Source organism: Neltuma alba, unplaced genomic scaffold, assembly GCF_004799145.2.
Source record: "Neltuma alba isolate B1F8T4 unplaced genomic scaffold, ASM479914v2 tig00011927_pilon, whole genome shotgun sequence".
In the NCBI taxonomy this organism is placed as follows: domain Eukaryota; kingdom Viridiplantae; phylum Streptophyta; class Magnoliopsida; order Fabales; family Fabaceae; genus Neltuma; species Neltuma alba.
This window is the reverse complement of record NW_021636517.1, coordinates 40,362-112,450: the sequence shown is the minus strand read 5'-3', so window position 1 is coordinate 112,450 and position 72,089 is coordinate 40,362. Positions and strand designations below refer to the sequence as shown.

Genomic DNA, 72,089 nt, shown 5'->3' with positions numbered 1-72,089 from the left:
TATCTCCTAAGTTATATACATATATATATTTGATATGACTTTTTGATTGAGTCATATTTCAGTATTGCCGAGCCCAATTAAAAATAGTTCTTCTAAAGGCATCTTCTACATTTACATGAACTTGTGACCTCATATTTAAGTAGTCAAAACCCTTTTCACCAAAACTTGTGCCTATTGATGTGTGCGTGTCAAAATGGAGCACAATCAATACTTGATGAGTTGCACACAGCTGACAAGTATTACCTTTTTAAGTGGTAGGGATAATATTGCAGCATTCTAAAAAAATTAGAAATCAATGCCACATTATTTAATAAGCATTAACATAATTTTTTATTTCTTAAATTTGGGTTTATTTTGGTTTTAGCCTCTCAAATTTTAAACATATGGTTTTAGTCCCGAAAATTTAGTCTATCTTAAAACGTTAGTCCTTAGAAGTATAACAATATTAAAATATAATAAAGTGCCATAAATAATATCAAAGTGATGATATAGACTCACTAAATGGCACCTAATTAAATTTTATGTGGATAATAGAAGGGAAAAAAAAGAATAGATCCTCAAAACGTAGCTCTCTAGCTTCCTGTTTTCTCTTCCTCACTGTTCACTTTTAGGAACTATTCACTTCACTGCATTATGTTATCCATATAAGATCCAATTAGATGTCATCTAATGAATCCATATCACCATTTTGTAACATCCTGATTTTTTTTTGAGACTTTGAGTGATCGTTTTACCCTTAGGATGAATATAGGACTAAGCTTTAGGCCTAGAAAAAGTGTGGGTGTGTGTATACTCACGAAATAAGATAGAACGAATTATATAGGTATAAAAAAATTCAATAATAAATAAGTAAAGGAAAGATAATATACATATATATATGAGTACATATAATATTTAAGAAAATCTTATTAATTTTAAGATATCCCCTATTTTTACATATAATATTTAAGAAAATTTGATTAATTTTAAGATATCCCCTCTTTTTACATAAAATATTTAAGAAAATCTTATTAATTTTGAGATAGTCTCTATTTTTCTTAGATTTGGGATGTTATTTTATTATAAGAGGATTTTTTTTATATAAGCCTAATAAGGTGAAATAATATAATTTAGTTTAATTTTTATTAGTCTTGAAAAGTGTATATAAGCACTCAAACCAAGTACTCAAGTCAGTAGCTCATCCAGTATTTTTGTCTCTCCATAGCTGCCAGATTCACTTACCGACGGGACTTATCAAGTTGTAAAGCCTAATTCCACTTTTGTGAGAGTACTTGTGAGAGTACCAGGTAACTCTCTTCTTATTTGTCTTACTCATCGGGACTATCAATGACCTTTGTGAAAATCCCAAAATGAAAACTTAGCCAATGATTGATATATTGGACTATTGGGCCTTTATGAAAATTGGTTGGCGGAACAATTATTTATTCAAGATGCCGTATGATGTAAACTAAGTTGTTTAGCCTTTATTATGCTAACAGTTTGGTCTATGAATTGTGTGATAATTTTTGTGCTGAGAAGTAGTTGTTTAGACTACTTAAATGGTAATTAAGATTAATTAAATGATTAATTGTTATTATGAGAGGAGGTTTGTGATGGAGAAATGACATTTGTGACTACGTGGCACGACCAACACATGGCGCTCTGTGGTTGGCCACTTTCTTTTGTTGGGACAGCATCTTCCAAGCTTGCGACACCCTCATGGTTCATACCCTGGAAGCATCTCCTATTAGAGAAACTCATGGCCCTTATGTGCTCTGCCGACTTTGGCTAGTTTGCATCACACTGATGGGTAGCAATTAGCCCATGGGTACACATAAGCTAGAATAAAGAGGAGACAAGGTTGGAACTAGTAATAAACTAGAATGTGAAATTTCATAATTTGTATTAGTTGTTGTCTTGTTATATCTTGAATTGTTATAATTATAGATTTGTTGCTGTAATAAACTCATTATGATATACTTGAACTGTTAATCTAATTACCTAGTTATTCGCTTGAATAACAAGTTCTACCTGATGTCTCAAAGGTGGCATCATTAGGTAAAGTGGATAGGAACTGAGTTACTGAAACATTTTGTCTCACCCCATTTCTTTTATCATTTTTCAGTTGAGAGTAGCAGAGGAGATGCAATAGGGAAAGTTACGGAGGCGTGAGGCTACTCTCTTCAATAGTTAGCTTTCCATAATTGTTATACTTAATTTACTGTTAATTGCCACCCATGACAGTTAAACTAGTTTCCATTCATCTAGTTAATTTGACGAAGTGCATTTATTATGATCTTATTGCTACTGAACTAGATTGTACTTGATTAGTAGGCTCAGAACCATTTGATTTGCTTCTTTCTATTTTATTTTATTTATTTGTGAATCCATAAGAATGTGAACAATTGCATTTAAATAAGTGAAAATTTTCCTTTCAAGTAGTGGCTTGAGGTCCCTTTATGATTAGTGAACACGACATAACTATGTTTATCAGAGGTGCTTATGGTTCTTTCTACAATCATGTTAGTTAGGCAGCATCCCTTCCTAACATGGTTAAGGCAGTGATAAAATATTGTCAAAGAGTAATATCTCCTTCCTAAGAGTTTATCTAATTTATTTTTTTTATTGGTAATCGATTATAGGTACCCTTTTAATAACCATGATAGATGGGCATGTAAGTAATTCTTTTTCTATCACAGTGATTGTTTTAGAAAGAAAATTTCTAGTTTGTCTCTCTTATTATCACCACATTGGATGCGATGACTATATATATGTGGGGCTAAGTTTAGTGTTTTTAAGATAAATGTTTCAACTTTTAATATCATTGATGACATTTCAGTAGATTTTTATATTGTTGTATCTTCAAGAACTAACCTTTTAAGACATACTAAATTTCAAGAAGTAAAATCATAGGTTTGAAATTTAAAAAATCAAACCTCAAATGGGCTCAAATTTCAGAAATAAAAAAAATTATATTAACTCGTTCAATAAATAGCAAGGTAGCCCCACACAGGATGCTTTCAATTCCTCCACATCAAGTATCCCATTTCTTTCCCATATTAATTCACCATAAACATATGACGTGTGATCCCCTTATTCTAAAATCACTCCACGTCATTACTCAATACTTTATGGCAATGCACAATGAACACATCATCGTTACTCAAATCATCTCCACTCAACTTGGCATTTTTTTTTAACTAGCAAAGAAGCTTTAATTAAAGCAAATAGAGGTTTTCAAACAAAGTCTAAGAGTAAAGACATAACCAACAAAAACAAAGGGACTAAAACAAGCCAAAGGAAATTAGCCTATTCCCTCCCTTTCAGCCTCTAAAGGATACCGGTTGGGACTCTCGTCATCATCAGCCTGTGCTTCACGAAGGATGATAGTAACTAGAGGAGGTAAAGATTCAGTGATCAAACCGTTAGGTTCCAACTCCCTTGAAGCCAGAGCAGCCAAATAATCAGTTGCAGAATTGCCCTCATGAGAAATGAGAGAAAAGGAGACCAAGCTTCGATTTGGCACCAAGTCAGTGATTTCAGTAAGCAAGCCATGAAGACTAGCTACATGGGCAATAATGGAAAGAACCACTACAAAAAAATTGACTTTCAGCGACGACTTGAAAGTATAAAAGTCGCCGCTGAAAGTTTTCAGCGGCGACAAGTCGCGCTGAAAAGTCACTGCCGTAGCAGCTGTGGCTGAAAACTTTCAATGGCGACTAAAAAAGTTGCCGCTGAAAGTATCTTTCAGCGGCGACTTTTAGAAGTTTCGGCGGCGACATTTGTTGCCGCTGAAAACACTTTCGGCGGCGACAATAATGTCGCCGCTGAAAGACACTTTTGGCGGCGACAAAAAAGTCGCCGCTAAAAGACTTTTCAGCGGCGACATTAGTGTTTTCTGCGGCGACTTTATTGTCGCCGCTGAAAGTAATGCCTAAGAAGAATTGGCTTCACCAACGCCACGTCATCGTCGCCGGCCGCCACGTCATCGTCACCGGCTGCCACTTCATCACCGCTGGTGTCATGTCATCGTCGCCGGCGTCACATCATCACCGTTGGTCGCCACGTCATCGTCATCAACCGCCACATCATCACCGTCGACCACCACGTCATTGCCACATCACTTCTTCTCGCCACGTCATCGTTCAAATATTTGCACCTTAAATGTGTCTTCTTCAAGGTTTAAACTCGTAACCGCCTCTTTTCGTGTCCAATCTTCTTGCCGCTGAGTCAGATTGAATTTGTTTATTAATATTGTAAAATAAAAAATATATATTATTATATTACACTTTCAGCGGCGACAAAAAATGTCGCCGCTGAAAGTCTTAGTTTCAGCAGCGAACTTTCAGCGGCGACTTTTTTTGTCGCCGCCGAAAGTCGTCGCCTAAAGTCTGTTTTTTTGTAGTGAACACACTCAACTTAGCATTATTAACAATGCACCAACTTCCACAGCACATGCTTTGACTATTCAACACTAACTGGACATAAGAATCAAGATTGTTTGAATAGAAACAAAATTATAGTTTAAAAATAATTTTATAATATATGAAGTAAATATATAAAAAATTTATCTCAATTTATTAAAAAAAACATAATATCCAAACATCCCCACACAATTGGAATAAAAAGTTAAAAACTTGACAATTTCGCTGCCAAGCAACAACGCCATACCTATTGCAACGCTTACTTTGATGCCAATACAATTGCTTTTTCACCTCAATCTTCAGCTTCCAACCTGCAAATTTCTAAATATCTCCTTATAAATAACTTTTGTAGCCGTACATTTTTGTCTATTGTCACCATCATGCAACAAAAATTTCAAACCTTTTGACTTCAATTATTCCACCATCCCCTCCCTTTTTTTTTTAATATGTACGATATATATTTTGATCAATAATTTTTTGATCATTGAACTTCGCATAAAAATATTCGCTTCACTTTATAGGTGGCAGGGACAATATTGAAGCATTTTAAAGGATTAGTAAACAATATTACATTGTTTAATAATTTATAATGTGCAGTGCTCTCCGAAAAATAAAAGATTTATTTAAAATAGTTTATAAACAGTTTTTTAATTATAATTTAAAAAATAAAAATAAGAGACAAAGTGACATAAATCTCGAATACGAAATGATAATTTAAGGGGATGTTTGGATATTTCTTCAGATTATAGTTTTGAAGAAAAAAACCATGGTTTTGAGAGAAAATTATCCAAATACTACATTTTTTCTTAAAATCAATTTTAAGTTTGAAACCATGGTTTGAATAAAAGTAACCAAATACTTCAATTTTTTGTAAAATCACTTTTGATTTGAAAACCATAATTTTGGATGTAAAACCATGGTTTTTCATGAAGTAAATTTTTTTTTTTGCTTTTGAAAGTATAATATCATGGTTTGGGATATAAAAATATATACACGTAACAATTACTACATTTGATCCTTAATATAAAAGTTAGACAACTAATTTGTCGATATTGAGAAAACAATAAATAGTTGTTGCATTCTCTTAAATACTTGTTAATGATGTGTATTGGGACTACTATTTGATAGAATATTTAACATGTGCAAACTAACATAAGGACTGCTTTAAAAAAATAGATAAACATGTGAGAGAAGGTAAATTAGTGTCTTATATTCAAAATCAAATTTAATATCCAATTAGCTCTCACACTAAAGACCGAAGGTAATATTAACTAATTATTTTTTTTCACATATCATTTATTATTTCAAAGAAAAATATAAATTAAAATATATTTTTATTTAATTATCATAATAACTTATATCATTTTTAGTAATTTGCACATGAAAAAAAAAGATTCTGATAACAACAATACAAACATTCTCACTTTATCAAAATTATTTTTTTTAAATCTATTCTCAAAATCTATTCTTATAAAATCTATTTTCAAAATCTATTTTTTTTAAAACCTATTTTTTAAAAACATTTTTAAATTATAATTTGATTCCGTCCAAATACTCTTATTTAATAATAAACTTGTTGCAGCCATAAATCCCATCACATGGTTAACTAAGAGACAAAGTGGCACAAATGTCGAATACAAAATCAGGATTTAATGGGGGAAGCATCGGGGGCCGTGTGTTTGTCCTTTCTTTTCCATATCTTATCTTGTTCAGCTTTTGCCTGTTAACCTGTTCTGCCATTTTTTTTCTCTCTTCCTCTCCTTCTTCCACACGTGTCCCTCACAGAAACCACTCATTTTCGTAACAACGATCATAATAATGAGTTCCAAGCATTCGTACGAGTGTTTTTCCGTTTTTGAAAATAGTTAAAGTAAAGCATATCACGTGGCTATTAAAGGTGACTTACGGGATAGTCGGGTAGCTCTAAAAATATTTTTCAGAAATAGTTTTCTGTAAATAAAAATAAATTTTTTATATATTTATTTTGTATTCTGTAAAAATATTTTTAAAATTATAATTTTATTTCTATCCAAACACTTCTTAGTCACAAGTGCTTATAAATTTTTCATGCTCATTGACTGTTATTATAAAAATTAAAACTTACAAATTTTCATATATATATAGTTGTTATTTAGCTTTTTTTTGTTGTTAAACTAGTTATTTTGACTTGTAAAGTTTTCATGTTCACATCCTGTGATAATCAAAGTTGAGAGTTGTAATTGTAAATCTTTATATATAAATATATATTATTTATTTTTTGTTGTTGTTAAAAATGTGTATTCACCGTGCGTAACATACCCATAAGCATTTATGAATTTTTCATATTCACCTTTTACTATTATAAAAATTGGAAGTTGCAAATTTGCGCATATATATAGTTGTTATTTAGCTATATTTTGTTGTTAAAATGCATATTTTGACTTGCAAAATACCTATGAGGTTGTTAAAATATTTAGGGGCAACATGGTTATTGTTCTTTTAAACTTAATCTCGTTTTGGCTCAAGAGACTGACATCAAAATTTGAAAATATCTTGGGCCTGATGGTTAATTAAGCTTAGATTGTGGGGCACTTATATGAAATTTTCCCTTGAATATAACCCTTATGCGGTGGTGAGAGCTAGCTTCTCCGTATATAGGGTAATATTGCAACAAAGGCATATTATACCACTTAATGCATTATCCATTGTTTGTTAGAGAATAATTTAATGACAAACTTGTTGCTGCCATAAATCCCATCACATGGTTAACTAAGAGACAAAGTGACACAAATCTCGAATACAAAATGATGATTTAATGGAAAAGCATCGAGGCCCGTGTGTTTGTCCTTCCTTTTCCATTTCTTATCTTGTTCTACTTTTGCCTTTTAACTTATTCTCCCATTTTCTTCTCTCTTCCTCTCCTTCTTTCACACGTGTCTCTCAAAGTAACCATTCATTTTCACAACAACCATCGTAATAATGAGTCCCAGTCATTCATGTGAGTGTTTTTTCATAAGTTACTTACTGGGATAAATTTCGGTACTAAATATAAGTAACTTATAATATGTTTAATACTTATTTTTTTGGTTTTATTTTTATTTAATTTTTATTGAAAAGAGAAAAAAAGATATGAAAATAATTTGTAAATATAGATAGAAAGAGAAAACTTGAAGGAAGAATCTCATTTAAATCCAATTCAGAAATGGACGACTACATCAATCAATCGGAGCTTGAAGTATGTGATAGACTGATAGGAGACACAGAAAGGATAATCGGATGTTGGAGCCCTAAAACCAGAGTTGTTCAAAACTGCAGTCAAGGTGGCAAGACATCTGATGGTGAATACCCACTAAAAGATCCACTGTGGCCGGGGGACACATTGGATAAACCACTCAAGTTGAGAATTGGAGTCTCTAAAACAAATTATTTTCTTGAATTTGTGAATGCATATAATTTACGTAAGCTTCGGATCGATAGTGTTGGCTTTGTTGTTAATGTGTTCTTAAAAACAGTCCTGTTTTTGCCATTTCCGTTAAATAATTATCAGTTTGTTCCCTTGCCCAATACTGACATGACCTTTGATGATCTTTTCTGCGACCAATTGCTAAAAGCGAAGGCAAGTTTTCATTCTTTTTCTTTTTAAGTTGTTTCTTTTTTTAGTTTATAATGGAAAGTCAGGTATGATACTAGTATCTTTAAGAATGCTTATACAGGTTCTTCTTTTTACCTTCACACCTGGTCTGTGTGTGAAAATATTTATTGCAGGATTTTGATGCTATAAATGGAGACATCACCCTGGTCCCAAAAAAAAATGGAGACATCACAATTGTGGAAAATCGAACAGAATGTATTGATTTCACATTGCCATATTTAGATTCAGGAGCAGCATTGGTGGTAAGGGTGAAGAAGGCCACCACAAGTAAATAGATCCTCTTAAAACCTTTCAACTGGTTACTGTGGTTAATTGTTGTTGCCATTTTTGTTGGTGAAACTATTATCATAATTGTCAGAAATACTAAAATGCAAACAAGAAAAGCGTAACGTGTCAGATCCAAGTTAATTTGAGTGGCACAATAAAGCACCACATGAGAGAATACTAGAGAGAGAAATGAGAGAAGAGGAAAACCCAAAAGTAACTTCTTAGTGTCATAAACACGATTATAAATTTTATGGGTGTTTGGTGGGGTTTTTGGACCATCCTACTTATAACTCAAAAGTAGGATTGAATCACACGAATTTATAAGTTCCTCAAAATAACTTATTTTGAGTTTTACCGTGTGATTGGTTGGCAGGAGTAGACAATTGAAACAATTATTACACAGTGTCAGATTCTCTCACTCTTTTCCTTATTTTATTTTCTCTTATTCTCTCATTATTTGAAAGCCTTTCATGCTCATTATTATCATTAAAATAATGTTTTAAAATGCATTTCAGTGACGAAATTTTGCTTCTTCATATTAAAATAATTTAAATTCATTGTGTTATGTAAATTTATTTTCTTAATCATTTATCATTATTTAATAAAATTCATACTTATTTAGGTAATTTCACAAACCAAAGTTATTAATTTAAATTTATTGTACTATGTAAATTCATTTCTTTATTATTTTTCATTCTCTAATAAAACTCATACCTTTTTTTGGTAATTATACAAACTAAATTTATTTTTTTCAATTATAATCCAAATAACCTTTTACTCAATCTAACTTTTATAAAATTCAATCCAAACACAATTTAAATCACCCAATCTAACTTTTTTTTAAAATCAAATTGATAATAAACTACTTTTTTAATTGCTAATCTAAACAGACTCAAAACTATTGCCGCGGCTTCTTAGTTGAACAGAAACATGCTTAGCGTGCAGAAGTGGCGAACTGCTGTTATATTTCCTTGAAAGGAAAAAGGGCCCAAATATAAAAGGGAAAAATAAAGACAAAAAACAAGGTGAAGAAATAAATAATACTAAAGAAAAAGATACAGACGGAAGAAGAGAAAGACATGGAAGTCTTCAATTAACTTTTGACGAAGAAGGGTCATATTGATGGAGAGGACAGATTATGATTATCCATTTAGATTATGGATAAGTTTTGTGAACGTTACTGCCATCTCTTAAATTTATCTAAGTAATACCACTTTCAGTTCTAAATATAAGAGCTAATTAACTAATTTAAAGATACTAGAGAAATAAGTTAAGTCAGTTTGTTGTAATAGATAAATATTATCTTTTTTAAAATATTCTTGCTAATCAGGTGTATTAGCTAGAACTACTATTATTAGAAAGATTATATTAGAAAAAATACATAAATATGAGAGATAAAGTATATTGAAATCTTATATTTAGAATCAAAATAAAATTCAAATAAAATCTTATATTAAAAACTAGAGATAGTATTAAAAAAATGATGTTACTGTGTGTTACAAAAACCAATGAAAAAACAGAGCACGCAAAAATCTTTAACGGACAATCGCCGGCAACGTTGATTAGTGATGACGGTGAGGAGTGAGGTCAGACTTCTCCTGTGAGTGGATCCTCTTTTAACTACAAGTGCCAGTACGTCTTTCATTTACTTACTCATCAAGTTTGCCATTCGATCGTCCATGTCAACTCTCAAAATAAGCAAACTTAACGGTGTTAATGCGACGTAAGTAAATTTAATACTGTTAATTCTAGCTCTAAGTCCTTTTCAAACTATGGACCAACGCTTCTAAACGGAGTAAACATGAGGAACTAAAAACAAATTAACTATATTTTCTCTTAAAGAACGGTCAAGTCAAAATATTACTAATATTTCTTTTTTTTTTAGATGACAGAAATAATTTAACTATATTTTCTTATCTTCGATGAAGTAGCTAGAAGTGTTGTATATATATAAAGATTGAAGCAGTATGCAAGTATTTTTATAATGATTAATTAGCGTCTTTTCGATGTTTTACATAATTAATTATGATTTTCATGTCCAACTCATAATAAATATTAGTTCATATAAACTCTTTATTATTTTGTCACTTAGAATAAGTAAAAAAATTTTGCTCAAAAAAAGAATAAGTAAAAAAATTAATAAAGATATAAATATATGTTTATTAAGAAAATCTAAAATATTAAATAATACTCCCTTTTTAATTCTTTTCTGGTTTAGGACAAATCTACGTACCTTCTTTCTTTCTAAGTCATCAACCTACCGTTGTCTTTATTTCTTTGGCCAAAAATCGACCTACTTGTCAATATACGCTTTTTAATATTATGCTTGTCTCCAATCCATGCTTTCATTTAAATGATTGTTTGCTTAATATACTTAAGAGAAATCATTTTGTAGATATCTATACTTTTCTTCAAATTTTAAGTCGGCACATGAGTATTTTTCTCTTTTAATAAAATACTTTAATTTTATTCTGTTAACATCGTTACCCTTATAACTTTGGTCTACTAATAATTTTAATTTAGTTTTTGTAGAGAAGATAATGATACTAACAGAATAAAATTAAAGTACTACCTCTAATTTTAAATATAAAATATAACTTGTAGTATAGGATTAGAAATGATATTTAATTAAGACAAAAAAACTCAATACTAAAATAAAAATTAAGAAAATATATAGGTACCAACAAAATAGTTTTCTTTGCGCTGTAAAATCATGGATTGGATTTTACCAAAAATAAATAAATAAATAAAATAAAAGCATGGATTGGAAAATTATTTTTTTAAAAAAAATGTATTAGAGACACGTGTCATATATCACTTTTTGAGTACATGATTCCCGTGTTGCGCAACCCTCACACGTCACTCTTTATAAGGCTCTACTAGACTGTCTAAATCTAACTTGAACCATCCAGATTTAATATTATTAAATAATTATTTTAAAGTAGAAAAAATTAAATTTTTAAAGAGTGGTAGTTAATAGATTATCTTTATTTTTTATCTTATATCTATTAAAATAATTATTTTTACAAAATAAAAATAAATCTAGACCGTCCAGATTAGATCTGGACGGTCTAGATCTGATGAGCATTGGGTGCTCATCAAAATTGATGAGCATTGGGTGCTCATCAAAATTGATGAGCACCCAACATAAATCCCTCTATATAATGTCCTTTTCTTTTCCCCCAATCAATCATGGAGTCCTGCAAAAATTCCACTAAGTTTCTTCCACTTCAAATATTAAAAAAAAAAAATCACTCAGACGACAACAATGGAGGATATTATAGTTTGAAGCAGGTAAAATATTTGGTTTTAACTCTAACACTTTCAGTCTAGTAAAAATTAATCTCAAGTTCAAAATAATTTTAGAGATTATCCTGTTACATTCTGACTTGTCAATTGGCCCATAACAGGTTGTCACTTGAAGCACCTTGACTTGTTAATTGAGCCGCAAGACATTGTCAATACTTGCCTTTTCACCTGATAATTTTATAACATGGAGTGATAACCTGTATAGACACAATTGACAAATAAAGGAGTTGACATTAATAAGGAGAGAGTATTGAGAGTGACAATATATATATATATATATATATATCAATATCAATGTGGTAAAATGGTTCAGTCACAATTGCAATATTCCATCCACATATCCCTTGGAACTTGAGATTACTTTGAAAATTTCAAAGAACTTTGCAATAATAAAATCTCTTAATTGAGACCTAAGTCTAATTTTTTCTAATTTATTTAATAAAAAAACTTGGGTCAGTCCTGGAGGATTTACTCGGATAAGGTGTGCTCTCTAAGGTTAAAAAGCACTTGTAGAAATACCTACAAATCATCTATTAATAAATCCTCATATCAGTATCGGATATATTTTTATTTCTAAAGGACACCTCTTTGGCCAATTATATATAGATAAAATTTTCCGGTGTCAATTTTTTCTAGCTTCTTACTGGTCTCAGTTTATATATGAAAAAAACTTATGCACTATTTTATGTTTTAAGAATCCATATATCTAAAATCTATATGCCTGCAACAATCTTCTACGAGTGATACTAATATTTTAAAAATAGTGAACACATGGTTATATGTGATTAGAGAACTTAATATAATAAATATAAGAAACTTGATGTAAGTATTTTTGTGATTGTAAAATTTGATGTAAGTATTGTCCTATTATTTATAGGCTATAAACTACTTCATTCTTCAATATATTCAAAAGTGATACTACTAAACCTGGTCTTGTCTTTTCTTTGTTTTTTTTTATTTTTAAAAACCTGAACCTGGTCTTGCCTTTATTTTTTTTTGGTAATATAAACTTATTTTCAAACGTAACACTGACTAATCCAAAAGCCACTTTTTGTTATTTATCATTACTATTTTTAACTTTAATTATTCTCTTTACTTTTTGTGCTATACATTTAAATTTGGATTAAAGTTAATATGCGCCTAACATGTTGAACTGAAATGAATGTATCTTTCAGTCAGAAAAAGTTTTTATCATATTGTTATTTATACTGTGCATTACACCAAAAAATGGATCTACTTTATATATAATTTGTATGATAAAATATATAAACTAATTATCTGAAAAAAATTTACACTTTTGATATTTATTTGCAAACATGAATCGCAATTGCCTAAAAATGTTTAGACACGATTATACCTATAAAGCGCGAGAAATCAACAATGACTTTTGAATAGTTATATGCATGAATTGGTAAATATATGGATTGAATACTCCCTCCTGTTTGACCAAAAAAATTTATACTCCCTCCTGTCTTGAGTGTCTTCGACTAATTCACAGAAATAAAAAAATGAAGGCTAACACACTAAATATGTCTTAAATTAAATTTTTTTCAACTTTACTTATATTAAATGAGGTTATAAAGAAGAGAAAAATTATAAGGAGCCACATTTAAGCATTAATTATACAGACAAAATTGAGAAAGAATAATTAATTACTCTCTAGGCAACTTATTAACCAAACAGTTTTCCTAGGAGTAACTTGTGTGTATCAAGGACCATAGGGAGCATATGGATTATAATTTATTATATGTATGTATATAAATTACTAATATAAATAAACGAATAAAGATAGCGAAAAAGATACTAAAATACTCTTAAAAATATTAGAGGACAAATTAGAGCGAGTGAATTCTAAAATTCCAAATCAGACTCCTTATACTATTTTGAAATTTTAAAATATTGTGAAATGATAATACTGTCCTTATTCCTGGTAATTAGTTTCATAGAGCTGTTAACTACTATAATTTAACTATTGAGTACTTTTGTTTTTAAAATTTTGATAACTACTTTTATATAGTTATTGACTATAAAAGAGTAGTAAATAACTAAACAAAAAGTAGTTACTAGATCTCCAACAACATTTAATGTATTTTTTGAATTTTTGAAATAAAAATAATCACTAGCGAAATTAGAGTAGTCAATAGCTAAACAAGAGTAATCAACAAATTTTTAAAAATGAAAGTAATCAATTGCAATAATAAAGTGGTCAATAGCTAAACAAAAGTAGTTATTGGAGTTCTAAAAACAAATGTAGTCAATAACTAAAAAAAAAAATTCAATACATTTCGGTGACATGTCATCGGAGCTTTAGTGGCTGACCTAATAGGGCTCTTGGCATGGGAGCTCTAGTGGCCAGAAACCTATTAAGGGTGTTGATGTGACAATAAATTTTTTTTTAATAGTGAATGACATTTGTATAATGTTGTAAGATTTGAAAATTCCAAAATGATAAAGAGGTCTGAATTGGAATTTTAAAATTCATCCACGCTGATTTGTCTTTTAGCAATTTTTATGATATTTTATTATCTTTTTTTCCATAAGGATAGGTGCCTTTTTTTTTTAAAAAAAAAAAACTAACTATTATGTCTAAGATGCTTGACTTTACCGTGTGCAAGGGCATGGTGAGGAAGGAAACAGTGAGAAAAAAGTGGATAAGCGTGACGATGATAGAAATGAGAATATTCGTTCATAATAACCTCTAGGGTATGTTTGGCTCAATGAGAAGAAGGGGAGGTGAGGGATTTTAATGGAGAGAAAGAGAGGGGAGGAGAGTGGAAGGATTTTAATATTATCTTGTTTGGATTTATAAAAAAAAAAGGGAGGGGAGGGAAAAATATTTTAATATGAACAATTTTACTCTTATTTTATTTAAAATATGGGCATAATAGTCACAACATGATAAAATATGAACATAATAGTCATAATATGACAAAATATGGGCATAGTGGTCACAATATAGCAAAATATTGCTTTTTCCCTCTAAATCCTCCCAATTTTAGAGGGGAGGTTGAGATTTTCCAAACAAGGCAAAATGATTAAAATCCCTTCTCTTCCCTCCCTCCTAAATCCTTCATACCAAACACAGCCCTATAGGCATTATACAAATTAAGAGTAGGAAATTGGGAATGCGAAAACGGAAGTTAAAATTTAATCCCAAAAGAAAATGATATAATAAAGACAAAAGAAGAGGGAAAAGGGTATAATAATAATGGCGGCTGGCGCATATATAGAGGAGCAAGTGAAGAGAGAGAAGGGAGAGAACTGAGATCAATAATGACGGAGTTGTTGCAGAAAAGCTTGAAAGCTCTTTTAAGTGTGAGTGTGGTCTTAGTACTGTTATGGCTTAGACCTTCCATGGCGGCCAAACCAGATGGAGTGCCAGTAGGCGTCATTCTTGACCTGAACTCAGAACTTGGCAAAATGGTTAACAACAGCCTCGCCCTCGCCGTAGGGCTGAGCAATGGGCGGGGTGGGCTAACCCGAAGGTTAGCCCATAGCCCGCCCATTTATTCATAAATGGGCATGGGCTAACCCATAACCCGGTAGTAACCTATTTAGCCCGTATTAAATGGGTTACGGGGCAGCCCATTTGGGCTAACCGGGTTACGGGGTAACCCATTTATTTTTTTTAAATTTTTTTTTTCAGTATAGTTATTTTGTATATGTAACCTTATGAAGCTGTCAATAAATTTTGCATGCCAAATAGCAAATCAAATATGAAATAACATCAATCATATTCAATCACACAACCTCACTTAGATTCGCAAACAGTCAAAGTCTGATAAAATCATAAAATTAGTCACCAATCATAAAGTCTCATAAACTTTGAAAGTTCCAACTTTCACCTAAAAGATAAAATAAAAGCTTAGACAAGCATAAATGTTTAATAAAAGATGAATGAGAAACAATATTATCAATTAAATGAAGAATAAAAATATTTTAAAAAAATTAAAACTTAAACGGGCGGGTATGGGCAGCCCAATACCTTACCCATAGCACAACCCGTTTAATGGGCTACCCTGCCCATTTAAGCCCGCCCGTTTATAATCTCTTATTTGGGCTAATTGGGCGGGCTTAAATGAGCAAAAATTTTATGGGTCATGGGCGGACTAGCGGGTAATGGGTTTGTTGCTCACCCCTACCTCGCCGTCGAAGATAAAGAGTATTATACAGCCACCAAGATTCGCCTTATTGTCCGGAATGTTTCTCAGAACGACGCCGTCGCTGCGGCAGGAAATGGTAACGTTGCTCCCCCTACTCTCATCTCCATCTTCTCAATTTTAATTTCTCTCTAAAATTATAAACAATATTATTTTTTGATAGAGTTTTCGCAATGATCATTAACTAGAAAACATGACTTAAATTAGCATGAGTCTTTTTGAGAGTGTGCATGTACTGTGATTTTTGTTAATGATCAAAGTTTGCTTCAGGTTGGGCTCAGTCTTTAATGTAAAAAGTGAACCCAAGCCTCCTTTGTTTTTCTTTTTTCTAAAAAATTAATCTGCAAATTTATGTAGTTTCACCTTATTTTTAAGTTCGTATAATTTCTTATTAATCAGGTTCTTATAATTTCACCTAAGTTTTATGTGATTTTAATTAGGTTTTTGTAGTTTTTTTGACCTTTTTTATTAGCTTCTTATAGTTTCATAAAAAACTGTAGTTATTTATAAATATTATTGAAAAACAAAAGCCTTTTACTAAAGTTTTAAATTCTTTCGCTACCAAATTGAAAATTAAATTAATATGATGGTCCTAAATGCCATTCCCTCATTAAAGTTTTAGGCAGCCATAAGGATATCATTTTATTTATTAATTATTAATATGCTCTCTCTGTTTTTTTTGGTTGGGCTCCGGTTTTATCTCCCTGACTCTGCAAGTTAACGTAGAGTAGACCTATTTTGGGATGAAATAGGCTTACTTTATGTTAACATGGAGAGATGGAGGTGATAGAAATTGGAGACAACCTTTGAACATGCAAGCAGCTTCTGAACTAATTGAGAAACACAAAGTGCGGGCCATTTTGGGGCCCCAAAATTCAGAGCAAGCAGGTTTTATAGTGGAACTTGGTTTGGAATCCCAAGTGCCTGTTATTTGGTTTCCCATAACTGGTCCATCCCTTTTGCCGCCTCCATCACCATCCTCCAATCAAGGCCTTAATTGCTTTCAGTTCCAAGCTATAGCTGCCACCATTGAAGCTCTTGGGTGGCAATCAATCGTCCCCATTTTTGAAGACACTGAATATGGCGGTCACCTTATTCCATGCCTCAGCAATGTCTTGAAAGATACGGGCATACGAATGGTTAACATAACTGCCATTGATCCAGATTCAACAGATGGTGAAATTGACGACATTCTTGTCAAGTTAAACAACAGGCGAACACATGTATTTCTTGTCCATATGAGCATGGATTTGGGAATAAGATTTATTCAGTCTGCAGAAGAACAAGACATGATGGGAGAAGGATATGCTTGGATACTTACCCAGGGGTTATCTTCTTTAACAGATCCTCAAGTTACGACTGGGAACCCTTTGAAAGGATACATGCAAGGTGCATTGGGAGTGAGGCCAATGGATTCGAACAAAACACGTTGGCGTAGGTGGAAAGAGAGTTATTTTATCTACAGGTTCAATCGTACCCTAACAGTCTATGGATGGTGGGCTTATCACACAATTGAAGCATTGGCTATGGCAGTGGAGAAGGCAGGCGCAGACAATGGCGCAAAACTTCGCGACGAAATTCTAGCCGCTAATGTCTCATCAAGCGAGTCATCGGGCCTAAATTTTAGTCTAAGTAAGGGACAACTAGATCAATCGGTGGTGCTTGAAGTATACAATGTGATAGGAGCGAGAGAAAGGGTCATTGGTTATTGGAGCCCTGAAACTGGACTTGTTCAAAATTTTAGTAAAGGTGCTAAGATATCTGGTAAATACCAACTAAAGGATCCATTGTGGCCGGGTGACACATTGGATAAACCACCAAAGTTGAGGATTGGAGTCGTAACAACAAATTCTTTTCCTGAATTGGTGAATGTAGATAATTCGACTACGCCGGTGATGATTAATGGCTTTGCTTTTCATGTGTTCTTAAAAGTTGTCGATGTTTTGCCATTTCCGCTCGATTATGAGTTTGTCCCCTTGCCAAACAAAAGTAGAAGCGGTACTCCCATGTATGACGATATTCTCTGCAACCAAATGAAAGACAGGGTAAGTTTTCGTTTTCTTTTTAAGTTGTTTTATTTCTATCAATTTATCTTTCAAGTTTCTAACGGAAAATCAGGTATGATATTGGCATACTAATATGAATGCATGATGTATGTATATATTTATGGATATGGTTTCTTACCTTTACGCTTGAAAACACTTACTCTCTATATGAAAATATTGCAGGATCTTGATGCTATAATTGGAGACATCACAGTTGTGGCACATCGTACAAACTGTGTTGATTTCACTTTGCCATATTTAGATTCAAGTGTAACAATGATGGTAAGGGTGGAGAATGCGTCCATAAGTAAGGGGATCCTCTTGAAACCTTTCAAATGGTCACTATGGTTAATTCTTGGTGGGATTTTTTCGGCTGCAACTATTATCATAATTATATTAGAAAGAAATGAAACCAACCAATTTCGCTTCAATCCCTTCCTTGTTTACAAGATCGGTGAGTTCTGTTATGTAGCATATTTACTTTGATTATGTGTTACTTTGTTTCAATATGCGCCTCGTACATGCTCTATCACACACTTGACATCAATCTTGTATGTACGATGATATATCACAGATGTTATGGAGAATTTTGCAAGCAGTGCTACAGGATGGATGGTGATACTGACATCATTCTTATTCATGTTGGTGGTGCAAGTTTACACAGCGAATTTAACGTCAATTTTAACACAAAGCAAAATGAAAGAGCCTTCATTTAAGGACGAAAATGAAACTAAAAGCAGCAACCTGTCCGTGGGATATCAAGCTGGGTCATGGGTGGAAGGGTTTTTGGTTAGCCAACTCAAACTCAACTCGTCCCAATTGAAGGCTCTAGGAAGTCGCGAAAAGTACAACGAATCACTGTCAACAGGAACCAAACATGGAGGAGTGGATGCCATTTTTGATGAAACCCCTTACCTCACGCTCTTCCTCTCCAAATATAGATCTCATTTCATGATGACAGGACCGAACTATAAAACTGGCGGATTTGCCTTTGTAAGTCTACTCCATCTTACTTTTCCTCATCACATGTGCTTACACTCTCTTCTCTTCATCATATGGCAAAGTTAGCTAACTTCATGTGTGTGTGTGACTTTCCGATTCTATGCTTTGTTAAAATTAGTTACCACAATAAGATATTGTTCAAGAATTAAGGGATGCCAACAGCTAGTTAGAAATTAACTACCACATCTTTGCCCTAGATTTAAGACCAAGTATAGGGCTTTGATTTAACACTTTAATTTGTCAGGAACATTAGTTTTTTTCATTTTTATAGTTTTGACTCATTTGTAAGTCCGTTCTAAATTTTGACTCAGTGCAACTTAATCTTTATAATTTTAACCATTTTAAACTTGAGTCCGTAAATTTTATGAAATACATATTTTTTTTTAAAAAAATAGAGATTAATATTTTAAATAATTAAACTATATGGACTAAGTTGCATTAAGACAAAATTTAGAAACTGAATCATAGAGATTGAGTTATACTAAGTTAGAATTTAATAATGGAATTACACATTCACACTCAAGTCAAAATTAGAAAGATAAAAAGATTAATGTTTTCCAACTTTTCCCAGTAATTAGTATGGAAGGGAGTACATTATTCACTCTATCCATCTATATATATTTCCCCTAATTATATGGTTATGACATTTCGTGCGACTATTTAGAATCCTAATAGTATTTGCTCATCTGATTTAAGTTTGAAAATAAAAGGAGCTCTTTCAATATATATATTTTTATGGGTATCAAGTCATTAGCGAATCATTCCAACCATTATCAGTGGTTGGTCTATAAAACCTAAATGTGATGCTACATATTCCTTGTATTTTCAGGCATTCCCAAAGGGATCTATCCTGGCCTCCCATTTCTCAAATGCAATCTTAAATGTGACGCAAGACGTGGAGCCATATCGTGAGCTGATGGCCAAGAACTCCTTACCCACTTCCATTGAAGATTTTGAATTTGAAGAGCAGAGTGATATAGAGACGTCAAGTCTGAGTATAGCTAACTTTGAAAGCCTTTACCCTGTCCTAATATCCTTAGTGGCTCTCTCTTTAGGCCTTGCCACTCTGAATCCATCAGTGATCACACGGTTGCATGAGAAGTTAAGCCGCAATCAGCTAAGGCTTAAATAATACATGTGATATACTACATGTGTATATAAAGCTCCTTGCTATGCTATCTACTTGATGTAATGAATAATTTGTCCTTTTGTGTTTTCATGGTCAACCAGAAACATGTATGTGTGTATCAACTATCAATCAGAAAACAAACATATCATATTTCCAGGGAAGGGGCACATGCTATCCTTTGATTGTTGCCTTTTTTGTAAGTTTATCCTCATCATCACTAAAAACGCTCCTAACCGCCCAAAAGCAAAAAGACAAAAGGAAAAGAGAACACACAAAGAGCGTCTTATTTTTGGCTGAATTCAGATTTAGTTGGTTTTCTTTTTACTCCATTTTTAAGGCCGTGTATACTAAATCTTAGTCCACTTTGATTGTGCAGGATCTATTATGCAAACCTACTTTGCTGTGTAAGTCAACATTATTTTCACTAACTTTCACTCTGAATATGATCCCTCTATTATTCAAGATCAAATTTGCTCTCAGCCACCTCTGCTTTTTAATCAAGAAACAGAGATAAACAGAGCCATGAATTCGAAGATTGTAGGCATGAAGATTTTTCCAATGGCAGAGCAATTGTAGCTTGTGGTCTTATAGCTTGGAGTTTGTTCATGCACATAACTTCTCCCATAAAAACCATGTTTTGGCAGTAAACAAGAAAGGCATCTCCTGGAAGAGTAATAGGGAACACAAATTTGGCAAAGATGTCTTTCCTATATAAACTTTTAGAATAGCTCTCTCATAAATAGCATACGTCTCCATGAATCCATACCTGCAAGTCTTATTATAAAACATTTTTATTGAATGACTAAATTTGAAATTTTTACTGCTTTTTGATTGAATAAAATTATTTATATGACTGTTTGTGAGTGTGGGAGAAGTTCAGAGCAAGTGAAAAGCTAAGGAAGTGTGGGAGAAGTTAAGAGTGAGTGAAACGCTGAATAGCATATTCTCAGAGAGAAGATAAATGAGATGGTACATGTACAATGATTTCATGATGACATGGATATAAATGCATTAAAATGATAAAACTTTTCAAATTCATCTTTATTAAAGTTTTTTTTCTTTGCATTTACAAATTTGTCAACTCTCTCTCCTCTTTCTCTCTTTCTAACAGGAATTAAATCAGGTAAAATTAAGAAATGATTATCTCTCTCTCTCTTTCTGACAAGAATTAAATAAAGATAAAATTAAAAAATGATTATTAAATATCCTCCTAGTAATTTATATTTAGGACTAAAAATTTCTCCTACAAATGAGTTATGATAAGCATCCGAGTGATTCTCTCTGGAAAATACTACCTTTGGTACCGGTTATAAGTTTTAAATTAAAAAAAAAAGTGTGATTCATTTTATAAGTTTTCATTTTAAACTTGTTTTATATTTTTTAATCTTAATTATTTATTATCTCTCATTTGTCATACTCTGCCTTATCACATTTTTTTACATATTTTTTCATTTTTCTTATTTATTATAAAAATATATTTAAAAACAAAAAGTTATTCTTAACCCATTTGTTGTTGTTAACTAATTCCAGAATCATTTAAAAAAAAAGTGAAGCGGTGAGGTGGAAAGCTTGGGTTAAGACAAAGTGGCACAAATCTCATGGAGGGAAATCGAATCATGGTGGCCCGTGTGTCCGTTCTCTGCTTTTCCATTTCTCGTATTGCTAGAGCACGTTTAGGCCGGTTTAGCATGCTGAAAATCTGGCCCTAGAAAAAGAAAATCAAGATTTTCCAAAAGCTTTGTGCGTTTGGCTGGACAACTTTTTGGGAAGCTATTTTCCGACGGCGGCAATTTTCATCTGCATAAAGAAAAATCAGTTTCTCCTTTTTTTTGGTGGGAAGCAATTTTCCAACGCAAGTGGACAAAAACGAAAGACATAGCTGACTCTCAAAACATATGTTCTTGCTCTCTCCTTCTTCTCCTATTGTTTCTTCCTCCCTCCTCGTCGTTTTTTATTTCCATCTCCTTTTTTGTCTTCATCTTCATATCTGTCACCTCTTATCCTGTTTTTAATAAACAAAAAGCATCATTCATCATTTAAAGCAAACAAAATTTATGCAGTATAGATAGGCTCGTTATTCTCAATAGATAAACAAAATATTTCTTTAATTAAAAACAAAAAAAATCTTCCAATGGGCAAGGAGAAAAAGCATTCTGCAACTGCTTCAAAAGGCAAGCATATGCACCTAGAAGCACATCAACACAAGCGGAAAAATAGCACCCGAGCTTGACTAATAAGCCCTCACTACTACAATATATTTGATTTGTGGCGCCAGTTTTGTAGTATTTAAATATGAAAACACTAGAGCTAATACTCATTAATTTATTAAAAAAAGCTTATTCTATAGCACTTTTTTAAGAAAGTGCTACAGCTAGTATGGTGCTTCCTATAGCGCTTTTTCAAGAAAGCAATACAGAAAATCTTTTTTTTTAAAAAAATATATTATATCTGCTATATCTCACTTGTTGTAGCTTTCGACAGAAGATTTTTCTATATATACACACACACTATCCCATTTTCTATACCAAGGTCTTTGTAAAAATAGATATATTAAAATTAAAAAAAATACACACATGCTATAGTGCTTTCTTGAGAAAGCAGAAAGTGCTACAGCGGGTCATTTTAAACCTGTAGTGTTTTGTAAACCAAACGCTACAAGAGGTCCCACTTAGAAAATGCTACAGCAAGTGAGCTAAATTTCTTTTTTATTTCTCCCTGTTTTTTTTCCCTCTCTTTTTTCCCCCACATCATCACCCCTCGCCAGTCCCATTGCTCATTTTCACCAGTTTTTCTTACTCCCCATTTCCCCGTAGCTCCCTCTTGTCTCCACACTCACTTCCTCCTTTCCACCAAACATCCTCACCTCTCATTTTTCCTCCCCACTTTACTTTTCATATCACGGTCCTTATTTTCATCCCCACCCATGATCCCCACCCCATTTTTTCCTTCTTTATTCCTATCCTTTTTTTGTCCTCACACTATTTTTTCTTCCTCATTCCTACCCCCTTTCGGTCCCCACCCACAGTCCCCATCCCCTTCCCTTCCCAACTTTTCTTTCCTTGTCCCTATCCCAACTCCTCCTTGTCCTCACACCTCTTTCCCATCCCCACTCCTCTTTCTCATCCCCGCTCTCTTTTTATTTTATTTATTTTTTTGCAAGGCATTCAATATAGTTATGCTCAATTGTAGATTTATATTCCTTTTGTCTTTACCCCTCATCCTCATCCCCACTCTCTCTTTACTTTATTTATTTATTTGTTTATTTTTTTGCAGGGCACTCAGTATAGTTCAATTCAATCTATCATACATTGTAAGTATTTTTATTTCTTAAGGTCATATTATTTTAAAAGCTTACAAATTTAAGCTTGTTAGTAATAAATATTTTAACTTGCTTAATATTTTTTACTTTAGTTGGTTAGATTTTGTAAAATTATTCATTTATTTTACTTTATTTATTTGGTTATTTATTTTTTTAGGGCACTCAATATTAGTTTAGCTCAATCTACAATATATTGTAAGTATTTTTATTTTTTAAGCTGACACTATTTCAAAAGCTTACAAATTTAAGTTTGTTAGTAATAAATATTTTAACTTGCTTAATATATCTTATTTTAGCTGGTTAGAGTTTGTAAAACTATTTATTGATGAAAACTTGAAATATGGTAGAAAATTAATGAGACATGATTAATTATTATCAGTTACATATGGAAGTATTTGATAGCTATAATTTTTTGTTTTCTATTTTAGGTGGAATAATATGTTGACAAATATGATCTTTATTGTTATGGGCTGTGAAAAATTGATGACACATGCTATATGAATTGTTTAATTAAGTACCATTAGTTAAAAAGAAGTTTTAGGTCCCGGAAATTTTTAAGTTGTTATGCTGCTAAATTTTGTTAAGTAAAGAATATTATTTAAACAACTATTTACATAGTTTTGTAATTTGATATTGTGAGATATTCAAGCTAAAATGATCCAAACATATGATACAACAAGAAGAATAACTAAAGAAGTAATGTCACAATATTTAATCTGTTGGCTTTGAATACTTTCTATTTTAGATTTGATATATGTTGGCAAATATAATTTTTTGCTATTGTTTTTAACTATGGAAAATCATTGAGTTTTGCTGGATTAATTGATTGATTAGATACTATTAGTCAAAAGAGATGGATTGAACTTGAAAAACTTCCATTTTTAAGCCGTTATGCTACTGATTTTATTTTGAGATAAATAACAAAATATAGAAAGTTATTAATAAGTATAATAATTATGTACTTAACTATTTATTTATAATAGGTTGAAGACATGGATCAAAAATAGAAGTCATCTAATTGATGTTTAATGGAATATTTAAATGGGGCGAAAGAGTTTATTGGTTTTGTAATGAGGCATGCAAAAGATCCTGAAAAAATTGTTTCTCCTTGCTTAGCTTGTTGTTATGGAAAGCAAATTAGTCTGCCTGATTTGCTAGGTCATTTAATGTGTCATGGAATTGATCAATTCTATACACGATGGAGAAGGCATGGTAAGACTTATGATTCATGTAGTGATCAAGTTCATAGCACAAGTCATGCTTCAAATGAGTTTGGCATAAGCATATGTGATGAGGATGATGGTCTTGAAGATATGCTAAATGCAATTGAAGAGGATCTTTGTGATTGTCCTAATTTATTTGAGATATTAAAAAGTGATGCAGAAAAACCATTGTATGTTGGATGTACAAGACACACAAGATTTCTAGCAGTATTAGAATTGTATAACTTGAAAGCGCATCATGGATGGAGTGATTTGAGTTTTACTACATTGCTTACACTTTTACAAGAAATACTTCCAGAGAAAAATAAACTTCGTACCAAAACATATGAGCCTAAGCAAATTTTTTGCTCTACTGGCATAGGTTATGAGAAAATACACGCATATCCTAATGATTGCATTTTGTTTCGAAATCAGTATGCATCGTTGGAGAAGTGTCCTATATGCAATGCATTATGATATGGGAAGAAAGGTAAAAATTCTTTGAAGGTCCTTTGGTGTTTTCCCATTATTCCAAGATTTAGGCGTATGTAGAGTAATGTGAAAATTGCTAAGCAGTTGACATGGCATGCAAATGAAAGGATTGAAGATACAAAACTTAGGCACCTTGTAGACTCTCCACAATGGGAAAAAAATGATTATAAGTATCCTAAATTTGGGGAAGAAGAAAGGAACCTACGACTTGTATTAGCAATTGATAGAATTAATTTGCATGGTGTTCAGAGTAGTACCATTGCACATAGGCAGTGGTATTGATGATATATAACCTTTCTCCATACTTGATCATGAAACATAAGTTTATAATGCTATCCATGTTAATTTCTGGGCTCAGACAGCCTAGAAATGATATAGATGTGTATTTGGCTCCTTTAATTGATGACCTACAGCTGATGTGAGAAACTGGCGTGAATATGTATGATGGCTATAGGGAGAAAGGTTTTGATTTGAGAGCCATGCTATTTGGCACAATTAATTATTTTCAAGCTTATGATAATCTATCAAGATATAGCATAAACGGATATTATGCATGCCCTATATGTGCAGATAATACTCACTCAATGTGATTGGATCATTATAAGAAAAATGTCCATATGAGATATTGTAGATTCTTACCTTTAAAATATCGTTGGAGGAAGTGGGAAAAGGCTTTTAATGGGCACTCAGAAGAAGGTAATCCACCAAAGATATTGACTGGTGAGCAGGTTTTTGAGAAGGTGAAAGACTTGGATAACAATTTTAGCAAGCCTTTTGCAAAACATGTTGTGACAAATGGTTGGGAGAAAAGGTCAATTTTCTTTGAACTTTCATATTGGAAGTCTCTGCATGTGAGACATTTTCTTGATGTAATGTATATCGAAAAAAATATTTGTGATAGTTTAATTGGCACATTACTCAATAGGTAAGGAAAAAGTAAGGATAGTGTCAATGCGAGGTTAGATTTGGTCACCCTGGGAATAAGAAAAGAGTTAGCACCAGTTGAGAAAGGATGTCGTACTTATCTACCTCCTGTAGCTTATACTCTTTCAAGGAGGGGGAAAAATCCTTTTATGAGTTTTACATAGAATTAAAGTTCTAGGAGGCTACTCCTCAAATGTCAAAAGCCTTATATCAGTGAAAGAGTTAAAGTTGAAGAACCTTAAGTTTCATGATTGTCATGCACTCATGCAAAATTTATTACTAGTTGGTATACGATCTATTTTACACAAAAAAGTGCAAAACACTATCACTTAACTTTGCATGTTCTTCAAGTTGATTTGCAATAAAGTGGTTGACTCAATGAAGTTGCAAGACTTGCAAAGGAAAATTATTTGTACTTTGTGTGAACTTGAAATGTATTTTTCACCTTTATTTTTTGATATCACCGTTCATCCAACCATGCACTTGGTCAAAGAGGTTCAAATATGTGACCCGGTTTATTTGAGATGTATGTATCTGATTGAGCATTTTATGGAAGTTTTAAAACGGTAAGTAAAAAATAGATATCAACCAGAGGATTGTATTGCTGAATGCTGTATGATTGAGAAAGCAAGTGACTTATGTGCTGATTATCTATCTAATGTCGAACCTGTAAGGAATCTCAAAGTCTCATCATGATGGGCAGAGATCAGGGAAAGGAACAAGTAGGAGTAATGTGATAAGCATATCAATGATTGAATGGGAGCAAGCTCACTTATATATATTGCATAACATTGATGAAGTTGAACCATTTGTTGAAGAACACAAGAATATTCTTCGCGGTATATTTGGTGATAGGAATGAAAATTTGATAACAAAAGAACACAATCGACATTTTGCCCATTGGTTGAAAAGACACATCACTGATGAGTTGGACAAGAATCCTAATTCAGTTTCTGAAAAACTAATATGGTTATCAAAAGGACTGAGCTTTCATGTATTATCTTACAATAGTTTTACAATCAACAGTTACACATTCTATACACAAAACCAAGATGAAGTAGCACAATACAAAATAGTAGTGTAACACTTGTTGTTGGGTCTTAGCATATATCCAGTGCTAAGGACATAAACCTTGTCTATGCACAAATGTCATATTTTGGTGTCATTGAACACATATGGGAGTTAGATTACTCTATGTTCAGGATCCTTGTTTTTAGATGTAAGTGGGTTAACAACAACAATGAATTACAAATAGATGAGTTAGGGTTTATTCAGTTGGACCATTTCAAAGTTGGGTATAAAGATGATCCTTTTATTCTAGCCTCACAAGTAGAACAAGTGTTTTTCATTCTAGACTATGCTAAGAAGAATTGGTTTATTATGCTTCCATCGAACAAAAAGCATAAAAAAGAAGACAGTACTGAAGGTGATGAATACATGAATATAAATGAGGATGAATCAGAAGATGAGGATGATCCTATGTTTGAGACATTAGGATCATAAGATTTTAATGTAGATGAAGAAGAAGATGAGGGTGAACCGTTATACATTAGACATGATCATAAAGAGGGAAATTTGGTCAATATATTAATTCAAACTACTAGGAGAATCGAGAGAAACACTATTTTAAATCAAACAAGAAAGAGAAAAAGAACATGAGTTGCTTGAATTTACTTGTATGTTTCAATTCTTTTTTTAAATTATTTTACTTTCTTTTCTCAACTTTCTAATTATTAACTAATGTTTTGTCTACTTCAATTATTTTGTAAGAAAATAGATTCTCCATTGAAGATGATGTTGATATTTTTGAGCAAAATGAGGATAATCTCAACATTTCTTAGAAGAATGAGGATAATGTCATAGTTCCTTTATATATTCAGATATATATATATATATATATATATATGAGCATGATGTAACCCATGATAGGACCATTATGGCTAAGTTGATTAAGTTGAGAAATAAGGGGATCAAATCATCAATTGAGTGGAATTCCAAGGAACAACCAATTGGACCCAATCGTAGCAAATTTACTAGTTTCATTGATACTGTTGTATGAGTTAGAGTCCCTTGTACATTTGATAATTGGAGAAGAGTCCCAAATCAATATAAGAAATTAGTTTGGAATGAAGTAGAGGTAAAATATTAATTACTCTAACATTTTGATTATTTTTCTCATATGATCACACTTGAACCAATTAAATATGGTTTTTCTTACAGTCTTGTTTTGTTATTGATGAGACTCAAAAGAGGTATGAGCTAATGAAAACTGGCACTCTTCTAAGAAAGTTTTGTTCTGATCTGGTCAAATACTACATGAGAGATCATAATGTGAATATCATTCCAACACCATTGAGTTTACATGATGGTATCATCAATCAAGAACAATGGGATATCTTTTTAAAGTCACATACAACTGAGTAATTTCAGGCAATAATAGACTTTTCTAATTGTAATCTATATGTTAATATTAATATTTTTATTTAAACAGGAATTAAGTGACAAAAATTGATCCTAAGTGATAAACATAAAATATCACTATAGACAAGGACGAATAGGATATAAACAAATAGAGCAAACATTAGTATATGCACTAATAATTGCTTGATATGTATAAAATTTATTAGAGTAATTTTTAACTTTAACTAAGTCTAATATGTAGATAAAAGAATCAAACTTAAATATTACACAATTATCACGGCATGTGTTGTGGCTGGCTGGTTGCTCAATTACCATTCCCTACTCTAGATCAGCAAACAATGGTAAGAGATGTTATGGGTGCTTATGTTACATGGCCTATGAGTCTCATTGAGCCATTTCAAAAGGTAATAAATTTACATTTTCCTATATTATTTCTTTATATTATTATAATTATTTGATTTAGTTTCATGATTTTTATAGATTACACAATCGAGGAGCAAACAAATTCAATTGGCTGGTAGCAATTCTAAGAGTTCAACAAATATATCAAAAAAAAAAAAAGGATGAGCTAGTTAAATAGGTTAGAAACAAATTACCTCATATTGCAGTCAATTAGAATTGATTGCACCTAATTTTTTTCACGAAGGAAATGGTATTTAAGTAGAGTTTGATAGGCACATCTACAACACAAATGATATATTTGGTAATATTGATTGGCACGTTCTGGATGACATACTTCATCATAGATGGGTTGGTGCTACAGCTATTACCATATGGATTAAGTATTTTATCATTCTTATTATTTATCATTTAATGTTATTAGTCTTAATCTAATTATTTGTTTTCATATGAAGGCACTTGTACCATGATATGTTGATGGACAATGAGAGTAAAATTCTCATTTATCAATCCCTATATGATAGGCCAACATGCTGGGAAAAAAGACATTGATTTTCAATCTAACAAGATTAGAGTACTTTTCAGCAAAAGGAACTCGTAATATGTTGTTTCTAGCACCATTTAATGCGGGGTGAGTCATTAGCTGTACTCTTATAAGTTATGATTTTTTTAATCATTTTGCTATTTTGATTTGGTTAAACAATTTTTAAAGACTTTAGGCAATATTGAATATTGATTGTGATCAATCCAGTGACACCTTTGGGTCCTCTTATTTACTATTTGGATCCTTTAGAGCATGGTGAACCAAGAGACTGTCCTGACATGATGAGGCTGCTCAATAGGTAAGTGGCTACCCATTCACATGTGTGTGTATTTGTATGATTGAAGAACCAATTTACTTTCAACTTCATTTTGTTAGTGCGTTGATTGGCTATCGAGATTCTGCATCATTGAGTTATTCTAAAGCCCCTGACACCGTAAAAAGCTATGTGTGGAAGAAAATTAAAGTATTTATTTAAATTTACTCTAGTTTTGAAAATAAACCACTTGTATTCATGAATTGATTTAATTATTTGATGATACTACTGCAGTGCCCTTTCCAACCCAATAATAATGATTATGATTACTATATTATGATATTCATGAAAGATATTATTACTCATGATCAAACTTTTATTCCTGACAATGTAAGTAGTTTTAGTTTAACTTTATACTGTTTATTAACTTTAATTATTGTCTAATAGTTAATTTTTAGTGATTTTAATTGGCTATATATGTAAATTATTGAGCAGTATTATGAAGATGCACGTTGCGCAAAGTAACTGACAACTAAGTAAATGAAATCATTAAAAAGTGGTGTAGATATGTGTTCTAACAATACTTTATATAAGTGGATCGTTTTATAGCTTCTCTCCTATGTTTTGCCTTTAGTTGAGAAGAATTAGAATTAGATTGATTTTGTTCACAACTGTTGTCAAGATACATAATAGTGATCTAAGTTTGCTAATTAATTAGCTATGTTGTTCTAAGAATTTTGTTGTATATATCTGATCTTTGAATTTTGCTGGCAATTGAGAACTTTCTATCTAAAGTTTCTGTAAATGTGGTTTTGAAAATTATATAGAAAATATTTTTTTTAACAATTATATATTCTGTGGCGTTTCATTAAAAAAGTGCTATAGAATATCAATTAATTTTTTTAAAACAAAAAATACTTCTGTAGCGCTTCCATAAGAAAGTGTTACAAAAATTATAACTCATTGTAACCCTTTACTGGTAAAGTGCTACAAGATGTAATATGTTCTGTAGAGCTTTTCTGATAAAGTACTACAACAAATGCTTTTCCTGAGAAAGCGTTACAAGAAGTTACAATATTAAAAAAATAATAAGTTACCATATTAAAAAATAAAAAATATATTTTGTAGTGTTTCAAAAACGCTATAGCTTATTCCCAATATCTTTTGTAGTAGGTTTGAATGTAACATTTTGAAAATGCTACAAAAGTAAAAAAATAAGCACTACAGTTAGCTTTTTCTATAGTAATGCCTTTCGCTCAATCATCAAATTCACATCGTGTCTAGTGTTCATAGCCTATATATAAATACTTTTGAAGTGAGATTTCTTTTTTTATATATATATATAAGAGTAGACTCAACAAGCTTTTTAACACCTACCTCAATAAAATTGTTTTCATATGAAAAAGATATGATTTTTCAAATCTGATTCAAAATCTGGTGGGAAAATGCTTTTGACCCTTGCTCACTATTTTGATCATAACTTTAAAATTACAAAGTGTTTGTAAATGGATCTTATTGCATTAAAAACTAGATTCGGATAGCTTTTGAATGATATAGGTTATTTATCCAATTTGAATTTAAATTGAGAAAATCATAACTAATTGAAAGTTATTCTGTTCAATGCGTAAAAAACAGAGTATAACAAAATCTGAGTAAATTCAAATTTTATCATGCATAAATTTATATTAATAAACTCATGGTTAAGTTTTAAACTGTGACAAGGAAATGAGCCAATTCAAATTTGATGCAAGAAAATTTGAATTTGTTACATCAAGTTCGAATTTTCTTAAGCAGATTCAAATTAGATGCAATAAAATTTAAATTACAACTTTAATTTTTTTTTGACCTGATAACTTTGATTAATATTATTATAATATCTCACAAACTATAAATACTTTTAAATTAAAAAATTGTTTGATGTAAATGCAGGCTTAATCAGCTTTTTAATAACGTCTATCTAAATAATCTAATTACGCAACATTACACTTTTTTTTTGGAAACGTTTGTGACATTTGCTTACTGTCTTAAAAATAAATTCCAAAATAAAACAAGTTTTTGAGTGGGTCATGTTACATTAGAAATTAAACTTAGAGAGCTTTCCAATAATAGATCATTTGACCTATTTAAATTTAAATTAAAAAATATATATTCACTAAAAATTTTAATTGACTTTATTTTTGTCCATTCAGATTTATAAATTGCTTGATCATATTTCATTCCTTTTTTTCTGTTTATAGATGTATTTCATTCCTTGTTCAAATTTCTCTATTATATTTTATTTTATATCTTGTTATTTAATTATTTATTTTTAATTTAATATATATAATTTTTACATTTATATTGAATACTCATATTTATTTATTCAAATTATGTATATTTTTATTCATTCATTTTTAATTATTAAATTTTTAATAATATTATATTTCTATAAAGTTGAAAAGCATTCTGATATAATAATATTATATTCTTTTATTAAGGATAATATAGTGAACTTGCACAATTTTTCATCCTATTTTTATCCAACTAAATATAAAATTTTTATCAACCTATTTTTCATTTTAATGCTTGCCAAACAGACCCTCGATGAGAAATTTTTTATTCTATTCTTGTCCTTTCTAACCAGTTCTTTTTACCAAACGGCTCATTAACCTTTCATCTGTTTTGTTTTTTTAATATTTCATAGAGAGTTTGGTAGCTCTTGAAAGTACTTAAAAAAAAAAAACTAATTCAAACACCCATTATTTTCTCATTCTCTTCTCTCCTCCTCTACCTCGCTCACAACACGGGTCTCTACCAAAGCGCCCACGCCTTTTCGTAACAACCATGGTAATAATTGATCCACCTTTTCACAACAACCATGGTAATAATTGAGCTCGTAGGGGACTTTGGAAGAGGATACTCTCAGCGGCCCTCTCTCTCTCTCAGCGTCCCTCAGCGTCGAAAGTTGAGATTCATCTGAGAGTGCATGATGTGACATATTATTGTGCTATTAAAAATTAAAAATAAGTTTTATTTATGTTGTAAAATTTTTTACCAGCTTTGATTTTTTTTTAAAGATTTTTTTATTATGGAATATCCAATTTTTGCACCTAGCTTATTTCAACTAGAGAATTTATGAGAGACCCCAATAAATTTTACAGTTAAAATAAGTACTTATGGTTATATTTATAAAGTACTTTTAACATATTTTACACAAACAAAAAAAAACCTTAAACTGTATTAACTCTTTGTTAAAATATAGTAACTTTTTCATTTTATCTCTATTTAATATATACACATTTAAAACTATATACACTATAATAAATTAAGGATAATATGATACATTCATGATAAAAATTTAATGAATTGACTTATAAATAGAAATAAAAAAATCTTCTCTTTTTATCTTATAAATAGAACGAGAGGAGTAGGTCCAAAAATTTAGGTGTTCCACTCCAAAATAATTAGTCAAATTTATTTTTAATTTTTAATAGCATGATGACGTGGCATATTATGAGCTCTTAGATTAATCTGGACGCATCATATTGAGACGCTGAGGGACGCTAAGAGGGAGGCCACTGAGAGGATCCGGACCCGGGGACTTTGGGTTAGCATTATTGCATGAGAGTTTTGTAAATTAAAGTTGAAATGGGAGTGAATTAGTATAATACAATTTATATTTAGATAAATTTTTATAAAAAAAAAAAAAAGAGTTAGTGTGACAGAAATTTATTTGAATATGTTATATTGAAAAATCAGTTTTAAAAAGTTCAAATTTTAAAAAAAAACAAAAACAAACATAAAAAATTCACACATAATTCAGTTGCTCCTAAGCCATTGACAAGTTTGAAGTGCTAATAAAAACATCTAACAAAAGGCTATGGTAAATAATTCATACATACTAATAAAAATAATTAAAAACATTAAATTTGTTATAAAATTCAAGTGATAACTATACTAAACTCTAACATTATAATAATTTCTATTCTCACACTATTCTTACTAAATATGAGTATATATGAAAAAAATATTTAATAGTCTTTAAAACTATCAAATATTTTATTAAAAGGACTAAAAACACCTTCCAAAATGTGTCCCCTAAATAGGGAGTGAAGTAGTAATAAATAGGAGGAAATTTATTTATTATCATTTTTTATTTACAATGCTTCATCCAGCTTAAATGATACTCCTTCCGTTCCTTATTATAAGAGACGAATAACCGAATTACGTTGATCAAAAAAACAGTTAAAATTAGTTAAAAGCAATCAATGTGTAAAAAGTATAATTTTTTTGTCAAAAATGCCCTCGTTAATAAGGAGAGAGAATATGAGAAGAACAATAGTAAATTATTAAAAGAAAGAGAAGTAGGAAAGAGAGAGAGTGTGAGTTGGAGACAATAAATATGGATAAAATAGGAAATCAACACAAAAAAATAGAGACAACTTTTAAGTGTCTCTTATATACAGGAACATGCCATAAGCATCAAATGTCTCTTATAATAAGGAACGGAGGGAGTACCTCCTCCATGGTCGCTAATTTTCAGATTTATTTATTTTTTGTCGGCTTTCAGATTTATTTTGTCACTAAATATAAATTTTAGTTGAAAATTTTAGATATAATTAAAGTATAATTCGAAAAATGCTCTTTATGGAAGCACGATTTCATATTTACAAATGATGTGTCAGACCGTCAGGCGTCATTTAAATTAATGGAGGGTACAAATGAAAAAGTACCTATATTTTAATATTTTCTTGATCTGTACGTCGGGAGTGATCCATGATTAGGGATAGGGGAACGTATTTCAACTCTTCCCATTTCCGCTCCTTCCCATGCTTTTATAAATAATTGAAGATTTGTCCTTCATATATTTCCACTCTTCCCATTTCCACTCCTTCCCATGCTATTATAAATAACTGAAGATTTTGTCCATCATATAAATTTAAGAAATAAATTATAAATAGTGAAATTTTAAAGAAAACTAATGATATATTAATAATTTTGATAAATGTTGATCAGACAAAAAGAAAAATTTGAAAAATGTAACTTTTTATTATAAATTTTATACTTTATAAATACAAGAAAATGGCAAAAAAAAGACCTTTAAAAATATGAACTAACGAAACGGGTTTCTAAATTAACATAATTACTTGAAGAGATCAGGTTTTAAATTGCAAATATAAAATGATAGCCAAAAGACCAAAAAGCCCTTCTGCATCTTATATCGTCTTCTCATTCGCAGACCCAAAACCATGTTCTTTGGCCTAGTTAAACTAACCATCTTCTTCAATCCATCTTCTTCAACCTAACTAATTAAACTCATCTTCAACCTAGCTAAACCTCATCATCTTTGCTATGTCTACCTTCACTTCCTCTCCTTTTCCTCTCTTGAAGAAGCTGCTGTCAAACAACGCATCACAACTACCAGCTTTGTATTGAACCTCCTCTCTCCACTCTTAGATGCCATACAAACTATATTTGCCGCCTAGATTCAAAGTGTTTGTGAAGACCGCTGGTATGCATCGATATGAGTGGCTGGAAAATGTTGATTGCTAAGCTGCTGGGTTTTTGGAGGGGTTCGAAGAAGACTGCTACAAGATAGTGAGTTAATTTATGCAGAAACTGGTTGCTGTCAAAGAATCATTCGTTTTTTGTTATTTAGCTTACCATTGTTGTAATTTTGCTTACTAGTATTGTAACTACAAATTTGTTATTATGATGACAGCAACATGACATGAAAATATCAAAATGTTGGTCTTTTATTTATGGGTAGAATAATGTTAAAATTTTGTATTTGTCAGTTCTAAAGGGTAACAATGTAGATCTATTTAATGTTCTGAAGTTAATGAGAAACCCAGTCACATACTTGTGATTTTGCTTATCAAATTTGTTATTTGGCTTACCACTTTTGTTATTTGGTAATGAAATGTAAAAATAATGACAAGTTTTCATAAAACTTAAATTTCATGCGAAATCCAGTCACAAAATTGTTATTTTGCTTATGACTCTTGTCAGTTAGCTTACTTCTCTTATCATTTGGTAGTAAAATATGAAAATAATACTCCTCCGGTCCTTAATATAGGACCCAATTCTTGAGTTGGTTTTGGTCCTAAATATAAGACCCATTTCTTATATTTATCATTTTTCTCTAAATTATCCCTATGGATATTCCCTCAACCATAATCAAGTAGAAGAGGGAGAGAGGATATTAAAAAAGATGATTATGGTATTTTAGGAAAAATGTGTCACTTTTCTTATAATTAACTAACTTACCTAACTTCCTTAATCTAATCAAATTAGTTAAATGGGTCTTATATTAAGGACCGGAGGAGTAACAACTTTTCATGAAACTAAATTTCATGAGAAACTCAGCCATAGAATTGTTATTTTGCTTACTGCTATTGTCATTTTGCTTACCGCTTTTGTCATTTGGAGGTGAAATATGAAAATAATGACAACTTTTTATGAAACTTAATTTCATCAGAAACTTAGTCACATGCTTGTAATTTCACTTACCAAACTTGCTATTTGGCTTACCACTCTTGTTACTTAGCAGTGAAATGTAAAAATAATAGACAACATTTTATAAAACTTAATTTCATGAGAGACCCGATCACAGAATTATTATTTTGCTTACCACTCTTGTCATTTGGCTTACTGCTCTTGTTATTTGGTAGTGAAATGTGAGAATAATATCAACTTTTCATGAAACTTGATTTCATTAGAAACCCAGTCACTGGGCTTGTTATTTCACTTGCCAAACTTGTTATTTGTCTTACCGCTTTTGTTATTTGGCAGTAAAATATGAAAATAATGACAAATTTTTATGAAACTTAATTTCATTGGAAACTCAATCACATGTTTGTAACTTTGCTTACCAAACTTGTTAGTTGACTTACCACTCTTGTCATTTGGCAGTGAAATATGAGAATAATGACAACCTTTCATCAAACTTAATTTCATGGGAAATTTAATCACAAAATTATTATTTTGCTTATTACTCTTGTTATTTGACAGTAAAATATGAAAATAATGGCAACTTTTTATTAAACTTAATTTCCTCAAAAACCCAGCTATATGGTTATTATTTCGCTTACCACACTTGTTATTTGGTTTAACACTCTTGTCATTGGCAATTCAATTTTATGAGAAGTCGAATGATACACTTGTTATTTCGCTTAACACACTTGCAATTTGGTTATATAATATGAAAATAATGACGACTTCTCATAAATATCATGTCAGCTATACATAATTGTCATTAACATAATTAACAACTTAGCCTAGTGAGCAACTAAATACGGTATAAGAAGCTCCTGTCCAAATTTTTGCAAACAAAGGGGACTCATCCCTAAAACATCCTCACGACATTCATGCTGAAAGTTTGACAATTCACCCTACGAACAAATTCAACACTTAATTAATTTGACATGGACACTTTTGATGTTACAAAAAATAACCTATTCCAAGTAATAAGTGAAGTATAACAAGTCACAACTCTACAAATAACAGTTATTTCAAGTAACAATACTGAATATGAAAATAACATGTTTACTATTGTAAATAACAATTGAAATATAACAAATTACAACTCTGCGAATAATAACCATTCTAATTAACAGGATTGAATATGAAAATAACAAGTTCACTATTATAAATAACAAGTGAAGTATAAAAAATTACAGCTTTGGGAATAGCAACTGTTCCAAGTAATAATACTAAATATGGAAATAACAAGTTCATCATCAAACTTGTGTCCCCAGATTAAAGTAATTGTCACTGGTGCTCCAGAAGTAAAGCTTGATAAAATTCAAACCACATAATAGAAACCTTTAACATATCCAAAATCATATAAAGGTGATCAAGTTACTGAACATATGATTAGAAAAATCATTAATCATTTTTTTGGGAATTTGATCAAGTTAATTAATTAATCATGCATGCTTGACCCACACACTGAAAGACAAAATCTATTTCAATTTCATTAGAGATCAGCGCGCAAAAAATATAATGATAGAAAGACCAATCTTGTATAGTTTGTATTATATAATCTACTTGCAAACACATACTCAAATCTAATCAAAGCCTTATCTAGAAAATTTTTTATATTAATTTTGGCTTGTGTTTTTAGCCATATGAGTGGTAGCCAGAAACTGATAGTGAACAAACCACTATTCAACTTTCTTTCGGTCAAATTCCTAAGAAAACAAGTTAGAGAAAAAGAAAAAACAATCGCAGCTTGGACAAAAACGAACCTGAAATTCTTAGTAATTTTAGGGGACATCGGCGAACAGCTCCATCTTGTATCAACAATCTTTTCACAGAGGAAGAAAAGAGAGCGAGAGAAGTGGGGAGAGATGGGGTGGCATTGAGGAAGGAGGTGGGGAAGGGGAAGTGGGGTTGGGGGAGAAGGAAAGAGAGACGAAGGAGGGGAGGAAAAAAATGATGGAGAGGGAAAGAAAGCGAAGAAGGAAGGAGGAGAGGAGGAGATGGAAGAAAGAGGGGAAAAAAGAAGAGGGGTATTTTAGTCTTTTCACTATTATTTTATATTTGTGATTTAAGACTTGGTTTCCTGAGGCAATTAAGCTAATCTAAGAACCTATTTCACAATTTCATATATTCAGGGGTTTTTATTTGAAAATTTTCCTATAAATACTAAATAAATCAACTAATAATTATAGACCTGACTTTCTCTCTCCACGTTCTCCCTTCACTAGAGCCTGAACTCTGAAGTCGCTATCCTGTTTTACTTTTTCGCAATATTTTGTTTTTCCCCCTTGTTGAATCCAACCAAATTATCATTTAGTACTCCTCCAGTTTTTAACATGTGACCTAATTATTGAGTTAGTTTTAGTCCTAAATATAAGACCTATTTATTATATTTATCAATTTTCTCTAAATTACCCCTATGGATACTCCCTCAACCATAATCAAATAGAAGAGGGAGAAAAGGTATTAAGAAATATGATTATGGTGTTTTAAAAAAAATATGTCACTTTTCTTATAATTAACTAACTTACCTAACTTTCTTAATCTAATTAAATTAGTTAAATGGGTCTTATATTAAGGACCGGAGGAGTATGATTTATGTAATTAAGAGAGAATGTCATTAAGCAGGCCTGTGCCTTGGAAATTTTGAGAAAGATAATGAAGCGGAACAAGTTTCTTAATTTCTTATGATGTTCCTCCCTCTTTTCTTCACTCTCTTTACTGCCTTCTTTTTATTGCCAACGTCATCGTTGCCACTCCCTATATCATCATGCATCAATGCATAACTTTAACCAACTAACTAAGTACCACTAATTAAGTCTCAAGGGACTGTTGGTATACAGTTTTTTTTTTTTATCATCATAAAAGACCAAACTAGTGTTTTGAGAAAGTTTAACTAACTCATGATCAATTGTAAATTATCATATACTATCTCTGGTCCTAAATATAAAATCTAGTTTGTAATGTAATTTACATTACAAATTCGATCTCATATTTAGGACCAGTAGTATTTTTAATTTACAGCTCAATTGTGAAGAAAATCTTATAAATAACAACGATGTTCATGTTAATAAATATTACAGTATTGCTAAAACAAGGATAATATTTTTTGGTTGCCCAAAAAAATTAATTACTAGGATTGTCATTAGTAATGGCAATTTGATGATCAACCGGTAGTTGGTTAAAGCTTATCAAACGGGTCGGCCGAAATTGGTCTTTTACATTGATAAGAAATTCCAATAGTCTCTTGGTATTTAATTGGTACTCCTCCTATCCTTAATATAGGATCCAATTTTTGAGTTGATTTTGGTCCTAAATATAAGACCCATTTCTCATATTTATCAATTTTTTCTAAATTACCTCTATGGATACCCCTCAACCATAGTCAAGTAGAAGAGGAAGATGAGGTATTAAAAAAGATGATTATGGTGTTTTAGGAAAAATATGTCACTTTTCTTATAATTAACTAACTTACCTAACTTCCTTAATCTAATCAAATTAGTTAAATGGGTCTTATATTAAGGACCGGAGGAGTATTAATTTTTTTTTAAAGGAGACTTATTTGTAATTTTGATTGCAGTTATTTGTGGTTTTAAGGAATAGTTATTTTTAATTTTAAGAATATTTATGTCTAATTTTTACCCAGTAATGTTAAAATTACTAGCTTCATAACAAAGGGCAACACAAGATTGCCACAAAAATTTTCAAATTTTAGGGTAATGACGTCACACCAACATAAAACTTAGGATACCCATGCGAAAATACTTTATGGATAAAAATGTCATTTTAACCCGTAATAAAGTTATCATAAACAAGCAAATGTTAATAGGAAAGGAAAAGGACGCATAAAATAACGGTAGGACTTAGGAGTTGAGGAGAGAGATGAAAGGAGAGGAGTAAAGGTAATAGCAGGGAATTGGAAAAATGCAGAGAAGGCGAAGAGCAATTGTCATACTTACGGTGGGCTTAGTATGCCTAATGATTACCCTAACACAGTCTGAAACTGAATCTATACCAGTGGGAGTGATTCTGGATTCGGATTCATCCCTTGGTTCCATGGCTCTCAGCTGCATCAACATCTCACTCCGTGATTTCTATTCCACGCATGATTCTAATTCAACAAAGCTCCAACTTCATTTCAGGGATTCCGGAAAGAATCTCACCACTGCAGCTTCTGCAGGTAAGTGCGCCTCCTCTGTGAACCAATAATGATGTTTATATCCAAAAGAGGTGACAAAAATAATGAGGTTAAGACTTTTTTTTTTGGGTTAATGTTTGTGAACTTGTTAGAAGCTCGAGCTTTGTTTCTTCCTCAATCTTTCTTTTTCCTGATGACATGGAAACTGAATTCCTGATCTCCCCACCCCCTTCCCCCCGTTTGGGGGGGGGGGGGAAGAACCATCTTTTCTGTCTTTCCTCTGCCTCTCTTTCTCCCTACCCCTCCTGTACTCACAATTACACGGTTTTGGATGTTAAAAATAGAGGCTCAACACTTCTTTTTTAAAACCCAACTTTTATCATTCTAAATCTTCTTTCGTAACATTCAGTATTTTAAAATAATTTTTAGTACGTTTAATATTTTAAAATATTTTTCTAGCCGCACTCTAAAATATGTTTTAATAGCACTTACTGTTTTAAACTAATTTGAAGATAGTAAGTGTTATTAGAAACATAATATTGAGACTCAATACACCAAAAATTATTTTAAAATATTAAATATTACTAAAAATACTTTAAAATAATAGATGTTGGCCTGGAAATAGTATTCAGCCTCCATTTTTACCTCCAAAATGGTATAGTTTGAGGTAGGGGATGGAAAGGATAGACCGTGGAAGTTGGTTCCCTAAAAGCCCAAATTGGTTTGACATTTTTCATATTTCTTTTAAGAAAAATTAATCTTTTAATTTTTTAACTTTTTAATTCACTAAATTTAGTCGGTGTCATTCAGTTCTTGAATTTTTAATTTGCTTAAAATTTGATGTTTAATCTTTTTATCATTTAAAATTTTGTCCATATCATCCCCAGCCCGTTACGAGTGTAGTATTAACCCATGTTTAGTATGAGGAAAATAGAAGAGAGGGAGGAAAAAAAATTTAATAAGCTTGATTTAAAAATTAGAAGAAGTGAGGTTTTAAATTTTTTTTTTAATATAATACAGAATATCCTCAAGTAAATTTGGGTTTGAAACTAATCTTTATCGGGTTAAGAACGTTAATATTAAAATCTTTCTAATAAGTATATTTTTTTATATTCGAACTTGTATTCTTCTTTTTATAGAGGTGGACCGATTAATATCCCAATCAACAATTTGTTGGCTGAGTTTTAAAATTTTAATAAAAAGAAGATGTAAGATAAACGACTAATAAAATTTAATTATATAAGCTATAATAATAGTGTTAAAATTGCTTACGTGGCTCCATAACAATCTGCGGGTGAAGGCATTGAACTTATCCATCATCTTCATCTTCTCTCTACATTCTCTCTCTCTACTTGTCCCTCTCCTCTAAGAATCCTGCTTCAGATCTTCCATTGAACCAACCACAATCTTTCGGTCTTTCCTCTCTTCTTCACTCTTCACTTTTTACTTTTCCTTTTTCTTCCCCTTTTTGGATCCTCCTCACGCCAGTCAACTCTGTTCTCTCATTTTCATCAACCATTCTTTTTATCAAGGTTAAGAAGTACTCCTCCGGTTCTAATTATAAGACCCAATTGACTTATTTGAGAAGATTAAGGAAGTAAGTTAAATTGGTTATTTATAATAAATAAGTGTTGTCATTCCTAAAATATCCTTACTAATTAAGTATATTGGCTAAAACTATCATTATTAGAAGAATTATCTTGGAAAAAAATGCATAAATATAAGAGACAAAATGGATTGGGTCTTATAATTAGGACCAAATAAAAAGTCAAATTGGGTCTTATAATAAGGACCGGAGGAGTAGTATTTAATATCTTAAAATATTTTTTAGCGCATGCATTTAAGATCTTAAAGTAATTTTGCAGGTGCGTCTAACATGGTAAATTATATTTTTGATGGATCCAACATCTTAAAAGTTTTTTTTCACTTATATCTAATATTTTAAATTTTTTTTGGTTACATCTAGCACCTTAAATTGGTAAGTTTAAAATTGTAAAAAACAAAAAAATTTAGATTGCTGAATCTACTTGGAAAAAATATTTTAGTACGTTAGATCATAGATGTAACGCAAAATGCTTTAGGCTGCATGGACCTTTACAAAATACTTTGACTCTGCTAATAAAAAATATGAAATTTTTGTCGGGGGGCTCGTCAGTTCTTCAACCTACCAGATTTAGTTTAAAGTTTAAACTAGGACATTTATACAGAGCAGTCTAGATAAATTCAATGGATTACTATCATATGTTGCGTTAAATGTCGGTTGTGGGTCGGCATTCGTCGCCAGATTTATTGTCGCCTTTTTAATCCTCTGTTTGCGTCTTCGTCCATTTCAAATCCCACCTTTGTTTCCTCCAAATTTTATGTAAAATCCACGTGGAAATGAGTTAAAAGCCATCTAAGCAAAATTTTTAACGTTATTATCGATATATTTTTTTTGTCACGGATGACTCAATACTGACTTATTATGAGTTATGGATGATAAAAGAGCGCATATCATATTTTAATTTTGTAATCTGGCATCCGTTAATAAGCAGCTCGAGATCTAATTAACAAGGAAAAGGTGCATGCAATCCTGGGACCTAAAAATTCAGAGCAAGCAAGGTTTGTTGTAGAGCTTGGTAACAAGTCTGGTGTACCTGTGATTTGGTTTTCTTTATCTGGTCCATCTCTTTTGCCGCCTCGTTCCCGATTCCTCATCCATTCCATCTCCACTGGAAGCCAGTGCTCTCAGTTCGAAGCTATAGCAGCCATCATCCAAGCTTATAATTGGCAATCTGTGATCCCCATTTATGAAGAGCCAGAATTCGGCAATGACCTCATTCCATGTCTCTCTTATGCCTTGCAAGACATGGACACTCGAATGCCTTATACAAGTTCCCTTCGTCAGGATTCCTCGGATGATCAAATCACCCAAGAGCTTAAAAACATAAAAGGCAACCGAACATATGTATTTCTTGCCCATATGACCGTAGACCTTTGGTCAAGGCTATTGAAACGTGCACAAAAGGAAGGGCTGATGAGTGAAGGATACGTTTGGATACTTACGCAAGGCCTATCTTCTGTGCTAAATCCCGAAGCTCTAGATAAGAAGGCGAAAGGCTACATGGATGGTGCTTTGGGTGTGAAGCCATCATTGGATGTTTCCAACATAACTAAGCGCGCTTCCTTAGCGACAACATTAAAGTCCAAGTACGGTAAAACTCTCTCTCTATATGGCCTATGGGCTTATGACACTATCACAGCGTTGGCCAATGCGGTAGAGAAGGCCGAATTAGTTAATTCTGCTTCCAGATATAGGATTCAAAGCGGAGTTGATCTTCGCAATGAAACAGGCCCAGAACTTCGCAAAGCAATTCAGGATACTGATTTCCAAGGCCTATCAGGAGATTTCAATTTGAGCCAAGGACAACTAGAAACATCACAAATTGTAGTATACAATGTGAAAGGCCAAAATGAAAGCATCATTGGACATTGGAGCCCCGAAAATGGCCTTAAGCTTATTCACAATCAAAGTGAAGGTAACGCAACGGAGAGACTGGCAAAGTTGAAAATTGGGGTCCCAAGAACGCATTTTACTGAATTTGTTAATTACTCGTCTGATCCTGAAGAAGGGCAGAATAAATCAGCTGCCGGTGGCTTTGCTGTTGATGTGTTCAAAAGAGTGGTTGATGTTTTGCCATTTTCTCCATCTTATGACTTTGTGCCCGTAAACATAATGGAGAGCAGACTCCCTCGAGCTACGATGATCTTCTCTGCCAAATCAAAAACAAGGCAAGTTTCCATTCATTTTTGTTGCTTTCAATTGTTTTACTTTCATCAGCCTCCCTGTTTCTCAGTTTCTAAAGGAAAGTCTTAGGCATAATATTGGTATAATTTCATTGCTGATTATATTCCCCTGAAGCTTGGATACTCTCAGGCATGGAACTAGAAAATATTGATAAGCGGTTCCCAAGGTACAAATAAAAATTTTAATGGGGACAGAGCTAAGAATTCCTTTCCAAAAATTAATCTTATCTACATGCGTAATCCATGTATATTACAAATGAAGCAAAAAATTTTAGCTGGGGCAGCTGCATATCATTAGTGAGCATGCTGGCCACAAACACAACACGCATTTATATAGGCGGGTGTGTGTGTAGGGATTCATTTCCAACACTTAATCTGTGTTTGAAAATATTGCAGAATCTTGATATTATAATTGGAGACATTACAATCGTAGCGAGTCGCACAAAATGTGTTGATTTCACAGTGCCGTATTTAGATTCAAGCATGGCAATGGTGGTAAAGGTGAGGTCCGACTCCAAAAATGGGTGGATTCTCCTCACACCTTTTGATCGGTTACTATGGTTAATTCTTGCTGCGATTTTTGTGGGTGCAACTGTTATTGTAATTCTATTGGAAATAAAAACGAAGCATGATGTTGAAAGCAAATTCAAACACTTTGTCCGCAATCCCTTCCTCATTTACATGAGCGGTGAGTTCTCTTTTGTCGTTCGCTATTGATTTTATATTATTACTACTCCCTTCTTTCTTATTTATCTGTCAAGGGGTAGTGTCTATTTGACACACTCAATTATGGGGTGTGTTATCGATGTTTCTTGTGTGTGATGATTCCAGATGTTGAGTTTTTGAAAAGTGGGGCTTCTAAGTGGGTGGTGCTAGCAGTCACGTTTCTGTTGAGCATAGCAGTGCAAGTTTACACAGCAAATTTGACGTCAATTTTAACAGAAAGGACAACGGCAAAGCCTTCTCCATGGAAGGACTTGCAAGAGATCAAAAGGAACAGTCGGTTAGTGGGATATTAATGCGATTCCTGGGTGAAGAAGCTTCTGACTGACCAAATAGGATTGAAGGATGATCAGTTAAAGCCTTTATGTCGTGAAAATTACAGTGAAGCAATATTATCAAGAGGAGACAAAAAAGGTGTTGATGCTATTTTTGATGAAACTCCTTATCTCATGCTCTTCCTTTCCCATTGCTCTTCTTGCAAGATGACAGGACCAATCTACAAAGGCGGTGGATTTGCCTTTGTGAGTACTGTTCTTCTCTCCCTAATATTCCTCATGGCCTGTAAAACTTTGATGATGTACGATGTTGTTGTATTTTCAGGCATTCCCAAAGAATTCTTCCTTGGTCTCAAGTTTTTCAGCTGCAATATTAAACGTGACCCAAAATGTGATGAAGTTTCGTGACATGAAGAACAACATATCCTTACCCGTCACCATTGACAAATCTGAATATAATAGTGATGTTGAGACGCGAGGTTTGACGAAAGACGACTTTGGAGGCCTTTTCCCCATAGTATACTCTGTTTTAGCTCTCTTCTTCAGCATTTCAATTCTGAAAGCTCAGTGGCTGCAAAAGAAATGGATTACATGTTGGACAGTCCGCGGCGGAGGAGTTATATGCTGAGTCGCTAGCCAAAGACATCTGTGAAAATCAGTATGTTATTTTGATTGTGACTGAAATTAAAAGTTGAAGACCTTTTGATTGTGACCGGGAAAAAACAAAAAGAAATCCCTGCCTCTCCTATCTGTTATTTGGTAATGTATAATCCATTAAGTTCTCTCATTTCTCTCTTCTGTTCACTCAGTTTGCTCATCATGTTTTCAGCTCAATATCCACCCCACACACATATATAGGGTTGGTACATATATCTTTTGAATTGCCAATAATAACACTATTGCATTAAATTAGTACATAGAGGAAGGTAAAGAACACAATTTTATGGCCTGTATGGACTTAAAATGATTGACCTTCATTTTATTCTGCAAACTCAACTTTTTTTGAATGAAAAACGATATATTAGAGGAATTCAAGTGTCTATGGATGGTGGGCCTATCACACAATCGAAGTATTGGCTGAGGTGGTAGAGAAGCAAGGCGCAGAACTTCACAGTGAAGAAATAATTTGGGAGGCTACTGATTTCAAAAGCCAGTCAGGCGTAAATTTTAATTTAAGGAATGGACAACTAGATCAATCGGAGAGCTGGAAGTATACAATGTGATAGGAGACAGAGAAAGGGTAATCGGATGTTGGAGCCCTAAAACTAGATTTACTCAAGATTGTAGTAAAGCTGGTAAGAAGTTTGGTGATGAACACCCACTAAAAGATCCATTGTGGCTGGGCGGCACATGGGATTAACCACCCAAGTTGAGAATTGGAGTCCCTAAAACAAATTCTTTTTCTGAATTTGTGAACGCATATAATTTAAGTAAGCTTCGGATTGATACTGGTGGCTTCGCTGTTAATGTGTTCTTAAAAACAATCCAGGTTTTGCCATTTTCGTTAAATAATTATGAGTTTGTTCCCTTGCCAAATACTGACATGACCTTTCATCATCTTCTCTGAGACCAATTGTTGAGAGCGAAGGCAAGTTTTCATTCTTTTTCTTCTTTTAGTTTACAATGTAATGTCAGGTGTGATACTGGTATATACTTAAAAATAGTGATATTCGCGTATTGATGCGCTTACTGTTACTGCCATACGGTTAATAAATTAAAGCTCTAAAGTTAAAAAGAAAATTATGGATTTTACTTCAAATTAGATAATTTTTTTTGACAAAACAAAAAACCACCCACAACACACAACGAAAACTTAGCTTGCTTTAGGCTGTTAGACTTGGTGTTTGATGTGAAAAGCGTGCTCAAGCCTCATTATTTTTTGAATATAAGCTGAATGAGATAATAAGTGAGATCACCAACAGGTGTTTCATCCTCATAAAAGGGGTTTTGGTTGTTTAACCAAAAAGTCTTGAGTTCAAGTCTATATGAATGCAAAAGAGTTCTTTGGGAGGCATACATTTAATTAGACAAGATAATGCTCGAATCTAACCTAGATTAAGCTTAATCTAATAATAATGTCATTAAGCCTTAATGCGATCAGAAACTCATAATACAATTTTTAAATTCTTAAAATAAAAGTAAAAAAATAACAAAAATATTGTAGTGAATAGTTAAATAAGAATAGTCATTAAATTTTTGATAACTCTCAATACATGTTTTGAATTTTTAAAGTAAACATAATCATCCATTAAAAAAAACATAATCAATAATAAAACTAAAGTAGCCAATAACTTAATAAAAATAATCAATAGCTAAATAAGAATAGAACCACCTTTGACACTCCTGTAGAGGGTATTTTTATTTGTCCTCCAGTTACCTCCCTCATATCATATCTTGTGCGTTGAATTATATATATAATAACATTGTTTCCCATCGTACCATAAAACATATTGTAAACTGAATTTCTACGTTCATTCAAACATTGACAATCACTCACCCTTCACTCCTACGATTGCATTGAATACAAGTGGTGCTAGCCACTCGTGTGTTGGTGAGACAGGAACAAGCGTCTCCAATTAACGGTTTAGGGATGAGGCAAAGCTGCGAGCTGGTGAAATGATTCTTCAAGCCAAATCTGTATAATTGAGAATGGCCGAACGGAATAATTGTAAAATTTCAAAGCCAATGGTCGCATCACACCCGAGCGTGGACAATGGCATCAGAGAGTGACACATCCAGGTCCCAATACCATTAAGGTAGTGTTTGGATAAAAACCAAACCATGGTTTCAGAAGTGCTTTTACGGATTACGAAGTAAATATGTGGAGGAGGTTACCTCGTTTTGCGGAAAAGTGCTTCTGAAACCACGGTTTTGGAGCATCCAAACGGAGCCTAAGTTGAACATTGACGTTGGGCTTCGCGAGAAAAGGTCTTCACTTCATTTTCCCTCCATCCCCACATCTGCTTTAGATCTGAAGGAAGGAATGGGAAGATAGAAAGTGGAGGAAAAGGGAGCAGAGAGACCTCTTCTCTAAGGCCCACCTTGCCTCCAGGTTGGAGTGCTCAGGAAACACTCTAAATGGGTAAAAAATTGTAAGGGGCAGTTTTATCTCTCTTTTTTCCGACCGGAAGCACTTTTATCTTCCATTCCTTTGCCCCAGACGCTGTATCAAAAAATGGGAAATAATGGGGGACACGTGTCGCACATCCATTGAACCAAGGTCCATCATATTCATGCTCATCCCGACACCACATTATCCATGTGTTGCGTTCACTCTCCCACATCACTCCAGCTAACGTCATATCTGTTCCCTTTTTTTTTTTTTTTTTAATCAAATAATCATGGAGCACCTCCAAAATTCCGCCTAACTTTTTCTTTAATTAAAAATTACTTTTTTTCAAAAAATAACTAAAAATGAAATGTTCTGATTTTTTCTTTTGTTTTCTCTTAATTATACAGACATGTTCTCTATTTTGAAAGTCCAAACCATTAACGGTTTCAAGAATATTCTGAAAATATTTTTAAATACAAGTGGTATTTAGATTGATTTTTGAAAGAAAATCAAATTAGGGTTCTTAAGGGTATAATTCGGCCATGACTTATTCTTGGGGAAATCTTGGTGCATCTTAAGTTTCATTCCCCTTTCTTTGTTTCCCCTCTTAGAGATTGGGTGAAATTCAACCTTCAGAAAAGTATAGGCAAGAATTCTTCTCTAGAATGGGATTTGGTCTGGGGTGTTGCCATTTGGAAGCTGTGGACTTGGGGCAACTATTCAATCTTCAAGATTGATTTCACGAAACCAACAAATCTTGATTTAATTATCAATCACTCTTGGAAACTGTATGTACAAACCAATGAAGAACCCTTCATAAAGGGTAAACCACAGAGCAAAAATTTGCGATGTGGACACTCCCCCCATCGGGGTGGATTAAAGTCAACGCCGATGGCGCTATGGTATCAACTTCAAATCGAGCAAGCTGTGGGGGAGTCATCAGAGACCACAATGGGAGTTGGATTGCTGGGTTGGCCTATGCACTGGGAACCTGTTCAGCTCTTGAATCTGAGAAATGGGTGGCCTTTAAAGGACTCAAACTAGCTTGGGACATGGGGTTTGAGAAAGTGATAGTTGAATCAGATTCGAAGATTTGATTCAGACGATTACAAACTGTAACCACGGTACCAATCACAATGTTGTGGTTTTTCAATTACTACAGATGCTGAATCTCCAATGGGAAGTACAAATTCTGCATATTTCTAGGCATCAGAATCGTGTTGCTGATTCTTTGGCCAAAGAGGGGCTCTCGTCTTCGGATTTCTTTCCTTCTTGCCCACTTCATCTTTGGACTATGGTAGCTGACGAGAGTTTGGGAACTCCTTCCCCTTCTTCTTAATTTGTAAAGTTGGGCTTTGCCCTCTCCCATGCCAAAAAAAAAATGATTTGGATTCGTTTAGATTTGGATCCAACTTATCTCTTGTTAAATCCTTTCATATCGTTCCATTGATCCCAAGCGTGCAACAATTTATCAAAATTAATTATTTTAATCAGTACCTTTTTATCATCTTAAAGAAACGATATTTCTCAAATTTAAGGTGATTACATAGGAAATATATTAGTGCGATAAACACATTATATATCTTACTCTTTTAATAATCCCCCTCTTGTCATGTTTATTCTTTGTTATTTCAGCAGGCTTATTTTATCTTCGAGGATAAATTTAGAAACAGCTAAGAATAACTTACTTCCCAACAACAACTTCATTGATTTTTTTTTAATGCCAATCCCATTGTATTCTGTCCAAAATAAAATACTCCGATTCTTAATATAAGATTTTAATAACTAATTTGAAAAAAATTAAAAAAATAGACTGAGTTAGTTATTTATAACAAATATGTGTTGATTTCCTTAAATTTCTTTTATTTAATCATAGATATTAAAACTACACTTGGCTGGGAATACTTTATAATCAAAAAGATATTTTTCAGAACATATTATAAATTTGTGAGATAAAATAAATTAAAATCTTATATTTAAGACTTGTTAACTAATTCTTATATTTAAAATAGGAAATAACAGGGTTCCGGTTTTTTCACCGGGGGTCATGCCAATTTCAGTTATGGGCCAAACCCAACCCACTTCGTTTAGATTGAATCTTTCTAGTCACCGGTCAGCACAAGGATAAGGTCGTCATTGCCGGCAATGGCACGGAAGGGGTTGACTAACCATGACGAACATAAACACAGGTCAATGCTTTGCTTTCTAATTTTCCACTCGTTTATTCCGTAGCCTTTTCCAATTATCTTTGGAAAATTTTGGCCAAAAACATTATCTGTGAGAAAATAGAGTCTTTAAAAATTGAAAAATACACCCCATCAAGAAAAAATCTTCTTTTAATAGAGACAGAAAGATGATCCAAAAGGCGCGTTAGTTGTGGAAAATAAGAAGGTTTCCTAAAATCTTCCCCATGGGACCCAAGTTGATGGCATGACCGGAATACCACATTTTAAAAAATTATTTATTTGAAATTAAACTAAACGTATTTTTTTAATAATCAGGTGAAATTTTGAGGTGAATTTTACTATTTATCACGTAAAAATACAGTGGATTTATTATAGCTTTTATAATATATACTGACATTGACATATTGATTAGTGATTTAACTGCACGTCAATTTATATGTTCGAGAAAAAGATATGTCTAATGATTTTTAGTCAGTGGACACTAATAACGAAGAGTAAGAAAATTGTGGGAAACCATAATAGACTTGATGCCTGTTAACGGTGAGCGTGTATTACTGGTGATCGACTGAGATAAGGCAACGGTTTATCTATAATTCATGAGTTTTTATTACTTATTAGCTTTATTGCCATAATATTTAGCTTAAATCTGATCATTTTATATTTTGATATGTTCTTTGCTCCCTCCCTCTCGTTGATCTTTAATTTTAATTTATTAGTTTTTTTCAATTGCTTAAGCTTTTGTTGTTTAGGTTACAGGAGGTCGCCCCCCCCACGTAAGAAATTTGTGACGATCAATGTTACTTGATTTGTAAAGATTGACGCGTCATGGTTCTCTTTCCTCTTATTGCTCTTTTTCAGGATATTAAAAACCGAACTAGTCATTAAGCCGATCGAGTTAATAAGTCAAAAATTGAGTTAGATCGAGTTGACTTGGAGTTAGATTGGTAATAATTAAAAATATATAATTTATATAAAATGTGCACAAAATATTTATATTTAATTATAAAAAACATTTTCAAATTATCACTTGTATAATTTGGCAAGAATAAAAAAATCGTATGAATTTCCATTTACCCCTCTTTATATAATTAAAAATAATTTGTATAGAGAATAGGCCAGCTTTGAAAAAAAGAGGAAAAATCACTGTAACACGCTATGCATGTTGGAGAACAGCTGGAGGCTACGATTATGAGTGAACTTTTCTTCTTGTTTTTTTTAATTTCCTCTGTTTTTCTTTTCAATTTTACTAGTGCTCTACTGCTCTTTTTGTTTTTTTTTTCTCTTCACAGTATTAAAGTAGGTTAAAGATTAATAAGTCAATTCAGAGTCAGACTAATAATAATTAAAAATATATAATTTATATAAAATGTGTACAAAATATTTATATTTAATTAGAAAAAATATTTTCAAATTATCAGATGGTATATAATTTGACAAGAATAAAAGAATCGTATGAATTTCCATTTGCCCCTCCTTATATAATTAAAAATAATTTGTATAGGCTAATACAATGATTGACGTGGGAGGATGGACGAGCTTTGAAAAACAGGAAAAATCACTGCAAGATAGCTTGATGCTATGATTACGACTAACCTTTTTCTTTTTTTTTTTTGTTTTTCTCTGTTTTTCTTTTCGATTTGACTCAACACGGTGCTCTACTGCTCTTTTTGTTTTCTTCTCTCTTCCTCTCTCTGCCTCTCAGACTGTTTGAGTAATGTGTCTTCTCCGGTGGCCTAGAAGTACTTCCTTTATTTTTCCGGTTGCGCTCTTCCTCACACACACACGATGTTCTTCTCAATACACAGTATTCTCAAACAACAAAAGCTCTTACTCCTTCATAATCATTCTCTTCTCTTTTCTATGATTTCTACGCTGAAAACTTCTTCCCTTCTTCTTTTTCAGAGGATCCGAGCCTCTGCGTTCTCTAGACAATTTTCTTTTCCTTTTTTGAAGAGTGACTCGGCAACCTGCCCAACCCAGCGGCTTCCCCGAGTTATAACCGAGTTACCCGAGGTATGACCGAACTATCCCAAGTCACTTCTTTCCCGAGTTAGAGGCCTAATCGGACTGGACAAGTGACTGGTCACCAGTTTCCGATCGACCCGGCTGGTTTGGTCCGGTTTTTAATACCATGCTCTTTACTTTTTATCATTCTTCTTATCCTGTCATTGGCGCAAATTAAAGTGTCGTAAGGACAGACTTGCCGTGGCAAAGCTTTCTGCTCTGGAGAATGGAAATCATGTGCAAATTAATTTCCGTTCTGTGAGAGCTCGCTTCACTTTGATTTACTTGAACATTAACCTGTGTAGAAGCATTCACGAACAAGATGGATATGCCATTTCTGAAACTGCTATCCCATTTTCTGCTTCTCACCTTCTTGAATTTCGCTTCCACTTCTGAAGTAGACATCCCTGTTTACTATGGCCACAACTGCACAAGGAATAAAAACTTCACTTCCCATAGCCCCTACCAGTTCAACCTTCACAATCTTTTATTTTCCTTCCATTCCATGGCCATAGTAAACGGGGATGTCCCCACTCCTGAATTCAACACCACCAGCTTTGGCCGCACAAACACGAGCGACGCCGTATATGGAGAGTACATGTGCCGAGGTGACGTCCCCACTCAGATCTGTCGAGATTGCATTCAGGACGCCAAAAATAGAATAGCCTCGATGTGTCCCTACGACAAAGAGGCAATCATCTGGTACGACGAGTGCTTCCTCCGCTATTCCGACCGCTCTTTCTTCTCCACCCTCCAACAACAGCCTGTTCAACAACAGCCTGTCAGGTGTAGATCATGCTTACTACTCCTCCGGTCTTTATATTTAGGACTCAATTCTTGAATTGGTTTTGGTTCTAAATATAAGACCTATTTCTCATATTTATCATTTTTTTCTAAATTACTCTTATAGATACTCCCTCAACTATAATCAAGTAGAAGAGGGATATGAGATATTAAGAAAAATAATTGTGGTGTTTTAAGAAAAATGTCACTTTTCTTATAATTAACTAACTTATCTAACTTTTTTAATCTAATCAACTTAATTAAATGGATCTTATATTTAGAATTAGAGAAATATCACACATCCAAATCGGAAGTGGAACAGATAAGACAGATAAGGAATTGTACAAGACATTGAATGATGCGGTGGTGGAGGCAGTGACATCAGATACCAAGAAATTCGCAACAAAAGAAGCATACTTGAGTACTGGAGGATCGGTATACACTCTTGCACAGTGCACGCCGGATCTGTCCCTACAATTCTGTGGTGAGTGTCTACATGGCCTTATAGAAGATATTCTGAAGGAGGAGGACTACCAGAGTGGTGGATTTCAGAATCCGAGCTGCAATTTGAGATTCGAAAGATACCGATTTTATTATAAGGACAAGCAGCCTCCCTACGGTGGTTCTACCTTTCAAGGTAACGTTACCATGCTTTTTTTCCCCCCCTTTCCTTTACTTTCCCCTTTCTACGCGCGAGTTGATAATTCGGCTATTTTTATAAGCGGCCAAAAACCATGTAGAAGGAGAAAAGACTTCCTTCGTCGCTGGATTAGTACTCCCACATATTTGATTTTGCTCTGATTTAAGTTTTATGCATGTTATGTTTTTCTTTCTGTGAGATATTTCATAATTGTGTCACTCTACATAAATTTCAAAAAACACAATAAAGTAAAAGTGTAAAATAAATTTATTTTTATATATTCATTAATGATTAGTATAATATATATATATATATAAGAAAACAAAAACATGATATATATATATATAGTTGATTTCTTGTTTATTTATTTTTAATTGTTTCTCAAATATGTTTAGGAATTATAATATTTTGATGTATATACTTTTTTTTTTTTGAAGAGTTGGTTTTTCAAGGGACAATTATATCCAACGAAATCCATCCTTCAGGATAGAACTTACAGCTTCTCTCTCTAAAGAGGTTGGATGATGTTATTGTGATACCATGCCGTTGGTTATTTGGAAAGTTCTCAAATTAAATTAACAATTGAAAATTGGATCCAGTGAGAGTTTCTTTATATTGTTGTCCCGACTCCTAAAAGTCCAGAAAGCTTTTCCATATGTTTCCTTTGTCACCCCCTTTTTTCAGCCTCCTACTTCGACATCAAAGCTATAAATTTAATGTTTTAATTCCTCAATACATTCTTTGCATTAGTTTTTTCTTTTTCATAAAAATGGCACAATCCATTGCACTCTATAATTTTTTTCCTTGGGATTGATTATGTATATTCGTTCAAATTAAAGGTTATATACGCGCACGCTTTTAATAGTTGTCACTAATTTGCACTAAAAAAAATTCAAGGACTAAAGTCAAAGGAGATACGTCTTTGCCAATTTATTTTTTAGTTAACTTTTCCTATTTTTAAATTGAAGATGTGATTGAATTTTTAAGAAAATTATCCAATTAAAGTGAGAGTTAACAAAAAAAAAAATTTGTTCACCTTTCACAAAATGAAAACAACAATTTAGTCGTAATTAAAGTACAATGATGTTTCCTTACTTATTGAAGTATTAATTGGGTATTTATGAATAGTACATCAAGGCCATGACATAGTCATAAACATTTTGTTTCTTTGATTGAAAAGGGTTTGGAAGTCCTGCTCTTGCAGACTCGAACTGCTCGACCACCGAAAGTTTTACTGCCAACGATCCCTACCTAAACAACCTCAAGAGTCTCACTCTCGAGCTCTCCATGTCATCCAACGACACCAAAAGCAATGGATTCCACAACACCACAGTCGGAAACAATTCCAACACTACCGTCTACGGCCTCTTCATGTGTCGGGGTGACGTGCCCCTTGGGCTCTGCCATGAATGCGTCAGTAACGGAATTGACGAACTGAACTTTAGGTGTCCCTCTTCGAAGGAGGCTATCATTTGGTATGACATGTGCATGCTTCGCTACTCCGATTGCTCTTTCTTCTCTACCCAAGAGACACAACCTATATATACAGAAGCTGGTGGGGATATGCATGGAAACCAAACAGATGGCTTCAATAAGCTATTAGCTGCTACATTGAGTGATCTATTGAAGACGATATCAAACTCACCGCCCGTAGGAGCGAAGAATTTTGCAACAAAAAAAGAAGTCAGTCCTTCAGAGCTTACACCATTATATACCCTTGCACAATGTACTCCAAACCTGTCTAGCCAAGATTGCCAAAAATGTCTACAGGATGCTCAGGAACATATGACGTCATGTTGTCTTGGAAAGCGAGGAGGAAATGTCATGAGTCCTAGCTGCAACTTGAGGTTTGAATCGTACCGATTTTATGATGACAGTAAAAGTGCTGTTTCGATGCCTCCTGCACATCCCCCGACTCCCGAAGTTCACATTTCGGGAAATACAGGTAAAGTGATTGGGGATCTAATTAATCATTTTTCTCACGGACATAGTTCACTATATATAAATTGACATTCTTAGTTTGCTCTCAATCTTCTACATACAAACCTGCTCCATTTCTTGTCTATGGCATGCAAATACACACGTGTTAATTTACGCAGGAAAAGATCAGGACCACTCACGAACAATTATAACAGCGGTGTCCCTTACTGTTGTCTCAATCATGCTTTTTTGTTTCGGCTTCTATTACTGGAAGAGAAAAAAGAGCAACAGTTATAAGGCGATTCTGAAGAAAAATTGTATGTATGCTATTTTTTCTCAGAAAAAAGAAAGAAAGAAAGACGAGTCAGTCGACTGTGAGAAAAACTATATTATTGCGGTGTACTTACCTTAAAATGTACATATGTTTATAGTTGGAGCTGAAGGAGCCACATTAGAGTCATTGCAATTCAATTTGGCAACAATTGAAGCTGCAACAGATAAGTTCTCACTTGAAAATAGAATAGGCAAAGGTGGATTTGGAGAAGTCTACATGGTAAATTGATTATGCGATCAAACATGTCTGTTTATGTATATTGTTGATTTTACATAAAGAGACCGTCTACTATATTATGAAAATAGATTGTCAGCCCCTCATTATCTAACTATATTATGATTTCAGGGCATTCTTCCCGATGGTAGCAAAATAGCTGTAAAGAGATTGTCAGAAAAATCAAGTCAGGGCTTATTAGAGTTCAAGAATGAGGTTTTACTAATTGCCAAACTTCAACACAGAAACTTGGTTGCATTATTAGGATTTTGCTTGAAAGATCAAGAGAAAATACTTGTCTATGAATACGTTCCTAACAAGAGCCTCGATTATTTTTTATTCGGTTTGTCCCTTCTAATCAAACTGTTCTTACCATTTTTCAATTTTCCATTCATGTATGATCCATTCTTTTTATTACTCTAAGGTGAATATATATTTATTGTATAATCTGTAATTTGATTTTAGACATAAATTATACATCGCAGTTCAATTGTATGCTCACAAAATAATTTAATTATTTATAGGTTCACAAAAGTCAAGAGTGTTAAATTGGCCAGAGCGTTACAAAATTATAGGAGGAATTGCTCGAGGAGTTATTTATCTTCATGAATACTCACGCGTTAAAATAATACATCGAGATCTCAAACCTAGCAATATTTTGTTAGATGATGAGATGAATCCAAAAATTTCTGATTTTGGAATGGCGAGAATTGTTGGCATTAATGAAACTAGGGGAAACACGAATAGAATTGTTGGAACATTGTAAGTTCTCTATCTCTATGGCCTTGTCTCTCTTTCGCTATATGTATATGTGTGTGCTTATGCATGCATCTTAGCTTTTTATGTATATTTTGCATGTGCACTTTAATTTTCCATTGAATCTAAATATTGATGTAAGACTTTGCTCAAATTATGTGGTGCTAAAATTCCAACATACATTGATACATTTATGTGTGTTTTTTTTTGTAGGGGTTATATGTCTCCAGAATATATCAAGTTTGGACTATTTTCTGAGAAATCAGATATTTACAGCTTTGGAGTCATTGTTTTAGAAATTATAAGTGGAAAGAATATATCTTCTCAATGTGAATCACATGAATCTCAATATGCTGGTGGACTCTTAAGCGATGTAAGTATAGTAAACTTTTAGTGTTTCTCAAATGATCATCTCAAACCGGTCATTATTGTTGTCATCATAAGCATCAACCAACCACTGGAGCTTATGTTAACAAAAATCTATAATCAAATTAGTAGCATGCCCTATTTTAAACTAATGATTTAACATAATGGCAGGCTTGGAAGCATTGGAGGGATGACAATTTGATAGCAATATTGGATTCGAATCTGACAGAAGTTGGGTCACATGGTGAAATAATCAAATGCATCCATATTGGCTTGCTGTGTGTTCAAGGAAATCCAGGAGTTAGGCCTTCCATGAACAAAGTTGTTCAATATCTGAGTAATGATTCAATTCAATTGCCAATTCCTCAAGAGCCAGCATTCTTCATCCATAGTCAAATAGAACCAGTGGAAACCAGTAGGTCAATGGAGGCTCAATTTGCCAACCATAATCAATATTCCATCAATGAAATGTCAGAGAATATAATGTCTCCTCGCTAGATCGCAGGAGGCTTCAACTTTTGTTTTTCTCTACTTGAGAATTGAAGGTTTAGAATTTTTTCTCTTGTTGCATAACACGCGTGGCTTTATTTTTAAAACATGCTTGCAATAAGAATTTGATTATTTCAAACTTGGTTTGCTTTCCGGCCCATTTTTCCTTTGTCTGCCGTCTATTTAGAGGTCATGGCTCTCTAACCTTCTTTCAACTAAAGGGGTTAACACTTGCTTCAATTGGATCCATTAGCAGGCTTCAACCATCCAACAAAACAAGACAAACTATGAAAGTTAAAGCTGATGAACTACGAACAAAATATTAACAATTAATCATAAATCTATAATTTTAGTGCAAGTATCAACTAGGGGAAATTGCAAATAAAGACCCTCCAATATATAAAATAGCTATTAGGGACCCTGAATTTGGAAAATAGCTTCAAAGGACCCGGTCCCAAATTGCAAATATGAAATGATGGTAGAATGTCTAAAATGCCCTCTGTTTTTTTCTCTTTCTTCCTCTCCAGATCATCTTCTCCCCGACCTTGCCTCCTCATTTTCTTCTCTCTCTTCGTTCTCTCTTTCCTCTCCAAGTTTCCTTCCCTCTCCTCACTCCTTTCCCAAATTATATGGAACTCACAATGTCTTTCGGTAGCCCTCTCTTCATTGTCATCCCCCGTCACTTTCTTCTTATCTTGCTTAGCTTCTCTTTCGTCGATAATGAAGCCTCTTCCATCATTCTCTCTGTTGCTGTGGAAGGAGAGGAGAGTCGGGAGTTTAAGGGAGAGTGACAGTCATTTGCAATGCTTATAATGTTTGCTTCCAATGTGTGCGATGATTGCTTGGTACTGAGACAACGCCCAACAAATCTGGATTTTTATTCTTCATTTCTATTTTGATTTTCAGCTTGTGTTCATAATTGAAAATAACAAGTTTGATGAGTTGTTGAAAATAACAAGTTGACAAGTTCTGATATCCACTTCACGACAAGTTCAGTAATGCGAATAACAAGTTTAGCAAGGCAAATAACAACTTCTGATAAGCAATTCATAGAAATTTGAGTTTCTGTGTTAAAATGACAGCATTTTCAGATTTCTTTAGCAGATGACAAGTTCTGATACACAATTCATGACAAGTTCAGTAAGGCGAATTACAAGTTTAGTAAGGCGAATGACAACTTCTGATAAGCAATTCATAGAAATTTGAGTTTCTGTGTTAAAATGACAGGTTCCCATTAGGTTTTCATACTTTTTTCTATTAAAATGACTGGGTTTCCACATTGATTTATCAAATGACAGGTTTACAATAGAAAATGACAAGTTTCCATAAGATTTTTATACATTTTCATACTCTTTTTGCTGGAATTACAGTTCATACATTTCTGACAGCAATCACTTCTGATAAACACAAAATGACAAGTTCACAATGAAAAATAACAAGTTAAGTATGGCAAATGACAAGTTCTCATAACGTTTTCATACATTTTCATACTTTTTCTGCTAGAATTACAATTTGCACATTTCTAACAGCACCCACTTCTGATAATTGCAAACAAGCTCTAAATTGTGGAAATCAAGTATGATGATTGTATTTCGGTGGATAAATCGATCAAGGTGTGGGATGTGAGGAACAAACGAGCCCTAAATACAGTGCTAAACGAATAAAGTTCTCGTTTTATATGTAGAATTTGATGGTTTCTTGTTCATATGATATGACAATTTACATTTGGGATTTCATGGTTGAGGATGCACTAGTGAGTGGATATGATCATCGTAGTGCATTTGCCACTGGTGTTGATATGAGCATGCTTCTTGAGGGGCTTATGAGAGTTCTGGTGCTATAATTTTATACATTAGGAGGAAATAAGAGGTGAAATTGATTATGAAAGATGTTAATCAAAAGTTGTTGCTGTCAGAAATCTGCATATTGTTATTTCAGCAGAGAAATTTACGTTTGTATGAAAACATGATGGGAACTTGTCATTTTACATACTTGTCATTCGCTATTATGGACTTGTAATTTACTGTTTATCAAAAGTGTTTGCTGTCAGAAATCTGCACATTGTTATTTTAACAGAGAAATTTACAATTGTATGGAAATGTTATGGGAACTTGTCATTTTACATATTTAACTTGTCATTCGCTATTGTGGACTTGTCATTTACTGTTTATCAAAAGTGGTTGCTATCAGCAATGTGCAAATTGTAATCCCAGCAGAAAAAGTATGAAAATGTATGAAAACATTATGAGAACTTGTCATTTGCCATACTTAACTTGTCATTTTCCATTATGAACTTGTCATTTTGTGTTTATCAAAAGTGGGTGCTGTCAGAAATGTGCAAATTATAATTCCAATAGAAAAAGTATGAAAATGTATGAAAACATTATGGGAATTTGTCATTTGCTATACTTAACTTGCCATTTTTCATTCTAAATTTGTCATTTTGTATTTATCAGAAGTTGTTGCTGTCAGAAATGTGCAAAACTGTAATTCCAGCAAAAAGAGTATGAAAATGTATAAAAATCTTATGGAAACTTGTCATTTTCTATTGTAAACCTGTCATTTGATAAATCAATGTGGAAACCCAGTCATTTTAATAGAAAAAAGTATGAAAACCTAATGGGAACCTGTCATTTTAACACAAACTCAAATTTCTATGAATTGCTTATCAGAAGTTGTCATTCGCCTTACTAAACTTGTAATTCGCCTTACTGAACTTGTCATGAATTGTGTATCAGAACTTGTCATCTGCTAAAGAAATCTGAAAATGCTGTCATTTTAACACAGAAACTCAAATTTCTATGAATTGCTTATCAGAAGTTGTTATTTGCCTTGCTAAACTTGTTATTCGCATTACTGAACTTGTCGTGAAGTGGATATCAGAACTTGTCAACTTGTTATTTTCAACAACTCATCAAACTTGTTATTTTCAATTATGAACACAAGCTGAAAATCAAAATAGAAATGAAGAATAAAAATCCAGATTTGTTGGGCGTTGTCTCAGTACCAAGCAATCATCGCACACATTGGAAGCAAACATTATAAGCATTGCAAATGACTGTCACTCTCCCTTAAACTCCCGACTCTCCTCTCCTTCCACAGCAACAGAGAGAATGATGGAAGAGGCTTCATTATCGACGAAAGAGAAGCTAAGCAAGATAAGAAGAAAGTGACGGGGGATGACAATGAAGAGAGGGCTACCGAAAGACATTGTGAGTTCCATATAATTTGGGAAAGGAGTGAGGAGAGGGAAGGAAACTTGGAGAGGAAAGAGAGAACGAAGAGAGAGAAGAAAATGAGGAGGCAAGGTCGGGGAGAAGATGATCTGGAGAGGAAGAAAGAGAAAAAAACAGAGGGCATTTTAGACATTCTACCATCATTTCATATTTGCAATTTGGGACCGGGTCCTTTGAAGCTATTTTCCAAATTCAGGGTCCCTAATAGCTATTTTATATATTGGAGGGTCTTTATTTGCAATTTTCCCTATCAACTACGTACATTTTCCTATCATAAATACTTTTAAATATATATTAATTCACCAAAAAGTATGATAACTAAGGGAAAACATGATGAAATAACATGAATTTCACGACGTTATGTAGCAAAGGCTCTATCTTTGTATGTGGGCAATACTTCAATCTTGTAGATACCAAGTTGAGCAATTGGTGTTTAGGAAAAAGAATAAATCAAAGCCTTGTCCTCGGGAGTAAAAGAATACACTCGACAACACTTCATTTTAGAGCATGATTCTTTACTTCCAAATCAGTTGGTAAGCTCCAGATTTGAGAATGCCATAAAAAAGCATGTTTCTGTGGAACTGACAACTAAATTGAATCATCGCTGAGATCTATATAATATAAAATAATTCTTGTTGAAACTAGTTTCAATACTCATCATCGTGATGAATGCTATAATGCTCATCGAATTTCAACTATTTAAATTTAATATGGATGGCTAAGATTTAATTTTTTATATCTTTGTTTTTAAAAAATGTTTTCCTTTAATAGATAGATAATTCAAAATAAATGTAATTTTTCAACTATAATTTTTTTAAAAAATAATTTCTTCATTTAAAAATTATTTGTTAAAAATTTTAAATCTAGACCATTAAAACTATATTTGAATGGTATAGATTTTACTGTAACAATAAGTATCTCAATGTTCATCACTGCGATGAGTGCCAAGACTGGTTCTAATTGCAACCATGCACAAAGGCTTGATTTGCATTTGGATTTTCTTGAATAGAAAACAACTTGATGCAAATGGATGCACTTAATCAGTTCATTACATTATCTGAATTCATTATTTATGCTTGAATCTAATATCTCTATCAGCTTTATCATACCCCCACCGCCCCACTGATTACAAGTTTGTAACAATTAAGTAAAACAAATTATTATAATAATCTCCCTTTCATTATTAATTGCCATATATGTTGAATCTCCAGAATATTACTCGTACATTGCATATTTTGAAGACATTTAAACACTGAAAAAGAAAAATATTAATAACAACATTTTTATACAATACATAATAAGAACATTAATTGAGACGTTCAATGATTAGTTGAGATGTAAATTATTGAATCTCTTCTTAGGAACACTTCTTTTTCTTCATTTAATTCAACTATATCAAAATAGATGTAGAGCTTAAAGAGAGAAGATTTAGAACTTACTATGTCCCAACTATTTTATTTGTACTTCATTTGTGTTGATAGCAACCATTTTAACTAAGCCAACATATGATATTTTTGGATTCACTTTATCATCTAATAAAATATTGTTTGGTTTATCATGATGTATAATTTTAAGACAAGAATATTCATTGATATATAAAATTTCTTGAGCAACTACTGCAATGATTTTACAACGCTCTACCCAATTTAGTGCTTTGCCTTTCTGGAAACCTGTACATATATTGTTGCGAGTGACTATATATATAGAGACAAAATAAAGGGAATCTAATTATAGACAATTAACTCCAACATATATCAGATAGCGTGAACAACAAATTTCAGTAAGAGTTAAAGAAGGTATAGATTGTCAAAACAAATAAAAAGTAGTCAAGGTTCCGAACATATTCATCATAAACAAGGATTTCTCTTGTTCTTCTATGCAAAATCCAAGCAAGGCCACCAAGTTTATGTGCTGAAGTTTGGCAATTAATAAAACCTCGTTCTTGAATTCCTCTCCACCTTGACCAGAATTTTTTGAAAGTCTCTTGACGGCTATTTCTTGACCATTTGAAAGAACACCCTTGAACACCCTAGCACTCGTCGTACCAGATTATTGCCTCCTTCGAAGTTCTGCACTCGGAAGATAATCTTTGGGTGGCGGTAAAGACGTTTTGTTTCAGCTTTGCTTTTATTTATTCTTTCCCGCCACCCTTTGCTTCTTCACTGTTCCATCGTTTCTGTAAAATTTTCCAATTTTCAGTTGAAAAATGAACCTCAAAACTCATTGGAAAAACCTACTGGGCCGGGGTAGTGCACGGATTCTCTCTAGGGACAGCAAGGTCATTTACTTTGTAAGCTCTTGTTTATTTAATGTCATTTTGTCTTGTTCCCAAAAAAATAAAAACACCAAAGTCATTTTACGCTATTTGTGCTTTAAGCTTTTGAAAAAAATTAAAATTAAAAGTTTGTTTCTGACTTAATTGTTTAAACTTTAAAGATCTCCTTCATTTAATATTCTTTTTAAGATGTGTATTCAATAATTTATATTTATAGTCCCCACGGATTAACATATCATTCATTCCTCTAGATAAATACATAAATTTCTAATTAAGTAAAAAGTTTTAAGCAGTTGTACAGACGAAATCTCTGATGCTCACATACGGACATGCGCATAAGATCTCCCAGCAGCTCAAATTAAATTTTGTGTATTGCAATTATTATTATCTGAAAACAGATATTACTACAAATGGTTTTAAATTAGTAAACGTTATATGTTACTGTTTATGACGATAATTTCATATCAGACATATATTTGAGTAACCTTGCTCGTTAAATAAAATACTCTATTTATTTGTTCTCTGTAGTTATAATATTTGAAATGTACATGTGACGTAAGGGTCAGTGAGGGTGATATGTATTTTTTAAAAAAATAAGTGAGACTAATAACTTTTACTATCGAGATATACTCCGCTACTCTGTCAGCCTTAAATGTAAGACCTATTTTATAGTATATACTACACTGTAAAATAAATTTTATATTTAAAACCGAAAGAGTATAAATATCGCATTACCTGGCCTTTTGTATCTTTAGTCTGGAGATGCAAACAAAAAGGGAAAACAGATCTCCGGCTTCTTCACCTTGTTTCTCTCTGGGTTCTGGATCCCGGGATTGAACTTGAAACTGATATAGAGAGTGGGCTGTACACACTAGGAAGAGGATTCTCTCCTCTACCTAGCCTTTTTAATCTTCAATTTTTGTTCTGAAGATGCAAGGATCTTCTTTGATACATTTAATACTTTATGAAAAATGCTTACATATAACTGAATTAATGTAATTATGGTAATTTTGACCATGTTTCATACCAACAAATACATAAAAATACCGCTCAAATTTTATATTTAAAAGAAAAAATTAGATTTATTATTATTGTAAAACGGGGATGTAGGCAAATAATCAAGATCAGCTAGGAATTTCCCGATGATGCCGCTTTTGTATAACGAATGAATCTGGGGGCTAAAAAGTACAGTGTTATTTTCGTTTGTTTTTATTGATTTAATAGTGTTGTTAAATTTATTATAATAATTAAAAGTAATTTTAATTTCATGCAAAAAGAACAGCAAAGAAATTTTGTAGAAAGCCACGCAAATTTTTTTGTATTATGTGTATGTATTCTTTTATTGAAGGAAATATTATTCGAGGTATTGTGGATACTAAGTGTGAGCACCTTTACAACAGAAATTTGAATCTTGGTCTGATACGTTGTTAGGAACTAACGCCTTATATTAAACCCAACCCGTTGATAAGCCACGTGAATTAAATCACATCTTATGAAAAACTGTTGGGGATATGTTTTTTCCTTTCAACTGGCGCTTTTGGGTTGGGAACAAGGCCAGAGCTTCTTCGGGACAAAAGCGTAGACGAGTCGGTCTAAGTAACTCACATGTTCACAGAGAAGCTTTAGCCTGTGCTGATCTTCTGGGCAAGACTGCACATGTGGCTTTAGCCTGTGCAGCTCAATACGCACTGGACAAGAGTTAGACTTTCCTCTACTCTTCTAGTCTCTTTTTTGTAACAAGCTTTGCTTGCCTCTTTCAGTTCGAAAGAAAGAAACTCACATATTTATGTTGTTTGATTATGAAGAACTGAAATTATGTTTTTGACGAAAACGTGAAAACAAAGGACGTCAAAATGCTTTCGAGATGTGTTTGTACTGTTTGGGCCAATAATAACATTGTACTGTTTGGGCCTCTCTCGGGCCTATGTGGGACCCATTTTTGATGTGAAAAATCTCAAAAATTTAACCCAACAATAAAATATTAATTCTAAGCAATATTGATACTTATCGGTTACTATTCATTTGTAACCTTTTATAATTTTTCTAGACCTCCAAAATTACAGTTTTCTCTATAAAAAAATCCTATTTTAATATGAGAATATGATCTAAAAATTTTCATGAAAATCTCCATCTCTAACTATTTATTTTGAATTTTTCCCAAATAGGCTCTTAATCAGTAAAACTACCAGAAATAAATTCCCCAAAATAATTTCCTGCGCTTCTGGGGGGTAAAACCAATTTTATAAATTCCAATAAACACTTAGATAATTATTACATATTTTTCCAGAATTATTGAGGTCTCTAAATATTTAAAATAATTATTTCCACTCAATTTTTACTATTTTTTCTAAAAAACCTCTGTTTTTAGGAAATTCTGTAAATAACTATTTCCATACCATTTTCACCTTCGGGGCCTCAATTGAAATTTCAAAACCTCTAATTTATCTTTTTTACCATTTTACGGGAATTTTCTGAAAATTTTTCCAAATTTTTCTATTTTGTCCTTCCTAGACTGATAATTTCAAAAATATCAGTCCGAAGTCTATCGGGGTTTTACATTAAAAGTTGTTTCGTTCCTATTCTAATTTTTAACTCCCTGTGTCGGGGTAAACTTTTCAGGATGTGACAGATAACATATATTCAGGATCAAAAATTGCTTCTGGAAGATGCCCTATCATAAGGATCAAAGGGAGTACAATTTTTTTTTTTAAAAAAACACCCTTATTTATGGAGAGGATAAGTAGAAATAATAAGAAAAAAAAAGTAGAGAGAGATATATAATTAATTATGTGTAAAAATAAAAAAAATTAAATGAATTGAATAATTAAAGAAGTCCACATTAATACTTATAAAAACCCACACCCCCTGTTCACCAAAAAGGGAAAAAAAAACCACACACCTTCAAAAGATTTGATGCTTATAGACCAGTCTTGAAGAATTATATAATTTTGCTATTTATTCGCAAACATGAATCACAATTACCTAAAAATGCAGATATGATCATCTGTGTGTGTGACTTCTGAATAGTTGTATAGATCAATTGATAATAGCATGTATTGAACAAACTATACATGGCAATATTTTAAAAGTTAGATTGAATGTCGAACTGAAAAAAAAAAAAAATAACAAGTCACGATTCGTCCAGTTGAATCGGTTAGATTGACAATCAAACTAATAATATAATACTACCTCTGGTCCTAATTATAAGAGCGAGCTGACTAATTTAAGGAGATTAAGAAAGTAAGTTGAGTTAGTTATTTGTCCTAAATAAGTGTTGTCTTTCCTAAAATATTCTTGCTAATCAAGTGTATTGACTAAAACTATCATTGTTAGAAGGGTTACTTTGGAAAAAAATGTATAAATATGAGAGACAAAGTGGATTGGGGTCTTATATTTAGGACCAAAATAAAAGTCAAACAGGGTCTTATATTAAGGGCCAGAGGTAGTAATTAAATAAAAAGTAATGTTATATGTTTGTATGATAATATATGTATGAAAATAAAATATTAAGTTATCAAATAATTTAAAAATCAAAGTAAATAGTCCATTTCATAATAAATTAACAAACCCATATGATAATAATGTATCGCACAACAAATCATTGGTAGTAATATAGTAAAAACACAGATGTTCAATTTTATATTAATTATTTAGATAAAAAATAAAAATCAATTAAATTAAATAATTTTAAATAAATCTTAAAAATTTATAAAACTCAAACTATAAACAGCCAAAAAAAAAAGTCTGCCTATAGCCTTCACATGTCTCCAAGACATATCCTCCAAGAGTTCTAAATTGATGCTTAAAACTAGAGTTGGTAATGCGGGCTGGCGGTGCGGATATGTGCCAGCCCGCAGCAGTGCGAGCTAGCGGGCTAGCCTGCCTACCTAAATATTTTTTAAAAAAATTATTATTATTTGTATAGGTTTAGCTTAGTTTAAAATGTTGAAATTAGACTTGGAGTTTTGAATTTCAGTAGCATGTTATAATAAAATAATGTGAGAATTAATTTATAATTTGAGAAGATATTTTAGCAAAACTAACACAAATTTTTTTAAATAATTAATTTGACTATTTTTCACATCCAAATTAATTAAATAGATATTTTATGTGTGTATTACATATGCAATTACATAAATGAGGCAATATTAATGTGGAATTTGAGGATCAAAATCCTCCAACTATGTTATATAATATATTAGGAATTACATAAAAATAAAAATTAAAAAAAAAAAGCAGGCTAGCCCATGGTGAAACAGGCTCAAAGTGTTACAGGCTAGAGAAGTATGCACCTTGGTGAGTTGGCATTTTGCCAACCTAAGCCCGCCATTTTTGACAAAACCAAAAATCATCTAGAACACACACTGAAAGCCTAGCTTGCTTTAGTCTGTGTGAATGCAAAAGACTTCTTTGGGAGGCATACTTCTAATTAGACAAGATAATGCTCGAATCTGTCCTGGATTAAGCTTAATGTAATAATAATGTCATTAAGCCATAATACTATCAGCAAGCCTCATCAAATGTTATATCTTTTTCATAATAAGAGTAAACACGCCATCAATTACAAATTTTTAACATATCAAAGTTTAAATTTCAAAAACTCAATGTGAAAATTTGACTGCAAATGTTGCAAACATGACACTCTCCATCCGTAATTTATTACTGTTTATATATGTATGAAATAATTCAATTTGGAGCTGATTTTTTAAAATCTAACATGGAACATCTTAGAGGAAAATGTTAGTTATGTAATGTTATGGTTATTAAATAACAAAAAGCCCTTTACTAAACTTTCAAAAAAATTTTGGATCCAAGTTAAAACTAAATTAATATTATGATCCTAATTGAAATATCATTCCCTCATTAAAGTGTTAGGTAGTCATAAACGTAGGGGATATTGTTTTATTTATTAATATGGCTTTTATTCCTTTGTTGGCTCTCCCTCCGCGTCTCCCAACTGATTCTCCGAGTTAACATAGAGTAGACCTATTATATGACAAAATAGGCTTACTTTATGTTAACATGCATGGAGAGGCCAAGGTGATAGACGTGGGAGACAACCTTTCATTATACATGCAAGCAGCTTACTATCTGATAAAGAATAGAACAGTACGTGCCATTTTGCGGCCCCAAAACTCAGAGCAAGCAAGGTTTATAGTACCTGTTATTTGGTTTTCCAAAACTAGTCCATCTCTCTTTTGCCCCCTCTATCTCCATCCTCCATCTACTCTGATCAAGGTATGGGCATACGAATGGCAAATGTAATTGCTGTTGATTCAAATTCATCAGATGATGAAATTGACGACATTCTCCTTGAGTTAAAAGACATGCGCACACATGTATTTCTTGTCCATATGAGCATGATTTCGGAGCAAGATTTGTTTTTTTTTTGCAGAAGAACAAGACATGATGGGTGAAGGGTATGCTCGGATACTTACCCAAGAGCGATCTTCTTCGACAGATCCTCGAGTTAATACTACGAGAAGATTGTATTATACCCAAAACATATATAGGAACATTACTGATCCTGTTGCTTTGAAAAGATACATGCAAGGTGCATTGGGAGTGAGGCCAATGGATTTGATCTCCAAAAAAAAAAAACACCTATGCGTAGGGGGGGAGAGAAGAATTTCACTGATAGGTTCATGACTATCCTAGCTATCTATGGATGGTGGGCCTATCACACAATTGAAGTATTGGCTAAGGTGGTGGAGAAGCAAGGCGCAGACAATGGCATAAAACTTCGTCGTGAAGAAATAATTCGGGAGGCTACTAATTTCAAAAGCCAGTCGGGGGTAAATTTTAATTTAAGGAATGGACGACTAGATCAATTGGAGCTTGAAGTATACAATGTGATAGGAGACATAGAAAGGATAATTGGATGTTGGAGCCCTAAAACTAGACTTGCTCAAAATTTTAGTAAAGGTGGTAAGACATCTAATGGTGAATACCCGCTAAAGGATCCATTGTGGACGGGTGACACATTGGAGAAACGACCCAAGTTGAAAATTGGAGTCCCTAAAACAAATTCTTTTTCATGAATTTGTGAATGCATATAATTTAAGTAAGCGTCAGATTGATAGTGGTGGCTTTGCCGTTAATGTGTTCTTAAAAGCAGTCCAGGCTTTGCCATTTCTGTTAAATAATTATGACTTTGTTCACTTGCCAAACACTGACATTACCTTTCATGATCTTCTCTGCGACCAATTGCTGAAAGTGAAGGCAAGGTTTCATTCTTTTTCTTTTTAAGTTGTTTTTTCTTTTAGTTTATAATGGAAAGTCAGGTATGATAGTGGTGTACTTAAGAATGCTTATACAGGTTATTGTTTTTACCTCCACACCTAGTTTGTGTGTGAAAATATTTATTGCAAGATCTTGATGCTATAATTGGAGACATCACAATTGTGGAAAACCGCACAGAATGTGTTGATTTCACGTTGCCGTATTTAGATTCAAGAGTAACAATGGTGGTAAGGGTGAAGAAGGCCACCACAAGTAAATGGATCCTCTTGAAACCTTTCAACTAGTTTCTGTGGTTAATTCTTGTTGCCATTTTTGTGGGTAAAACTATTATCATAATCATATTAGAAAGAAACAAAACCACCCAAACCAGTGAAGGAAGCAAAAAAACTGACGAATTCTACTACAACCCCTTCCTTGTTTACAAGATCAGTGAGTTCATCTCTTGCGTAGCACACATACATGCCTATATAGTTTGATTATATATGTTATTTTGTTTCAATTTATGCCTCGTGGGTGCTCTATGACAGATGCTATAGAGAATCTTTAAAACAGCGCTACAGGATGGACGGTGATACTAACGTCATTCCTAGTCATCTTGGTAGTGCAAGTCTACACTGCGAGTTTAACTTCAATGTTAACACAAGGAAAGATGAAAGTGCCTTCATTTGAGAACGAAAAAGAGCTTATTAAGAATAGCAATCTGCATGTGGGATATCGAGATGGGTCGTGGGTGAGAGGGCTTTTGATTGAACAAATAGGATTCAAGCCTGAGAAGTTAAAGCCTTTACGACGTCGTGAAGAGTACAATAAAGCATTGTCAAATGGAACAATAGATGCTATCTTTGATGAAACTCCTTATCTCATGCTCTTCCTCTCCAAATACAAGTCTCAGTTCATGATGACAGGACCGCTCTACAAAACTGGTGGATTTGCCTTTGTAAGTCTACTTACTCCACTCTTCTTAATTATACAAGGTAAAGTCAACTAATTAGTTTCATGTTTTCAAGGTAATTTGCGTAAAAATATGAGTATTACTAAAATTAATGACCCCACAATAAAATATTGTTTTAAGAGTTGAAGCATATGACCAACTTATTGCCATGAAGGAAGGATATGAGATTAAAAAAAATATTTTTTTTGGACTGAAAGATTAAAAAAATTTTGATTATCACATTTTTGCCCTACATTTAATGAAGACTAAATAGGGCTTTAATTTAAAACTGACATATCATTAGGATGGAGAGAGTACCCCAAATTATATAATTAAGATTTTTATTGCAGCTATTTAGAATCCATATCTGAATTGAATTTGAATCTTTTCATTGTCAAGTCTTAAAAAAAAAATAAAAGAAAAAGGAGAACCTTCAATGCATATATTTAAATCCATAAGGCTTGTGCACTATAACTTATCCTAATGGCTATCAAATTAAATCATTTGCTAATCATGAAGTATGATACATCATTGGTTGGCCTATAAAACTTTAAGGCGATGCTATATATTTATTGTTTTTTGAGGCATTCCCAAAGAAAGGATTTGCTTCAAGAACCACGGAAGTATAGGAGACTAGTTGGTAAGCTAATTTACTTAACAATGACAAGGCCTGATATTTCTTTTCTTGTGCAGGTGCTTAGTCAATTCATGCAGTTACCTATGAAGTCTCACTGGGCAACAGCTCTAGGAGTACTAAGATTTATGAACCAGTCACCTAGCCTTGGGATACAGTTGAGCTTGGATAGAGATCTGAACCTGAAATGCTTCCGTGATTCAGATTGGGGATCGTGCGAGACCATGAGGAGGTCGGTCACAAGGTATCTCCTCAAATTAGGAGATTCCCTCATTATCTGGAAAACTAAGTAGGCGACAGTGTGAAGATCTTCAGCAAAAGCTAAATGCCGAGCCTTGGGTTCAACTGCATTCGAAGTGATTTGGGTTAGTGGGTTGTTGTCAGATCTGGGAATTCCTGTGCAAGGTCCAGAGAAGGTGACAGAAGGACTTGTGAAGCTGCAACATGTGAGATCTGCAAATCAAGAGGCAGACATTTTAACCAAGGTTGTAAGGAAAGGAGATGCAACTAAAGTTGCTTAGCAAGCTAGGTGCTTGTGATTTGTTTTAGCCCCCAACTTGAGGAGGAATGTTAAAAATATTTCATGTAATTCGGTTGTATGGGTCTGTTGTAGTCATATTGGGGTTGGGCTTACTTCTTCTTCCTGAGGCCATTTCGGTCAATAGGTCTATTTAGGTAGTGGTTTTTGCTGTGTTGTATATGGACTCAAATTTTTGCATAATAGAAGGTGTTATTCAGCTGCACAAAACTCTTTGGTTGTTATCAAGGCGGGCTCTCATCTTCGGATTTCTTTCCTTCTTGCCCACTTCATCTTCGGGCTGTGGTAGCTAAAGAGAGTTTGGGAACTCCTTGCCCTTCTTTTTAATTTGTAAAGTTGGCTTTGCTCTCTCTCATACCAAAAATAAAAAATGATTTGGATTCCCTTAGATTTGGATCCAACTTATCTCTTATTAAATCCTTTCATATCCTTCCATTGATCCCAAGCGTGCAACAATTTATCAAAATTGATTATTTTAATCACTACCTTTTTATCATCTTAAAGAAATAATATTTCTCAAATTTAAGGTGATTACATAAGAAATATATTAGCGCGATAAACACATTATATATCTTACTCTTTTAATAACCCTCCTCTTGTCA

The 72,089-nt window shown here is 32.7% G+C and overlaps 5 protein-coding genes across 5 annotated transcripts; all 5 read left to right on the top strand.

Annotated features, from left to right (window-relative positions):
• The first annotated feature begins 16,906 nt into the window (after positions 1 to 16,906).
• Positions 16,907 to 19,949, top strand: LOC114719602 (glutamate receptor 2.9). The gene is made up of 4 exons (XM_028905116.1): positions 16,907 to 17,815; positions 17,999 to 18,269; positions 18,390 to 18,808; positions 19,647 to 19,949. Exons 1-4 carry the CDS (start codon positions 16,907 to 16,909, stop codon positions 19,947 to 19,949), a joined length of 1,902 nt encoding a protein of 633 aa, XP_028760949.1.
• A 19,907-nt stretch (positions 19,950 to 39,856) lies between these two features.
• Positions 39,857 to 44,041, top strand: LOC114719601 (glutamate receptor 2.7-like). The gene is made up of 3 exons (XM_028905115.1): positions 39,857 to 40,145; positions 42,638 to 43,874; positions 44,005 to 44,041. Exons 1-3 carry the CDS (start codon positions 39,890 to 39,892, stop codon positions 44,039 to 44,041), a joined length of 1,530 nt encoding a protein of 509 aa, XP_028760948.1. The 5' UTR covers positions 39,857 to 39,889.
• Positions 44,042 to 44,279: 238 nt separating this feature from the next.
• On the top strand, positions 44,280 to 44,908 carry LOC114719600 (glutamate receptor 3.3-like). Its single transcript, XM_028905113.1, has 2 exons — positions 44,280 to 44,577; positions 44,721 to 44,908. Exons 1-2 carry the CDS (start codon positions 44,373 to 44,375, stop codon positions 44,906 to 44,908), a joined length of 393 nt encoding a protein of 130 aa, XP_028760946.1. The 5' UTR covers positions 44,280 to 44,372.
• Positions 44,909 to 44,924: 16 nt separating this feature from the next.
• LOC114719632 (glutamate receptor 2.9-like) lies at positions 44,925 to 45,597 on the top strand. The gene is made up of 2 exons (XM_028905142.1): positions 44,925 to 45,133; positions 45,213 to 45,597. Exons 1-2 carry the CDS (start codon positions 45,062 to 45,064, stop codon positions 45,513 to 45,515), a joined length of 375 nt encoding a protein of 124 aa, XP_028760975.1. The 5' UTR covers positions 44,925 to 45,061; the 3' UTR covers positions 45,516 to 45,597.
• Positions 45,598 to 52,451: 6,854 nt separating this feature from the next.
• Positions 52,452 to 59,473, top strand: LOC114719599 (cysteine-rich receptor-like protein kinase 10). The gene is made up of 10 exons (XM_028905112.1): positions 52,452 to 52,915; positions 53,194 to 53,549; positions 54,733 to 55,497; positions 55,652 to 55,789; positions 55,904 to 56,025; positions 56,152 to 56,384; positions 56,989 to 57,148; positions 57,313 to 57,611; positions 59,134 to 59,206; positions 59,315 to 59,473. Exons 1-10 carry the CDS (start codon positions 52,452 to 52,454, stop codon positions 59,471 to 59,473), a joined length of 2,769 nt encoding a protein of 922 aa, XP_028760945.1.
• Positions 59,474 to 72,089: the final 12,616 nt, after the last annotated feature.

What these genes read in the sequence shown, in the direction of transcription:
- LOC114719602 (XM_028905116.1), top strand. Translation starts at nt 16,907, where the DNA reads ATGGTTAACATAACTGCCATTGATCCAGATTCAACAGATGGTGAAATT. An exon ending in GCAACCAAATGAAAGACAGG is followed by an intron (nt 17,816 to 17,998) that starts GTAAGTTTTCGT and finishes AAAATATTGCAG; the next exon opens with GATCTTGATGCTATAATTGG. An exon ending in AAACTGGCGGATTTGCCTTT is followed by an intron (nt 18,809 to 19,646) that starts GTAAGTCTACTC and finishes TTGTATTTTCAG; the next exon opens with GCATTCCCAAAGGGATCTAT.
- LOC114719601 (XM_028905115.1), top strand. Translation starts at nt 39,890, where the DNA reads ATGCAGAGAAGGCGAAGAGCAATTGTCATACTTACGGTGGGCTTAGTA. An exon ending in CACCACTGCAGCTTCTGCAG is followed by an intron (nt 40,146 to 42,637) that starts GTAAGTGCGCCT and finishes GTTAATAAGCAG; the next exon opens with CTCGAGATCTAATTAACAAG. An exon ending in TCTGCCAAATCAAAAACAAG is followed by an intron (nt 43,875 to 44,004) that starts GCAAGTTTCCAT and finishes ATTCCCCTGAAG; the next exon opens with CTTGGATACTCTCAGGCATG.
- LOC114719600 (XM_028905113.1), top strand. Translation starts at nt 44,373, where the DNA reads ATGGCAATGGTGGTAAAGGTGAGGTCCGACTCCAAAAATGGGTGGATT. An exon ending in CTTCCTCATTTACATGAGCG is followed by an intron (nt 44,578 to 44,720) that starts GTGAGTTCTCTT and finishes TGATGATTCCAG; the next exon opens with ATGTTGAGTTTTTGAAAAGT.
- LOC114719632 (XM_028905142.1), top strand. Translation starts at nt 45,062, where the DNA reads ATGCTCTTCCTTTCCCATTGCTCTTCTTGCAAGATGACAGGACCAATC. An exon ending in AAGGCGGTGGATTTGCCTTT is followed by an intron (nt 45,134 to 45,212) that starts GTGAGTACTGTT and finishes TTGTATTTTCAG; the next exon opens with GCATTCCCAAAGAATTCTTC.
- LOC114719599 (XM_028905112.1), top strand. Translation starts at nt 52,452, where the DNA reads ATGGATATGCCATTTCTGAAACTGCTATCCCATTTTCTGCTTCTCACC. An exon ending in GGCGATTCTGAAGAAAAATT is followed by an intron (nt 55,790 to 55,903) that starts GTATGTATGCTA and finishes ATATGTTTATAG; the next exon opens with TTGGAGCTGAAGGAGCCACA. An exon ending in GATTTGGAGAAGTCTACATG is followed by an intron (nt 56,026 to 56,151) that starts GTAAATTGATTA and finishes TTATGATTTCAG; the next exon opens with GGCATTCTTCCCGATGGTAG.